This window comes from Peromyscus maniculatus, chromosome 1, assembly GCF_049852395.1.
Source record: "Peromyscus maniculatus bairdii isolate BWxNUB_F1_BW_parent chromosome 1, HU_Pman_BW_mat_3.1, whole genome shotgun sequence".
Lineage (NCBI taxonomy): Eukaryota > Metazoa > Chordata > Mammalia > Rodentia > Cricetidae > Peromyscus > Peromyscus maniculatus.
Window position 1 is genome coordinate 147,860 of NC_134852.1, and position 72,089 is coordinate 219,948.

Consider the following 72,089-nt stretch of genomic DNA (forward strand, 5'->3'; position numbering starts at 1 on the left):
TTATAAGTTGACAACAAGTTTAACATCTGCTTCACAAAAGGTGAATGCACACCATATGAGACTATTGCTTCCTTGAATCTCCTTAAATCTAACATTTGAACAGGAGTCTATTAAGCTCTTACTCACCCTTGAGGATATCTACCATTTGGCAGTTCCTGTAAAGTTACTGGGTAAATTAATGTTGGTTGTTTGAAAATCTTAGGTTGTTCCTCTCAATCTCATAATGCAATGCTGAGATTGGTTCTCCTTTAAATTACTCACTCTGGGTCTGAATATCTCTATGATCCTTTTTAATTAGTTTTTATAAAACTTTTATCTTGGCACTCATATTAACTATTTTTTTAGTGATAAGACAAAAATGATCAAAGAGATAATATTTATAATTGACACCATATAAATCCTATCTAAATTAATTATCCTCTCATTTAATTGCTCCATTTCCAAACTGCCCAGTGTATTGTCATACAGAAACCTAATTCCCTCCATTTTAATAGTTTCCCATTTTAATGTGGAGAAAAACTCTCTTTTAACTAACTTTGCACTTGAGAATTTCCAGTTGTCTCACCAAATCTGCCAAAGTTAAAAATTCAGATGAGGTTGAAGTAAGGCAGATACCTACTGTGACAGTAGCCCAAGAAAGGGGTCCAGGGAAAACCTACAACTCACCAGGAAAGAGAACCTGTTATCTGAAAAATGCACACAGTAGATCATGAGGAAGAAACTTGTATGGTGAGAGCTGCCTAAAGGTAGAGGTGGCTGATCATGAGAGGGGATAACTTCAGCAGTATTCTGAGCCCATGTGCCTATAAAGTTTGCAGCAGACAGGCTATGATAAAAAATAATTCCAGGCTTACTCAGTGGGCTTTGGGAACAGAAAAGAAATCCTTTGCTGTTGGGTTATCAACTCTGTGTAGCCCTAGTCTGTGCTGGTGGCTGCAAAGCCACAGATGAGTGGCTTTTTTGTGAGTTCATGTCTTACAAGTTGGAAGCCAGATGTGGGGTGAATTCTAATTGATCTTAATGATAAAAACCCAGAGCCAGATATTGGGGTAAATGCTGAAAGATTTGAGAGACAAAGGAACAACCAGCCACTCACATCTTACCTTGCCAACTCTTCAGCCTATAAGGGCCAAGCTCCTGTCTCTGTCCAACTTATATTCCTTTCTCCATCCTACCATATCACTTCCTGATTCTTCTTCCCAAGTGCTGGGATTATATGCATGTGCCACCACTGCCTGGCCTCTAGTCACTAGCTCTATACTCTGATCTCTAGGTAAGCTTTAGTTGTTAGAGCACAAACAAAATATCACCATAGTTGCCTGGGGGTAGGGTGGGGACAAAGTACTGCATCTGGATAGAGAGGAGACAGATGTAGTCTGAAGGCAAATGGCAGTTTATAGAGCTAAAAGGGGAAACCCAATGTTAGGATGAGGTGTTTAATTTTTGATTGGAATTGTTAATTAGGGCAGCCAAAAAGAGACTTTTGATTGCCAGACTTCAATACTTTGATAACTGGACCTTAGTAGCCAACCTCAGTAGGGGAAAGTGCCCAAATAAGGGAAATTACCTTGGTGGCTAGCTTTAGGAATGTAATCTAACCATTTTTATTAAGGAAGATAGAAATATCTTTCATATTCTTGGATTGGTAGAATTAATATAGTAAAAATGGCTATCCAAGCAGAAGTAATCTACTGACTTAGTGCAATCCCTGTTAAAATTACCACCCCAGTTGCATGACAGTAGGCAGGACTCCTGCAGGTAGGCCTGACTACCCTCCACTGAGTAAATGAACAGGACCTACAGATGCAAGCAAAACCAAGAGAATGCAAGAGAGGGAGGAGAGAATTTCTGGCATTGAAGATACAACACAGGAAATAGATTCATCAGTCAAAAAAAATTAAAGCCGAAAAAGTCATAACACAATTTCCAGGAAACCTAGGACACCATGAAAAGACCAAACCTAAGAATAATAGTGATATATAATAATAATAACAATAACAATAATAATAGTATCAGGAAAAAGGAACAGAAAATATATTCAACAAAATCATAGAAGAAAACATCTCCAACCTATAGAAAGAAATGTTATGACGATACAAGAAGCTTATAGAACACCAAATAGACAGGACCCCCCCAAAAACACCCTCACTCCATAATAATAAAAAAGTAAACATACAAAATAAAGAAAAATTAAGCTCTGCAAAGAAAAAAAACCAAGTAACATATAAAGGCAGAACTATCAAAATAATACCTGACTTCTCAATGGAGACTCTGAAAGTCAGAAGGTCTTGAACAGACATTAAGAAGCCATTGGTGCCAGCCCACACTATTATACCCAGCAAAACTCTCAGTCACCATAGACAGAGTAAACAAGATATTTCATGACAAAACCAGATTTAAACAATACCTATTCAGAAATCCATCCCTACAAAAGCACTACAAAGGAAACTCCAACCTAAGAAAGATAGATGCATGCATGAAAACACAGGCAATAGATAATCCCACACCAACAAACCTCAAAGAAGGGAAATATACACACACACACACACACACACACACACACACACACACACACACACACTACCACCAAAAAATTAACAGGAATTAACAATCACTGGTCATTAATATTCCTTAATATCAGTAAACTCAATTCTTCTATAAAAAGACCCAGGCTAACAGAATGGATATGAAAATAGGACCCATCCTACTGCTGCATGCAAGAAACACACCTCAACTTCAAAGACAGGCACTACCTGAGAGGAAAGGGCTGGGAAAAGTTCCAGTCAAATGAACTTAAGAAGTAAGCTGGTGTAGCTATCCTAATAGCTAACAAAATAGACTTCAAACTAAAATTAATCAAAAGACATCAAGAAGGTAATTACATACTCATCACAGGAAAAATCCATCAAGATGAAGTCTTAATTCTGAACATTTGTGCCCCAAATACAAGGGCACCCACATTTGTAAAAGAAACATTACCAAAGCTTAAATTGCATATCAAACCCCACACACTAATAATGGGAGACTTCAACATCCCACTCTCACTAATGGACAAGTCTGCCAGACAGAAACTTAAAAGAGAAATAAGAGAACTAACAGAGGTTATGACTCATATGGACTTAGTAGAAATCTACAGAACATTCCACTCAAACAGAAGAGAATATACCTCTAAAATTCACCACTTACTCAGTTACAAAGCAAATCTCAGTAGTTTGTAAAAAGTTAGAATGACCTCCCATATTTTATCTGACCACGATGGCTTAAAGCTAGAATTCAAGAACAACAAAAATTAAAAAAAGCCTACAATCTCATGGAAACTGAATAATGCTCAACTGGATCACCACTGGGTCAAGGAAGTAATAAAGAAAGAAATTAAAGACTTCTTAGAATTCAATGAAAATTAACGTACAATATATCCAAACTTATAGGACACTATGAAAGCAGTACTAAGAGGAAAGTTTAGAGCTCTAAATCCCCACACAAAGAAGTTGGAGAAATCTTACACTAGCAAGTTAACAGCCCACCTGAGAGCTCTAGAAGAAAAAGAATCAACAGTTTGTTTCAATTGACCAACCTGTCTCTTTTTATGACTGTATCATGTGGTTTTTATAACTATAGTTTTTCAATACAACTGGAAATCAGGGATGGTAAGCGTTCCAAGAGCTCACTTATTGTTTTTAGTTATTTCAGCTATTTGTTTATGTTCTTCTTCTTGTTTATCCATATGAATGTGAAAATTTTCCTCTGATGATCTGTTTAAAATTGAGTTGGAATGGTACATTCTTTTTTTATTAATTAAATTTTATTTTACAATGTAATGTAGTTCTATATATCAGCCATGGATTCCCTTGTTCTCCTCCCTCCCAACCCCCGGAATGGTACATTCTGATGGTGAAGTTTGGCTATATTTTTCTCACATGAATTTTTAAATTTTTTATTTCCAGTGATCTTTGACTTTGGTCCTTTTTCTTATTATTGATTTCCTTTCCATTTTTAGGTATTGAAGTGTATTATTCACTTCATTCCCCTGTTTTTTTTTTTTTTTTTTTTTTTTTTTTTTTTTTTTTTTTGTGTGTGTGTGTGTGGTCCTGGATTTCTTATTTAATTCTTATTATTCCCACAAACAATACATCCTAACAGTAGTCTCCCCTCCCCCCATCCCTTCTGGCCACCATGCCATACTTCCTCTCTCCACTAAACCCATTGCTTCTCCTTTTCTTTCATAAAGAGCAGGCCTCTCAGGGAGGTCAAACAAACACAGCATAACAAGATGCCATAAAAACCAACACAAACCCTCTTATCAAGGTTGGATGAGGCAACCCAGTAGGAGGAAATTGTCTCAAGAACAGCCAAAAGAGTCAGAGAGAGACATGCATCTCCCACTGTGAAGAGTCCCACAAACACCCCAAGCTAAACAACCACTGCATGTATGCAGAGGACCTAGCATATACCCATGGAGGCTCTGTGACTGCCCCTTTAGTCTCTTGAAGCCCCTGTGATCCCTGCTTTGTTGATCCTGAACACCATGTTCTCATAGTGTCCTTGACCTGTCTTCATACTACAATCCTTCCTCCTCCTCTTCCCTAGGATTCCTGATGCTCCACATAATGTTTGGCTTTTTTATTAATCTACTATAATTTTCTTATCATTGGCTATGTAATTTACATGTCCAAAATATCAGACTTTTTTTAACCCTGAAAAAAACTCAAGGCTCTCTTCACCCCCCCCCCCCACACCTCACATTTAAGTTTGTAGCTTAAAGGTAAAATAACAAGGGTTTTCTTTCTCTGAATTGATGATGTTTTATTTTGTTCCTGTTCTTCATAATTTTATCATTTAGTCAGTGAATTAAATGATAGTACCAGCTGAGTACTATCAATTGTGTGTATATAAACCTCATGTGCCCTTTAAAAAATTCTAATATGCCTAAGTGAAGATTGTTATCAAAATTATTATTTGTTTAATATTACCACTAACTTCTATCATTTATTACTTTTAAGGAACCCATTTCTTCCAGTTTTGGTAAAATTGCAGTTCATTATTTAGGTAAATATTTCCTTATACCATTCTATACCATACCTGAAGAGGTAGCTTTGTGGTTAATTTGCTGTTTGCATTGGCTGTTCTTTTAGAAGACCAGGGTTCTATTCCCCAGGACCTACAGGGCTGCTTATACCTCTTCCATCTCTATTCTGAGGGTATCTGGCAACATGTTCTGGCTCTTATGGCGGTATGCAAGTGATATATACACACAAACATAAGCACAGACAAACATACATATACACATGATAAATACCTAACACTCCTGAACACAAACAAAGGGGCACATTGTTAGAAAAAGTAACCAGTGAACTTTCAAATTTTTGTTTGATCATTTGTGTGCTTTTTTTAATTAAATTTATTTATTTTACATCATGACTGCAGTTTCCCCTCCCTTCTCTCCTCCCATTCTCACCCCAGAATATCCTTCCTGCACCTCCAATCCACTCCTCCATTTCTGTTCAGAAAGTGGCAGACCTCCCATGGATATCAACAAAACCTAGTATATCAAGGTAAGATAAGGGTAAGCATCTACTCTTGTATTGAGGCTTAGCAAAGCACACCAGTTTGAGGAATAGGTCCACAAAAGCCATCCAAAGAGTTAGAGACAACACAGTCTCCCACTGTTAGGAATCCTGCAAGAAGACCAAGCTATATTCCTGTCACATATATGTAGAGACCTGAGGTCAGTCCCACACAGGCTCGATGGTTCTTGGTCCAGACTCTGTGAGTTCTTTCAAGCCCAGGTTATTTGATTCTGTGGGTTTTCTTGTGATGCTCTTTATCTTTTTGGCGTTTACCATCCTCCTTCTCTCTCCTCATCAGGATTCCCTGAGTTCATCATGTTTGTCTGTGGGTCTCTCCAAGTGTACCTCTAGTTCATGGAAGAAACCTCTCTGAATTCACTTGGGTTAGGCACAAATCTGTGATTATAAGGCCACATTATATTGACATTGTTTTTTCTGTAGTCATGTTTATTTCTATCCTGGATGATCTATGGACCATCCAGCCTCTGGGTCCTGGTGGTCCAGGTAGTGCCAGGAGTGAGCTCACTTTATTGCTTGACCATCCATTGGTTTGTCATTCCCACAATCTCTGTACAACCCTTACCCCAGCACATTACACAGGCAGGAAAGACTGTAGGTCAATGGTTATGTGACTGGGTTGTTATCCCAGTACCTCCACTGGAAATCTTACCTGGCCATAGGAGATGGACAGTTCAGGGTATGTATGTGCTCTAGGTAGGTGTCCTAATTGGGGTCATCTTTACAAATTACTGTGAATTTCCCTTTTACCAGGTTTCTACCTGACCCCAAGTTTCCTCTACTTTCCAATCGTCTTTTTCAATACTATTTCCCTCCACCCACCCCAATCTGATGCTTCCTGTTCCCACCGACACTCACACCCAGTCCATTCACAAAATCTCTTCTATCTCCCTTTCCCAGGGAGAATCATATACCCCCTTGAGCCCTACTTGTTAGGTTGTCTTTCTGGGTCTGTTGATGGTTCCATGGTTATCCATTATGCTACAGATAATATCCATCTTTGGGTAAAGACATATAGAAGGTAATAGAAGGAAAATGCCTACCATGAAGACAGAGGGATTAAACAATCTTAGACTATTAAAGAAAATAAGGGAAGCACACACACAGAGCACCAAGAGCACCAAAAACTAAGTAACAAGAATCAGTAATCATTAGTTATTAAAATCTCTCAATATGAATGGACTCAATTCCCCAATTTAAAAGACAGGGACTGACAGAATGGATGTGAAGATAGGACCCGTCCTTTTGCTGCATTCTCAAAATTCACCTCAACATTAATACAGATATAAACTCATGGTAAAGAATTGGAAAAAGATATTTCAAGAAAATGAACTTAAGAAGCAAGTTTCAGTAGCCATTTTAATATCTGATACAATAGACTTCAAACCACTAAACAAAGCTCTTAGGGGAAGAACAATACATACTCATCAAAGTAAAAAAAAATCAACCAAGATAACATTTCAATTCTTAAAATCTCTTCTCCAACACAAAGTAACTCATGATTGTAAAAGAACCCAGTATTTTAAAATTCATATATTGAGCCCCACACATTGATAGTGGGAGACTTCAGTACCCCACACTCACCAATGGACAGGCCATGCAGTCAAAACCTAAACAGAGAAATAGTGTCGATACCAGATGCTGTAAACAAAATAGACCTAACAGATGTTTTCAGAACATTTCACCCAAACACCAAAGAATATGTCTTCTTCTCTGTACCTCATGGTGCTTTCTCCAAAATTGACCTCATTTTTAGAAACAAAGCAGTTCTCGACAGATACATGAAAACTGAAATAAATTCCTACATCATATCAGGCCATCATGAATTAAAGTTGGATACAAACAACAACAGCGACAACAAAATCTTACAAAGTCATGCAAACTGGAGTATTCCGTAGTGAATGAAAAATAGGCTGAGACAGAAAAAAAATGACATCCTAGAAGTCTATCAAGATGAATATACAACATACCCAAACTTGTGGGATATGAAGAGAAGTGGCTCCAAGAGGCAAGTTCATATCACTAAGTGCCTACATAAAAATGTTGGAGGGATCTTGCTTGAACTAATAACAATACAGCACACCTGGAAGCTCTAGAACAATAACAAAATGAAACAATGTAACCCAAGAGGAGTAGATACAAAAATTTAATCAATCTCAGGGTTGAAGTCAATAAAATAGAAACAAAGTGCTCTATACATAGAAAAAAAAGGAATCAAAGAGCTGGTTCTTTGTGAAAATCAACAAGATAAACAAATCACTATCCACACTAGATAAAAGACACAGAAACAAAATAGAGATGAAATAAATTCAGAAACTAAAAGGAGAAGAGAACAGACTAAAAGGGGAAGAGGAAATCCAGAGAACCATAAGAAAATACTTTTAAAAACTGTACTCCACCAAACTGGAAAATCTAAAATAAACAGATATTTTTCTCAATATGTATCTTCTACAAAAGTCGACTCAAGATCATATACACAATTTAAATAGACCTACAATCCCTAGTAAAATAGAAGCTGTCATTAAATGTTTCCCAACCAAAAAAATGCCCTGGGTCATAAAATATTATTGCAGACTTTCAAAGAAGAGCCATCACCAATACTCAAACATTTACTCCACAAAGCAGAGATAGAAGGAATATGCTCAATTCATTTCATGAGGCAGTTACCTTGATATGCAGATCTCCTAAATATTGAACAAAAAAGACAATTATAGTCCAATTTCCCTTATGAAAGTTGATGCAAAAATACTCAATAAAATACTTGCAAACCAAATCCAATAATGCATCAAAAATATCATCCAACATGAACAAGTCAGCCTCTTCACAGAGATGGAGGGATGGTTCAATACAAGAAACCAACTAACATAATCTATCACATAAACAAACTGAAAAAAAGGAGATAACATGATCATCCCGTGACATGAAGAAAAGCCTTTGAAAGAATACACCACCACTTATTTGTAAAAGTCATGGAGACAATTAGGGATAAATGGGACATACCTCAATGTGATGGATGCAATTTAAAGAAAGTCCATGGCCAACATTAAAATATTAGAAATGCTGACTTCTTCATAACCAGTGTTAGATTTTAACTTTAACTTTTTTCAAATTGTGAAAGACAACATGAGGATAAAAATACACTCAATTGTTTTAGCTATATAAAGGGAAAACCATAGTGAAGATGGGAGTTTCCTATCACTGTGATAATTGGTGACTAAAATCTGACCTCTAATAAATGAATGAGCATGTAGGAGTTTTGGGAATAACAGTGAATATTTCTAGTGTGAATTGAATCCTAGGGCTCCACTGTGGTAAGCACATATAGCTACTTCAGTTAGTAAATGTAGGAATATCTTATGGTCCATCCATACCTTTCATGAAACCTTCTGAAAGCAAATGAGTCAGCATAGCACATATATATTTGTCTAGGCAGGTTTATTTCACTGTTATTCAGAATATGCTAGATATGGAATCAGTCACAATGACTCTAAAAAGATGAAGAAATAAAGAAAATATTTCAGCTAAAATTTTGTGATTTTATTTTCAAATGTACAAAGATCCACTATTGTTATTTGCCATGCATTATTAGAATTTTGAAAGTTTGGTATCATGAATTACCACACTTAAATATATATACAGTGATTTTTAACTGAACCGTATACATGGATTTTAGAGAAATGTAGACAAATTGATTCTATGTAATTCATAATGATTGGAAGCAAAGATGAAGTTAAACTAATAAGATTAACTGAGTCCTGACTTCTCTTAGACATATTATAATTCAGAGGAAATCCTCACCATGTTTATTTACATATAATGAAGGTTTCTGCAGCCTGGAAGAATTAAATGAGGTCATTAGCAAGTATTGGGGGAAAATTAGTAGGTTATCCATGTTATCTAAACAGACTCTGGAAATTCAGACTTTTCACAGATTCTAGATATATTTGTGTGTATCTATGTGTCTATGTGTTTATGTGTATGTGATTGTGAGTTTGTGTGTGCTTGTGCATGTTTTTTTTGTGTGTGCATGTATGCAAACATTTTACACAAAAAAGTAGGAGAGGTATTATGTAGATGTAATTCTAAACAGTATTATTAAATAAGAAACACAGAGCCAAATAAATAGTTAAAAGCCCAAGAGGTCAGAGCACTAGTGAATAGCCTTTAGCTTACCAGTTGCTGCCATTCTTCCTCTGAGAGAGAGACCTTTTCCTGTGTGACCTGCCTTTTTATTGCCTTTCCGTTCTGCCTTCTCATTGGTTTTAACTCAACCACATGACTTCTTCATTACTGCCTGTCTACACAGACCTCCAGATTTCTCTGGTTGGTACTGGCATTAAAGGCGTGTATCACTATGCTGGCTGTGTCCTTGAACACACAGAGACTTTGCCTGCCATGTGATTGGATTAAGGGCTTGTCCTACCACTGCCAGACTTCTGCTAAATGGCTTGCTATTAGCTCTGACCCTCAGGCAACTTTATTTATTAACATACAAATAAAATCACATTTCAGCATAAATAGAATATCACCACATGCATTATTTGAGAATTTAAGGCCTAAGGATCTAAGGATGGGTTCCCATGTGAAACCAATATAAAGAAAATATCACACTGTCTCATTAATTTTACATGCACACATACAAACACAAACATAAGAAAGTTAGAAAGAAACTGCTTAGACAGAGGAATGAAATGAGTAGGAAGTTGAGCAGTAGATGTGGGCAAGAGTAGAGAAAATACCACCAAAGGACACATGATACATGTATGAATTGCCAGAATAAAGTATATTAAATAAAAAAGAAATAATTATACACATAAAACAAAGCTGGATACCATGCCCAAACTGGACTACTGGAATTTTTATTTGCACTCTTCATAAAAGGTGATATTTCTCTGTCTTCCTATGAAAGACTCTTCCTGTCACATTCCTCTATTTCCACAATTTAGACTCCCAGGATAGCTCATCACAAAACTAGAGGTCATGCACTCTTTAAATGTTTACTATTCAATAAAAAATAAGATCCAGATAAGAACAATAGCCATGTGTGCATCATCTCAAATACTAAATAAGACACATCAGTAACCACAGCAAAGAAGTGCCCTACTTTTGTTCTGCTTTCTCTGTCGTCCATATCCACTGAAGGATGATCAGCCCACACTCATCAGAATGCTCTCACACTGGCAGTGCAAGTTCTGGAATGCAAACAATAATAGAAAACTAGGAAAATGTTATAAGAACAATTTACACATTAAACACCGGGCCACTTCCCATTTGTTATTTGCTTCTAAGATACTCAAAAAAGTCTTCTTCACAGCATTTTCTAGATTGTAAAATGAACTAAAACAATGTAGGGAATCAAATATAAAGCAGAAGAAATGAGTCAACACAAGAAATTGATCTATGAAACTGAGGCTTGGGGAAAAAGATGATGTTTTAGAAATCAAATATTCAACTTATCTACACATTAATTATGATTGGTGTAGAGGAGAAATGAGAGATCTTATTTAGTGTTTGAAGGGTAGGACAGAAGATCTCTATGGATCTTTTTGAATATTTAAAAACATTTTTGTAATGCTATAAATGTAACAGTGTCTCTATGTTTAGCTTGATAGTATTAAAATGGCAGGACTAGGGAAATTTTGGAATTTGGTCTGATTGTTTCTCAACACAGTGGAAGCACAGGATTTGGTTAGACATTCACTGTCACAGGTGTAGGTCCTGTTCATGCTTTGTGTAACTCAATTGCTATAAACATCAAGCTGCTTTTGCCTACCAGAGACTGTGTGATACAATTCCCAGTATGTAACCATGAATTCTGACTGTGAATCCCTCCTGAACCATCACTGCAGGTCTCAATGCGGATCATGCAATAAAATCTACTGACATCATTTCTAAAGGCATTAACATACATAGATTATTCAGGCAGTTCTGAGACCAAATTTTCCCAAACTGGCATCCTCCAAAGAGCCTTAATTTCTACAACTATGAGTGATATCATGAAACTAGCTAAACTCTCATCATATATTTATCAACCAAATTTAATCACATGGAAATCAGCTGCAGTGCCCCAGGGAAGAGAGTGTCCAAGATTCTCCAGAGGGATGGGACCATCTGAAAAAAAGGAAAACATGAATTCACAAGCAGTCTCTCCTTTGGTCATAGGTACAAAGCAAGGGAAATACATGGGTGCCCATATCCTGTGTTGATCTGAATAGCACTTCACAATGCACACTGCCCAGGTGTCAAATAAGACAAAGATGTTCACTTTGATTTTTCTGTTCTTCCTCCTGAACATTCCACTTCTTGTTGCCAGTTTCATTCATCCCAGGTGCTTTTGGAGAATGAAGCAGAATAAATTCAAGGATGGAGACCTGTTGGCAGGTTGTATCTTCTTCCTTAGGGTTTTGAAGGAGCATATTGAGAAAGATTATTTCAACTACATTCTGAATACACAGTAAGTTTTTTCGTATCTTCTATGTAAATGTGTGAAGTAGGTGTGTAGGAAGATGAGAGTCAGAGCATTGCTTTGAGTCTTTTGTCCTGTTACCTAATCTGCACACCAAGAAACAACTCCAGATTCTTTTAGAGACTCAATGCTATTTATTCTACTTTTAATTTGTCCAAAGACTGGTTTGTTATCTTCCTGTTAGCCTCCTACTTATTAGGCTGGAAGCTGAGTGAAAAAGGACTCTGTATCTTGTCCATCACATATAGAGCTCCTCTTGACAGTTTCCACAGCACAGTAGCTGGTGATGTCTCACTGAAAGAAACCCCACACTATTCAAGGAGTATCATTCTAAATGAGTGTAATGAAATGACTGTCAAATGAGTGTGTGATGACCCTTTGATCACTATGTCACTCCTAATGCATGTGATAGGACAACTAATATTTGTAATATTTTTGGCCACCCTAGCTGCAGAGAATTTTTACATAGCTATTCAGTTCCTCTCTCAGATGTTCTTCACGCAGTCACATAGTGCTTTCTAAAGCTGCATCAAGAACAAAAGTGGAGACCTGTCCACTGTGAACTTCACATGTGTTCTTGTTTCCCTATGCTTCACTTATAGACATGTGTAACAATTGACCTTTAATTTCACAGTCTAGTTCTTCACTCTCTTTATAGGCTACAGAAAGAGTGTGTGGACGATAAATGACATGTTTGCATTCTTTGAAATGTGAGGCTGCAACTAATAGTGGTGACTGCTTACTTTCTTTTTATTAATTAAGAAATTTTTTATTCACTTTTCATACTAAACACAGATCCCCCTCTTCCCTCATATGACTTCTTACTTTCATTGTCACTTGCCTGAGTGACAGCTGTGGCATGTGATACTTGGCTACACTTGAAAATAGTTACGTACAAGTACATCTCTAACATTATTTAAGAAACATGCGTTTCTTCTCTTTGTGTCTAATGTGTTTATTCTCTGACACTTGTATTTACCTCTTGTGTTTCTCTTTCTGTAATTTTACCAGTTATAGCTGCATATTTTACCAATTTGGATATAATTTACCTTTTGATTTTGTATATTATTGATAGTTGTTTTCAAACATAGCACTTTAGTCCAGTAGGCAACAGTTACAGCTCAAGTCATTAATGTTTCATATTGTTTAGTGTGCAGGAGTTGTTTGAGATTCCTAAGTTATACTCTCAAATTCTGTAATGACTGGTACTGAAAATTTCAATGCCATTTTTCCATGTGGTAATAAAGAATATTCTAAGATGTTTTTTATTTTAAAAATGCATAGATAAACATTTGTATTTATTCATAAATATACCACAGTGGTACAACTCTAAGTGGAACATAGATTGTATTTAACTCTGAGTGAATTATTCAGAATGAAAGAGTATGTTTGAGTTTGGTGATTATTGGTCAGATAATATGAAGTGAGTAAGCAGATATGGGAGTTATTATTCTACCGATACACATAAACAGAAAATGGTATTTTTCTATTCCTACTAACTTTTAGACTATTTTTATTTTCAAAACTCATAAACATTTCCCACACATTGTACACTTTATAATCTTTTATTATACAAACATGTAATATTGGCACAAACAAATCTCAGTGCAATTTCCAGATGTTCCCAGTTCTCAGTAATATGCTAATGTTGTGCATAATAATGTGGAAATGTACACAAAAGGTGCTTTGTGTAGGAAAATTTTATGTTGGTCAGATATACCAAGTGGGAGTACATTGAACACACCTCTGTAAACATAAAATAGATGACCAATATTGTGGTACATGACCTTAATCTCTGCATTCAGGAAATGGAGTAGGAGTATTACTGTGTATTTGAAGCCAGTGCAGTCTAAAGCCAAGTGTCATTCAAAATCATGGAATCCTTTATCCTTTTATGGCATAAAGGAGTAGTTCTCATGTCCATACACAGATGCATATATTGACCAAATATACTCTGTTATTTAATTTTATTTAAAAATAAATCTTTTAAAAAACATTTTGTGCCTGTAATAGACACATCAGAAAGAAAAAAGAACAAGATGAGGATGCATATGAAAGAATATGTTAACTACATTGCCCACTAATTATAATGAATTATAAATATAGGAGCCAAAAGTTGCTCCAGAAAGATTACTATGCACTCACCAGTCATTCTTTGAAAACCTTATCCAATTCAGTTTGTTTCATAAAAATTACCAGAAACTTGGCTCATGCATCACATGTCATATGCTATAATTTCAAATGGAATTCAAGATTAGGTTTCTTGTTTGGTCAAGTACTGTGCCCTAGTATTTACCTTCTGAGCAAACTAACAAAAAAACAGAGGACACAGCCCTCTCTGTGGAAAATGCAATGTCCCATCTTTTTTATAGGAGATGCACTCTCATGAACTTTATGAACTTATTGGGCAGCATCTGTCATCACTGGGACATTCTTGGACCTCTACCAATCCCAGCAGATGTGTTTTTTGAGGGTGATTTTGCAGGAAATCCTGAATCTACTGGTACCATTCCCAGATTCTAATAAGAGTGTGAGGAGGAGACTGGCCTCACACTTATGTCAAACTGTGTAGTTCATGCATACTATTCAGAGCTTTGATGGGACTTCCACATTTCCTTGTGTGAAACAAGATGAGGGAAGAAGTAACAAGGAAGGAGATTTTCTAGAATACTTAGCAGAACAGTGTTTATAAGTCTTGAGGAGTGCATGATACCTCATGATACTGCCTGTGTCCTAGTTCCTTTAGCTTACTTATGGACCCTTCCATCCTATCCTGTGTGATCATGATCAATTTCCATATCTGTATCCGATGGCCCCCTAAGACACATCTCTACCCCTGGCCATAATCTATTTGATGCTTCACTTCAACCTGAACAGAACTGGGCTGTCTATCTTAGACAATGATCAGGCTATACAATTTCTTTCACATTTGAGAAGAGACATGGAAAAAATACAGTCTGCTTCACCTTTGTGAGCATGATCCCGGGCAGCATATCAAAAGCTGGTGTATTATAACCAAATCATGACACCATCCATGAATGTAGTAATTATTTATGGTGACACAAACAGTATTCTAGCTTTGAGCTTTTGTATGTGGGACTCTTTAGGTATACAGAGAATATGAGTCACCACCTCACAGTGGGATGTCACTACAAGTAAGAGAAGATTCACACTTGACTCATCCCTTGGGACTCTAGCTTTTGCACAAAACCATCCTTCGATTTCTGGTTTCAATTTTTTGTCTGGACATTGACCCATCTCAAATACTCAGATGAATACCTGGCAAGGCTGGGGAATAAAATTTAACTGTGAACTGTTGGCATCTAAGTGTAAGACACTGAAAAACTTCTTATCCAATGCCTCGTTGGAATGGCAAATGACTATTGACATGGCCATTGGTGATGGAAATTATGACGTATACAATTCTGTGTATGCTGTGTCCCTTGCTCTGCATGAGATGCTTTGTCAGCAAGAAGATAATCAGCCAATAGGAAAAAACCTGATATTAGCTTCATGAAGGTAGTGTTTCTCCTATTGGATGATATTTGTTGTCATCAATGTCATAGTGCTTAAGAGTCTCTAAGATTTGCAAGTCTAGTGTATTAAGAAATAATCACCAAATGGAAAGATTTTTGAACATTTTTATTTCTGAGGAAGTACATGTAGGTGTTGTTTTTTATCTTTAATGCAAAGCCAATTAAGTGGAAGAAACAATTTATCAATGAAAATCAGTGATTATATTACATAGCACTCAAATATCATCAGTCCATCCTAATACTGAATACATATCAGCCCTTAGTCATTAATGCTCTAGATGTTTAGAAGATAAGCCCTCATTTATTAATTTTCAAATATGTTGTAATCAGTGTAGGAGATGGTTTTCACAAGTGTTCTTAGCTAATTCTGCCCCCACTCTAAGCTCTGGGGAGAAATTATGCATGAAATTGCGCTGTGATTCACTACAGTGCATACGTGTTAGGATCTAACATTTGATAATTTTATTTATTTTTCTCTCATATCTCAATGCCTCAGGTTCTCTATTCCATCTCTTATATTATGTTGGTGATGCTGATGTGTGTAGTTCCTGTTTTCTTACCTAGATTTTCCTTTTCCAGAATTCCCTCAGTTTGTGTTTTCTTTATTGTTTCTAATTCATTCTCAGGTCTCTTTTATTAAGAAATTTAATCATTTTACATACCAACCACAGACTCCCCTCTTTTCCCTCTTCCCGCCCCTCAGCATTCCCTCCTAACCCTTTCTGCATTCCCTCCTCTGACAAGGTAAGGCCTTCTATGGGAAGTCAGCAGAGTTTGGTACATTCAGTTGAGGCAAGTCCAACACCCCCCCCCCCCCCGCCCCGCGCATCAAGGATGTGTAAGGTATCCAACTGTAGGTAGTGGGCTCCATGAAGCTGGTTCATGCATCAGGGAATGGATCCTGATCCTACTGAGAAGGGCCCCTTAAACAGATCAAGGTATACAACTGCCTCAATTATGCAGAGGGCCTAGTTGATTCCCATGGAGGATCTACATGTGTTGGTCTAAAGTTTATCTTGGTTTGTTTGTCTCTGTAGATTTTCCCATCATGATCATGATGCTCCTTGTTCATAGAATCCCTCTTCTCTTTCTTTGATTGGACTCCTGGAGCTTTCCCTGGTGCTTGGCTGTGGTCCTCTGCCTCTACTTCCATTAGTTTCTGGATGAAGGCTCTATGATGACAGTTAGGGTATTCACCAATCTGATTACTAGGGTAGGTCAGTTCAGGTACCATTTCCACTATTATAGTAGTCTAAGCTGGGGTCATCTTTGTGAAATCCTGGGAACTTCCCTAGCACCTAGTTTCTCTCTGTCCCCATGATGTCCCCTTTAACATGGTATCTCTTTCATTGCTCTCCCACTCTGTAAATGCTCTAGCTCAAACCTTCCATTCCCTCATGTTCTCATCCCTGATCCCATGTCTGCTATTTCCCCCTCTCAGTTTACTCATGGAGATCTCATCTATTTCCCCATCCCAGGGCAATTCATGCATCTCAATTAGGGTTGTCATTGTTAGCTAACTTCACTGGAGCTGTGGGTTCTAGTCTGGTTATTCTTTGCTTTATATCTAGTATCCACGTATGAGTGAGAACATGCCATGTTTATTCTTCTGAGTCTGGGTTACCTCACTCAGGATGACATTTTTAAGTTCCATCCTTTCAGGTCTCAAAGTTATAATAGTTTCTTTCAACTGATTTTCCCTGTTCTTTAAAGGATTTACTCATTTCCTACACTGTTTCATTTGTCTTTTCCTCTATTTCTTTCACGGATTTTTTTCATTTCTCCCTTAAGGTCCTCAACCATCTCCAAAAAGTTGGTTTTAAGGTCTTTTTTATTCTACTTCACTGTGTTGAATAGTCAGGGCTGGCTGCAGTAAGATAGCTGTCATTGATAGTGACATATTGCCTCAGCGGTTGTTGATTGTATACTTACACTTGTGTCTAGGCTTCTAAGTTTGTGCTGAATATAAGCCAAGTGCTTATTTTTACGTTCATCTTATTTGGATGTGTTTTGTTCCTTTGTTTCTGTTTTCTCTTTTTTCAATCCAGTTGGCCTGAGGTTCTTCAAGACATCTCCACTTGAGTTGGAAGAAAAAGTTCTGGTGTCTGAATTGGCCTCTGGTCCATTAGGGGAATTCTTTCCAGGTTGGGGCTGGGGCAGTCTGATGCTCACGATTTGTGATTGTAGATAGAGTGGAGCACCATAATGTGAGATTGTATAGAGGTGGGCCTCCAATGTGGATATCTTATAGTCCTGCATGTTCTCCAGTTGATCAGAGACTCACTTAGTATTTTGGGTCTGTTTCCTTGTGGTGTGGAGGGTTATGGATGGGTGATAGCTTTGGGGGGACAAAGACAATGGGAGATGTTCAAGGATGGGTAACCTTCATTGAATTCTGGTGGCCCTTGTTGTCTCTGATAGAGATGGGAAACTCTGCCCCAATGGGGTCTGGGATAATGTAGAAACAGTTATGAAAACAGGGGATAGACCAGGCTGACACTAAGAGAGTGAGAAATCTGGGGATTTCACCATGCAAATGGCCTATAAAGAGTTTTGTTGGCAGGTATGTGAAAGGGTAGAGTCTTGATTGACAAGTGTAGGGTTGGGTTGAATCATTGACTTGCTCTGTCACTGGTGCTTTATCTGTGGTTAACAGTCATTGTTCATCTGCCCAGGAAACCACAATGTTCAAAGCACATGTGAAAACAGTAAAACCTTTCTGAACAGTCAATTAGCAAAATGTAAGTAAATATTAAAAGTAAAAGAACTCAGATGATTCTCGCAGTGCTACACAAGTTGCATCATAGGACTGTGTTACAGCCTCTGCTTTAAACAGACATCAAGTATGTTTTGCACCATGTGTTCCCTTAAATCATGCAAGTTATTAGACCAACTGCAGTTAATTCCTTTCCCCTCCATTACAACAAATCCAATACCACAATCTACTCCTCAGATCAGCAGCAGACTACATGTTGGCAATCAATTCTCTACCTCTGGCTCTGTTGCCAATGGAACACAGGAATCTCCCCGTCCTAACTTTTTTCTTTTCTCTTATTGCTTTAACAGAGCCCCAAATTCAAGGAGACATTCCCTGGATACTAATAGCCCACTCCAGGCAGGGAAGCATAAAACTTAACTGCAAATGTTCACCTCTCCTTCGTTCCTCAAAACAAACAAACAAACAAACAAACAAACAAACAAACAAACAAACAAAAAACCAATGCCATGTCATATATCCAGTTCTGTAGCGGATCACCTGCATCAGCCAGCTGCATCAACTTCTCCAGTGAATCATACAGATCTTCCTCACCAAACTTCCTTGTCCATACTCTATGTTTTTTTCTATTTTTTTCTATGCTATTCACTGAGGTCCCAAGTAAAATATATTTTTAGGTACTGGGAGCTGAGACCGAGAAACTATATGCAACCTGAGAAACTATACCCAGGGAACACTCGGAAAACTATGGCCAGAGAAGCAGATTGGCTGTCCACAGATATTCACCTCTGCTTTCATTCTTCACCTGTCAAATCACACATTACCATTCTTAGTTTTATAACAGACTTTCTGCTCTGGCCATTCTTGAATGTCAAACACATTCCTAGGAGACTAAGACATATTGGTGGAAAAACCTAGTCTCCTTGCTTCAAAGAAACCAACCCTTTCCATCTCCCCACATGGCCTTTCATCCTTAATCGGTCTCAGCTCCCAGTACATAATTTTTTTTTACATGGGAACCTCAGTGAATAGGCCTCTCAGGATAGGAAATTTTTCTACCAGGCAACATACAGCCACCAACAACTACAATGACAAAATTAAAATAACAGAAAAAATTCATCCCTGGTGCATCAGCAGGCTTTTAGGAACCAAATACCTATGATGGTACACCTTGCACAGCCTTGGCCAGGGGGAGGGGCTAGGACTTGCATCTACTGCATATGTCACCCCATGGAGACCTTGCCTTCTTGTGGGTAGGAGTGGAGAGTAGGTTGGGTGGGGGAGGCTGAGGGAGCTGGAGGAGGTTAGAAGGCGATCTTTGATTGGTGTGTAAAATGAATGGAATTTTTTTTGTTACTCCTCTCTGTTTATTTAGAATGTCCTTTAGAATGTGATTTGATCTTTCTATGGCTGCTTGGCCTGTAGGATTATGTGGTATACCTATAATACGCTTTATATTGTAGTAAGCAAAAACCTGTTTCATTTTACCAGAGACATATGCTGGAGCCTTTTCAGTTTTAATTCGTGAAGGCATACCCATGATGGCCATAACTACTAGCAATGCTTGATTACCAAAATCACCCTTTTCTGAACTCAGAGCATTTGCCCTTTGGAATCCTGAATAAGTATTAATAGTGTGGTGTACATATTTAAGTTTTTCAAACTCTGCAAAGTGAAACACATCCATCTGCCAGATTTCATTCCTCTGAGTACACTTTGGGTTATATCCTGCTGGTAGCAGAGTCTGATTTTCAAAAGAATAAATAGGACATTTCCTTACAATTTCCTTGGCTTGTTGCTAGGTTATGGAAAAATCCCTTTTAAAACCTTTCCTATTGACATGATGTTTTTTATGAAATTCTGAGGCCTCCATCACAGTTCCTATCAATAATTTATCAATCTCATCATTACCTTGTGTTAGAGGGCCTGGCAGACCCATATGGGATCAGATGTTAGCTATATATATAAAGGATGACTCCTATTCCTCATTACATCTTATAACTGAATAAATAGTGAAGTTAATTCTGACTCATCAGAGATAAATTCTGTAGTCTCAATATGTAACACAACTCTTTCAGCATATTGAGAGTCAGTAACTCTGTTGAGAGGTTCTGAAAAATCCATTAAATCGACAGAATAGTTCACAATTTCGATTTTAGTACACAATTTTAAGCACTTTGAACCACTTTAGTTAAATTTTGCTGATTTGTAACCTGCCTTTCCTTGTTTCTTTGCATCTGTATAAAATTTATGAATTTTACATTTGGGTGTTTCCTGTACAATGTGAGGCAAAATCCTATCAGCTCTCTTTATAAGTTGAATTCTATCACTGTTGGGATATTTGCTATTAATCACTCCCAAAAAATTATTTCAACCTCTTTACCAAGTTTCACTGTCTGCCCATAATTTGTCAATGTCCTCCTTACTTAAAGGTATGACTATTTTTGCTGGGACTATTCCTGCTAATTGATGAAGTCTCAGTTTTCCTTTTAAAATCAAGTCAGAGATATTTTCCACATAAGTTTTAAATTTTTTTCTGTTTTTTATTTGGTAGAATTATCATTCCGATATATCTTCCCTCTGCATTAAAATTCTTGTAACACAATACTTGGAGGGTAAAATAACCAAAACACAATCAAGCTTTGGATGCACAAGATCCACATGTCCTTCCTGTACTTTCTTTTCCACCAAGGCAAACTCTGTCTCAGCTTCAGCTAATAAATCCTTTGGACTATTTAAATCTTTGTCACTGTCTAAGGTTTTGAAGAAATTACTCAGTTCATCATGTTTTACCCCAACAATGGTTCACAGATAGGAAATATTTTCAAATAAAGTTTGAAAGTCATTAGTGGTCTGCAATTGATCTCTCCTCATTTGTACCCTTTGGAATCTCATTTTTGAAGACCTATTTTTTATCATAAATATTTAAAAGAATATCCTCTTTGTATCTTTTCAGGAGCAATTTGTAACCCCAACAAGGCAATGTTTTCTTTATTTCTTCAAACATTCTTTCTAAATTATCAGCATTGAATCATCCAGTAAAATATTGTCCATGTAATGATAAATTATAGACTTAGGAATCTGTTTATGTATTAATTCCAGTGGCTGTTGTACACAGTATTGGCACAGGGTTGGGCTATTCCACATTCCCTGTGGGAGAACCCTCTATTGATATCTCTTTGCTGGTTGAGAATTATTATATGTAGGCACAGCAAAGCTGAATCATTCTCTGTCTTTTTCTTGTAAGGGTTTTGAAAAGCAACAATCTTTTTTAAAAATATATTTTATAATTTAATTTAATTTTACACATCAGTCATGGATTCCCCTGTCCTTCCTCCTCCAGCCCCCCTCTCCTCCTCCCCCTGCCCCCCTCCATTCTCATCTACTCCAGGCCAAGGACTCCCCTGGGGATTCAATTTAACCTGTTAGATTCAATCAAGGCAGGTCCAGTCCCCTTCTCCCTTCACTCAGGCTGAGCAAAGTGTCCCTGCATAGGTCCCAGGTTCCAAACAGCCAGCTCATGCAATAAGGAGAGGTTCTGGTTCCATTACCTATCGGCCTCACAAACCGTTCAAGTTAATCAACTGTCTAAATTATCCAGAGGGCCTGATCCAGTTGGGGGCTCTTTAGCAATTGTTTCATAGTTCATGTGTCATGCTAGAACTCTCATCCAATGACTGATGCAAGCAGATGCAGAGATCCACAGCCATTCTCCAGGTGGAGATCCAGGAGTCCAGTCAGTGAGAAAGAGGAGGGGTTGATTGAGCAAGAATTGTTGAGACCATGATTGGAAAAAGCACAGGGACAAATAGCCAAATTAGTGAAAAGCAACAGTTTTTAAACTGATAACTATAAGTAGCCATCCTTCAGGTAAAAGAGTAGGCAAAGGAATTCCAGATTGTAGAGAGCCAATTGGTTGAATTACTTTGTTAATTGCTCTTATATCTGTTACCATTCTCCATTTACCAGATTTCTTTTAATAAAAATACAGGAGAATTCCAAGAGCTGGTTGATTCTTCAATATACTGGACATTTAACTGCTCTTGTATCAGCTCTTCTAAAGCCTGCAGTTTCTCTGTTGTTAAAGGTCATTGCTGAACCTCTATAGGCTTGTCTTTTAACCATTTTAAAGGCAGAGCTGTTGGTGTCTTTGGAGGATCATTACTTGTTGTGCCCTGTTCTTGTACAATCTGGATGGCTATTGATAGCTCTTTAGAATAATACCTTCTAATATCTCTGTCAGAAACATGTGTTAGTTTATGATTTGTTTCTGAGGTTGGAGGAATGGTAATGAGTATTCCATTGTTGTAATAGATCAGAGCTCCATAAGTTCATAGCTATATTAGCCACATATGGCTTTCATTTTCCTCTCTGTCCTGCTGGTCCTTCACATTTGAGCCATCTTGCACTCTGTTTCACTTGAGATAATGTTCTATTCCCTAACTACTGAACATTTACCTCCTGCAGAGGCCAATTTAGATGCCAAAATTCTGGTGCAATTATTGTCACATCCATACCCATGTCTACTAATTCTTCCAAGAAACCATAATTTATTCATATTTTTAATTTTCTTCTTTGTTCATTTAGAGAAGTTTGTCCAAAATATGCTTTATGGTTCCTCCTGAATTTTCTATTTTTCTGCTGCAGTTGTTCTATCCTCCCAAGCAGTCTGGTTTATTTCAATAGTCATTTGGTTATTTAATTGCTCTGAGTAGGGGTTTCTTTTATGATGGCATAAAGGTCTGAACTTAATTTGCTGTGGGAGCCTACATGAGGCCCCTCTCGGAGTTTCCTGAAGGCAGAAGCAAAGGATTGTATTGTCTGTCTCTTGTTGATCTACATTTGTTGGTCTCATGTTTACCCTTACCACACCTTCTGCATAATCCAGAATGAAGGGACATTCTTTTGCCATTATTCTTTGAATAAACATTCTTTCTAGGAACACCTGGTTTACACTTGCTTTTCTAATAATTTTGTTTACCACAAGCAAAACTTCTGACCTTTTTTCCTCAAAGGTTTTGATCACTTCTATCCACATTTCATTATGGTCATGAGATTCAATATTAATTTTGTTCCTGATCAAATCCTCCAAGTGTGCTGATCTTGCTCTTAATGGCCTGATTATTCTTTTGTATTTTTCATTTGCTTTCTCAAAAGCCAAACATTCAATTATTTTCTGTTCAGCTTCTGAATTTGGTATTATTCTATATACTGCTGAGGATAGCCTTTGTAACAAATCTGTGAAGTATTCTCTGGGACCCAATATACCTTTTGTGAATGATTCAATTTTTTCCTGTTTCCTCATTTCTATTCCATGCATTCATTGCTGCCATGTGACATGGAATTAAGGTTTGGTTATCATATAAACAGTATCTTTGTATATCAGCATATTTGCCTTATCTAAGCAGTTGATCCTGGTAAATTTTCGCACCTCTTGTTCTATATCAGCCTTTTATTGTCTTAGCGTGCTCCTTTAACCATGTTTTCCACTGTAATTGTGCTCCAGACTCTAGGACAGCTATTAACAATTCTTTCCAGTGCTGAGGAGTAATCCTATACAAGTTTGCCATGAGTTTAACTTTTGCTTTACAATTGGAGAATGCATGCCATATGATACTATAGCTTTCTTAAATCTCCTGAAATCTCCCATTTCCACTGGAGTCCAGTTAGCTTGTACATGCCCTTAAGCAGATAATTCCTGAAAGTTTACCAGAGAGATTAAGTTTGATTGTTTGAAAATAGGCTGTCTCTCTGTAACCATATAAGTCAATCCTGAAATAATTTCACCATTAAATTCTTTTCTCTGGGTCTGAATTTCTGTATAAATCATTTTACAAATTTTTCTAAAGCTTTTAACTTGGCACTTAAATTGCACAACCTTTTTAATACTATAATAAAAATGATTAAAAAATAACACTCATAATTGATATTATATACATCCCATCAACAATAATTATCCTCTCATTTAATTGTTCCATTTTTAGACTACCTAATGTGTTATTTAAAAAAGACCAGTTTTGTTCCATTGTAAAAAATGTTTCACATATTTTTAATATGGTAAAAAATCTCTTTTAACTAATTTCTCTTTTTAAGATATCTTAATGACTTACCAAGTCTGCTTAGAAGAGTAGAAGTCCAAGGGAATTTAAAAGCAGCTACCTAGTCTTCTGGTAGTCCAAAATTGGAATTAAAAGAGAGAGGGGGTGGGCTATTACACACCAGGAGAAAAAAAATAACAAAATTCTAACCTCATGCTCCAGCCTGAGCCACACCAGGCCTGAGCCACGGAGTCAGTAACCCCAAAAGCAGTCCAGTCACTTGCAGCTCTGTCCCCTTGCAGATCTAGCTGTGTCCAGCTAACCTAACCTCACCCCTCACCATGCAACAGCTTCCAAAGTGTGTGCTACTTCCTGTTTTCCTGCACCTTTATTACCTTGCTGTTTTCTCCCCTCATTGGGTCTTAGCCTAGCTGCCTCACTTCCTTGTCACTGTCTGTCTGTTCAGACCTCTAGGTCTCTATGGATGGTAGTGGGATTAAAAGCACGTGTCACCATGCCTGGTTTTTGTTCCCTAATATGGCCGTAAACACAGAAAGACCCTGCCTGCCAAGTGATCAGATTAAGGCATGTGCTACCACCACCTGACTTTTGTGTTTACTTAAAATGGCTTGCTATTCTCATTGATCTACAGCCAAACTTTATTTACTAACATACAAATAAAATATTACTACATTTCAACACAATAAAATATTACCACATCCAGCTTATTATGTCATTTCAACTTCACAGCACAGGACATTTGATTCAGTATTTGGGTGTGGTTGGGAATACCATCCAGTTTTGAATAGTCCTTCTATTGACTACAAAAGATTATTTTTAGGTCTCTGTCCATAATAACCATCATTCCCTCTTACAGATCACCAACTGAAAACATCCAGTTTCCATTGGCCTTAACTTTTTCCTTGGATGAAGTCAATAGGAACCCTGATCTTTTGCCAAATATGTCATTAGTATTTCATTGGTCCAAAGATGTTTGTAAGACTGTTTCAAAATTATTCAGTCTCTTGCCTTTAACTGAAGAAAATCAAGAATATTACCCTAATTATGAGTGTAATGAAGAGCATACTTGTTTAGTGGTGCTGACAGGACCAAATTGGGAAACATCGGCTCTGGTTGGGACATTTCTGGACCCCTACAGATCTCAACAGGTGAGATTTTTGTGGTGTGGTTTGCAAGAAATTGTGACTCTGTTGGAACAATCAAGATGCTAAGAAGAGTGTGTTGAATTATGTGAAACAGTGTGGTTCAAGATTACTATTCAGAGACTTGATGTGGCTTCATTTCTTTTTTTGTAGTTGAGATGAGGGAAAAATAATAGGTAAGAAGTTTTTATACAACTCTTTGCTGAAAGTGTGTTTACAGGGTCTTAGAAGTGCATGCTACCTCATGCTGCTCCCTGTGTCCTAGATCCTTCAGCTTACCTATGGACCTTTCCATCCTATCCTGAGTGATCATGAAAAATTTCCATATCTATATCAGATGGCCCCCAAGGACACAGCACTACCCCTGGCAATGGTCTCTTTGGTGCTTCACTTCAACTGGAACTGGATAGGACTGGCCATCTCTGACAATGACCAGGGTACACAATTTCTCTCACATTTGAGAACTGAGATGGAGAAAAATATAGTCTGCTTTGCCTTTGTAAGCATGATCCCAGCCAACATGCATTTATATATGTCAAGAGCTGAAGTGTATTATAACCAAATCATAACATCATCTGCAAATGTAGTTATCATTTATGGTGACATAGACAGTACTCTAGCTGTGAGCTTTAAAATGTGGGAATCTCTAGGTATACACAGAATATTTTTGACCACATCACAGTGGGATGTCACTACAAGTAAGAGAGACTCTACAATTGGCTCATCCCATGGGATACTAGCTTTTACACACCACCATTCTGAGATTTCTGGTTTCAAAACATTTGTCCAGACATTGAACCCTCTGAAATACACAGATGAATACCTTTCAAAGCTGGGATGGATGAACTTTAACTGTGAGGTCTCAGCTTCTAAGTGTAAGACACTGAAGAATTGTTCATCCAATGCCTCATTACAATTTCTAATGGGACAGACTATTGACATGGCCTTTAGTGATGACAGTTATGACATGTATAATGCTGTGTATACTGCAGTCCATGCTGTCCATGAGATGGTTCTTCAACATGTGTATAATGGGAATGAACACTATGGTAACTGCTTGAAGGTAGTGTTTTTTCTGTTGGATAAAATTGTGTCAAAAACATAGTCTTTAAGATTCTGTCAGATGCCCCAATTTACTGGAAGAGCAAATATTTAATCAAAATAGGAATATTTTGAATTTATTTCCCGGTAAGGAATTAAATCTAGAGTCTGATATAAATATTAATGTCAAAGCAATGGAGTTGAGGACACAATTTATCAAGGAATATCAGTAACATATTTACAGAACACCTGAACATCATTTCACTTCTTCTATTACTGGAAATATAACAGTCCTTCCTCGTTAATCCTCTTCATGATAAGAAGATGAGCCCTTGTTCATCGATTTTCAAACATGTGGTAATCCTTGTATGAGATGGTTTTCACAAGTGTTCTCAACTGATTCTGCCCTAGTGTAGGCTCTCTACAAAGGGACCTTGTTTAGCATACTGTGAGTAATTCCACAGGAATTACTGTGTAACAGTGGTGTCGTTATTTATTTCTGGACATACATATGTCCATGTGTGTGAATGAATTGTTCTCACTGTGTATGGGAGAATGATTCTTTTTTTTCTGTGTATCTGTGTGTATATCTGCATTGCTACGTATATTGTGTATATCTGTCTATCTGCATATCTATCTGTGGAACTGAGCATAAATTTATCTTTTGTCAATGTCTTTGTGTATGTGTGTTTGTTTTATGTATATTTTCTGTGTTTTTCAGTTCAACTGCATGTCACTACTGCATGTTTTGTGTATCTGCTTTCACATATGAATATCTGTTTTTCTGTGTGTGTGTTGTTGTTGTTGTGTGTGTGTGTCTGTCTGTCTGTCAAACTTTTATTGTGAGCATAAATTTGTATATGTCAATATTTCTCGGTGTGGGTGTTTCAATATGTGTATGTCTCCCGTGTGTATTTGTCTATAAATGTGCACATTTGTGTGTGAGCCTCTGTGTTTTTCAGGTTTCTGTTTCTGTGTGTCTGTTTGGGTTAGTATGACTGTCTGTTTCTTATATTTTGTTGTGTGTGTCTGACACATATACATGTGTGTATATTGTATGTATCTATATTATGTACATATGTCTGTATTGATTTGAGTCTCTCTCTCTGTCTCTCTGCATTTTTACCAAATTTTGTGTCTGCATGTATGTCTGGGTTACTCTTTGGTAGTTTCCTCTGAAAGAATTTAAATTCTAAGAATGTTATGAAACTTTTTTATCTACTTGCTTTTATTTCTCTTATTATATTTCTCTCATGGATTCCTTCAATAATGCTGCCTTTAAGATGAAATCAGTATATGCTTTCTGACATCAAGGAAGGGCACACACATTATAGAATGCTGCCTCTCTTTCAGCTGCACTCCTTTCTGAGGAAGACTCATTTCACTAATCCTGTTGGAGAAAAAGTGAATATGAACCAGAGAGAAAACCTACAGGCAGAGTATGACATTTTCCAGATTTGGACTTTCCCAAATGGATTTGGACTCAAGGTGAAGATAGGAGAGTATAGTCCATATTTTCCACATGGTCAACAGCTCCATTTATATGAAGACATGATAGAGTGGGCCACAGGAAGTAGACAGGTGGGTCTGACCTAACTGTAATTATTTCTGTCATACAGCTTTATCACTGTCAAGTGGGTCCATTTGTGCTGCCTTGTAACTGATGCATTGAATAGACTGTCACATTAAGAAGCATTTTCCAGCCTCCCTCTTTATGTCTCTTCTTTTCAGTTCTTGATGTGACATTTTGTTAATTCTTTGAGGTTCTCAGACATGCATACCATGTATACAGTGATTTTTCAATCATTCCAGAACATGTTTCTTGTTTTTATTACAAAAAGAAAATTAATAGCTTTCACTCTACTATATCATTTCCAGTAAGGCATGAATATCCTCTTGATACCATTCTGATTACTATACAGTTCTTGTCCTTTTTTCTGCTGAACCATTGACATAGATGCTGAAAGACTGAAGGTAAATATAAGAAGGAGTAAAGTAAACACATGCAAACCATTAATTATTTTTGAAAAATTTGTTTTAAGCCTTTGTACCAACAGGTCCTAAATTGCCAATATTGCTAACCAAATATTAAGATAATGTTTTCATGGCCCATTTAGATACCCTATGAATTATAACTTTGTTTTTCCTTTCTTACCTTGTTTCTTTGTTTATTTCTTTCTTTCATTCTTCCCTCTGTCTCTCTGTCTCTCTTTTTCTTTTCCCCTTTTTACTGTTAAATGTGTATGGATGTCTTGTCTGCATATATGTCTCTGCAACACTGGTATGCCTGGTGTATATGGATGCCAAAACAATGGCTTGAATCTCTGGGTGGTGGAGACAGTTCAGGGTCACCAAGTGGGTGCTGAAAGTCATACTTGAACCCTGTATATGAGCAGTAATTGTTATAGACAGTTGAGCCAATTCTCCAGCCTAAAAAAGCATGTTCTGTAAAAAAAATACTCAATAGAGGAACTTTTCTTGGTCCCATTAGTTCTTTATAATTCTCTCAAACAAACAAGGGTGTGCCTATTTTCCTCATCTGTGTGGGGATGATGTATTATTGGTAGTAAAAGAAATAGCTTTGGAAATTTGTAAATGATGTATACTTCTATGAACCTAAGGTATATTATAGGAATGCATTCTGATATGGGTGGTTTTAAGGTATCCAATTCAAACTTTCTGACAGCTCTCATTGGTCCTAGAGGTGAGTGACTCTTCATAACCAGTGAGCCCTGCCCCTAGCATCCATTCCAGGCCCCAACCATTTCCCCTGGGAACACTGGCCCAACTAGGCACCAGTTGCTGGCCAGTAGGCAAGGCTCCTGCAGGAAAGCCCTTCCCTCAAAAAGACCTCCCAGTGGACCCTGCAATCTACATGCCCTGTCCCCATACCCATTGTCCAGATACCCCAGCAAATTTCTGAGGCTAGGAAAACAACCCCAGCTATCATCAAGCCTAGAGAGAGCTCTCATTGGACAAAGAGCTGTCAGTGGACCAAGAGTAACCTCAGGAGACAGGAAATCTGTCAGCCCTCATCAGAACAAGAGTAGCTTTTGGAGAAGTAGAATCTGCCACCTCTCAGTGGACCAAGAGAGGCTTCCTGAAACACAGAATCTGTCAACTGTGACTGGACCAAGAGTGGATCAGTGAGCCATAGAATCAACTAGCTTGGGTTGACCCAAGAGAAGCTCCCCAAGACACAGAATCTGCCTGCTCCAATTAGACCAAGAGCTAAGATGGGGCTGAGATGGCTCCCTGAGCCACAGACACAACAAGCACAGAGTGGACCAACAACAACTCGCTAAGACACAGGGCCCTCTTATACACATTAGAGGAAGAGATGGGCCAATGTCAAGGCAGAAGTACATACAACAACATAAAGAGCAATACAACATTACCAGAACGAAGCCCTCATCCAAAAGCAAGACCTGAACATCACAAGGTAGAAGAAGCAGAAGAAAACAACATTAAGAATAATATCATGAAGATGCTAGAGGCTTTTCAAGAAAAATGAAATTGAGGAAGAGATTAACAAAAATGTGGAAGAAATCAATAAAGAATTTGACTAAAAGAAATAAAAAATTGGAAGAAGTCTATAAAGAAATCAAGGAAAAGACAAATAAAAAATTGGAAGAGAACAATAAATCCCTTAAATAAAATCACGAACAACCAATTAAACAGGTGAGGGAAACAGTTCAAGAATTGAAAAGAGAAATAGAAACAATGAAGAAGACACAAACAGAAGCAGTGCTAGAAATAAAAAATCTGAGTAATTGATCAGGAAACACAGATCCAAGCATAACCAAGAGAATACAAGAGGTGGAACAAAGAATTTTTGGTGTAGAGGATACAATAGAGGAAATAGATTCGTCAGTCAAAGAAAATACCAAAGCCAAAAAAGTCATAACAAAAAATGTTCAAGAAAGGTGGAACACCATGAAAAGACCAAACCTACAAATAATGGGGATAGAGGAAGGAGAATACCAACTCAAAGGCACAGAAGATATATTCAACAAGATCATAGGAGAAAGCTTGCCCAACTTAAAGAAGGAAATACCTATGAAGATAAAAGAAGGCTATAGAACACAAAACAGACTAGACTCTCTAAAAAAGTCTCTTTGCCACATAATAATGAAAAACTAAATGTACAGAATAAAGAAAGAATATTAAGAGCAGGAATAAGGAAAAAGACCAAGTGACTTATAAAGGCAAACCCACCAGAATAACACCCGATTTCTCAATGAAGATTTTGAAAGCCAGAAGGACTGGGACAGATGCAATGCAGACACTAAGAGACCATGGATGCCAGCCTAGACTAATATACCCAGCAAAACTTTCAGTCATCATAGATGGAGTGAACAAGACATTCCAAGACAAAACCAGATTTAAACAATACCTATCCACAAATCCAGCACTACAGAAAGCACTTAAAAAATTCCTATCTATGGAAGTCAGATACACCGCAAAAACACAGGCAATAGATAACCTCACAACAGTAACCCCAAAGAAGTGAAGTACACACACTACCACCAAAAAAAAAATAATAGGAATGAACAATCACTGGTCATTAATATCCATTAATATCAATGGATTAATTCACCTATAAAAAGACACAGGCTTACAGAATGGATAGGAAAGCAGGGCCCATCTTTCTGCTGCATACAAAAACACACCTCAATTTCAAAGATAGTTATTATCTCAGAATAAAATCCTGGGAAAAGTCTTTCCAATCAAATGGTCTTAAGAAGCAAGCTGTGTAGACATCTTAATACCCAGCAAAATAGATTTCAAACTAATATCAATCAAAATAGATCAAGAAGAGCATTACATACTCTTCATAGGAAAGATCCACCAAGATGAAGTTTCAATTTTGAACATTTATGCCCCAAACACAAGGGCACCCACATATGTAAAAGAAACATTACTAAAGCTTAAATCACACATAAAACCACATTCATTAATAGTGGGAGACCTCAACACCTGACTACTGGACAGATGTGCTAAATCAAAACTAAACAGAGAAATAAGGGACTTAGCTGTTTTATGACTCAAATGGACTTAATCAATATCTACTGAACATTCCATTCTAACAAAAAAGAATATACCTTCTTCTCAGCACCCTATGGAACCTTCCCTATAATCAACCACATACTCGGCCACAAAGCAAATCTCAACTGATACAATACAATACAATTGGAATACCCTCCTCTGTTCTATTAATCTCATGGAAACTGTCTGCTCTCCACATACCTATTCAATATAATACTTGAAGTTCTAGTCAGAGCAATAATACAACATAACGATATCAAGGGGATACAAACTGGAAAGGAAGAAGTCAAGATTTCACTATTTGCAGAAGACATTATAGTATACATAAGTGACCCCCAAAATTTGACCAAGGCATTCATACAGCTTATAAACACCTTCAATAATATAGCACGATACAAGATTAACTAAAAAAAAAGTAGCCCTCCTATATACAAATGACAAATGGACTGAGAAAGAAATCAGAGAAACATCACCTTTTACAATTTCCAAAAATGAAAAATGATATAAAATACCGTGGTGTAACTCTAAATAAGCAAGCCTAGGACCTGTATGAAAAGAACTTTAAGTCCCTGAAGAAAGAAATTGAAGAAAATGTCAGAAAATGGAAAGGTCTCCCTTACACATGGATAGGTAGGATTAACATAGTTAAATGGCAATCTTACCCAAAGCAATCTACAGATTCAATGCAATCCCCAACAAAATCCCAACACAATTCTTCACAGACCTGGGAAGGATAATACTTAACTTTATATGGAAAAACAAAAAACCCAGAATAGCTTAAAGAACCCTGTACAATAAAACAACCTCTGGAGGCATCATGATCCCTTACTTCAAGCTCTATTATAGAGCTACAGTTATAAAAACAGCTTGATACTGGCATAAAAACGGACATGTGGACTAATGTAACCGAAGTGAAGACTGTGACATTAATCCGCACACCTATGAACATGTGATTTTTTGCAAAGAAGCCAAAACTGTACAATTCAAAAAGAAAGCATCTTCAGCAAATGATGCTGGCATAACTGGATGTCAAAATGACTGCAGATAGATTCATATCTGTCACCATGCACAAAACTTATGTCCAAGTAGATCAAAGACCTCAACATTAATTCAGCTACTCTAAACCTTATAGAAGAGAAAGTAGGAATTAGTCTTGAACTCATTGGCCTAGGAGATCACTTCCTAAATATAACACCAGTAGCAAAGACACTGAGAGCAACCTTTAATAAATGGGACCTCTTGAAACTGAGAAGCTTTGTAGGGCAAAGGACACAGTCCATAAGACAAAACGACAGCCTAAAGAATGGGAAAAGATCTTCACCAACCCCACATTTGACAGAGAGTTGATATCCAGAATATATAAAGAACTTGAAAATTTAGACATCAAAATACCCAAGAGTCCAATTAAAAATGGGCTATAAAGCTAAACAGTGAATTCTCAACAGAAGAATCTCAAATGGCTGAAAGACATTTAAGGAATTGCTCAACATATTTAATCATCAGGGAAATGCAAATCAAAATGACTCTGAGATACCATCTTACACCTTTCAGAATGACTAAGATCAGAAATACTGAAGACAGCTTCTGTTGGAGAGGATGTGGAGTAATGGGAATACTCCTATACTGTTGGTGGGAATGAAAGCTTGTACAGCCACTTAAGAAATCAATATGGTGATTTCTTAGAAAATTGGGAATCAACCTCCCTCAATATCAACCTGCCAGCTATACCACTCTTGGCCATATACCCAAGGAATATTCAATCATACCACAAGGACACATGCTCAACTATGTTAATAGCAGCATTATTTGTAATAACCAGAACCTGGAAACAACCTAGATGCCCATCAACTGAAGAATGGATAAATAAAATGTGGTACAGATACACAATGGAGTTCTACTCAGCAGAGAAAAACAATGACATCATGAGGTTTGCAGGCACATGGATGGAACTAGAAAATATCATCCTGAGTGAAGTAACCCAGACTCAGAAAGACAAACATGGTATATACTCACTCATAAGTGGATACTAGATGTAAAGCAAAGGATAACCAGACTGCAACTCACAACTCCAGGGAGGCTGCCTAGTAAAGAGGACCCTAAGAAAGGTACAGGGTTTACCCAGTGACAGAGAAATGGAAGAGATCTACAGGAGCAAACTGGATGTGAGGGGAATAATGGAGGGCAATGGGGGGAGAAAGTGAGCTTGGGGGAATGGGAGGTCCCAGCTGGATCAGGAACAGAGTGGGAGAACAAGGAAAGATATGATGATAAATGACGACCCTATGGGAATAGGAAGAAGCAGAGTGCTAGAGAGGTCCCCAGAAATCCACAAAGATACCTCCACTATAGACTACTGGCAATGATCAAGAGAGTACCTGAGATGACCTACTCTGATGATGGGATGGCTGAGCACCCTAACTGTCATGATAAAACTCTCATCCAGTGACTGGTGGAAGCAGATGTAGAGATCCACAGCTAACCCCTAGGTAGAGCTCCAGGAGTCCAACCTGCAAGGGAGAGAGTAGGGATGATATGAGTAATAGATATCGATACCATGATTGGAAAAAGCACAGGGACAAATAGCCAAACTAGTGGAAACATACGAAGTGTGAACCAATAGCTAGGACCCCCATGGAACTGGACAAGGCTCTCTGAATAAGTGAGACAGTTGATGAGCCTGAACAGTTTAGGACCCCTTCCCCCCCACCACAGTGGGACTGGGTCCTCTCCTTGATGCATGAGCTGGCTTTTTGACACCTAGGGCCTTTTTGAGACACTTTGCTCAGCCTTGGTGTAGGGAGGAGGCGACTGAATCTGCCTCAACAGAATCTTCCAGGCTGGGCTGAATCCCCAGGGCAGACCTTGCCTTGGAGGAGGTGGGAATGGGGAGTGGGTTGGGAGGTTAGGTTGGTAGATGGGAGAAGGGAGGACAGGGGAATCCCTGGCTGATAGGTAAAATTAAATTAATTATAAAATATTTATTTATTTTATAAATAAATATTATTTTATAAAATAAAATTATTTATTTTATAACTATAAATAAAAATATTTATAAAAAGCACTTGGGGGCAGAGCCAGGTGGATCTTTGTGACTTCAAGGCCATCCTGGGCTATAGATTGAATTCCAAAGAAGGCTCAAGCTACACAGAGAAACCCTGTCTCGAAAAACCAAAATAAATAAAATAAAATAAAATAAAATAAAATAAATAAAAAATTAAAAAACCTCCATATACTCGGTATTTGCTATCCAGAGTCTAGGCATGGGGTCGCAGGGCTCTAGTGGCAGCACATCTTGTCTGTTCTGGGCCCTGGAGCTGTGGTAGCATCTGATGCCCTTGCAAGCTGCTGTGCCCCCTGCACTGACTCCCTGCATTTCTAGCATCCCAGGCAAGGGCTAGGCAATGATGGATCCATGGCGATGTTCACTCTGGACAGGCTGCTGCATTTCCAGAAAACCAAATAGGCAAAGTGAGCAGTGGACTTGGGGGCGTGGTAGACTGTGGTCAAGACGCAGTTCCAGTCATAGCCTTAAATATAAGTATGCTCAATGACATACTGAAAAAGGAATTCAAAGAATGATTATAACAATGTTCCAGAATGCCGAACAGGACACAAATCACCTTCAGGACAATGTAATGAGATTAAAAAACTTACATGCACAAAGGAACTGAGAGAACATATGACATATGCATTCCTAAATGTACAAAATTATGAAAACGTCAAACTAAAATATGCAAAGGAAATAAAATAAATCCAACATATCTCAGCAAAACTTTTCTCCAGAGGAATATTTAAAGTTAAAGTCAACTTGGCAGCCTTGAAGACCAGGCAGAAGAATTAGAAAACTGAAATTGTGACAAAGATAAAAACTAGGAAAAATGAAATATGTATAGTACCAGGGAGGGGGATACCATTAAACAATCAAATTTACAAACAATGGGCAGAAGAGAAGAAGAAGGACTCACAATGACATCAACAGTATATCCAGTAAAATACAATGGGAATTTTCCAAAATATAGTGAGACAGGTGGCCATCTTGAGGCAGGGCATTTAATATTGGAAAAGAACCTTCCTGTCACATATCTTACTTAAAATTTGATTTATACATATAAAAGAAGGAAATTAATGGTTGCAGAGAGGGAAACCCATTTCATAGAAAGGCCCCTTCTAGAAACAGCAGATTCCTTCATGAACTTTCTTAAAAGGGGAAAATAACAGTGATGTAATCCAAGCAGCTAAAGATGTACCCAACAAAGTTATTTATAGTCAAAGGAGGCTGTGAGTCTCTTCATGGGTATAAACTTGAGTGCGTCTGGAATTTATCAAAACCAAAAATGGAGGGCACACTTCAGAGATATTTTCACTTAACTTGAAGTAGAAAGATCAATTTGTTACCCAGATCTTTGATATAGGGAGATAGGCCTTATATTAGGTGATGGTGGTACATGCCTTTAATCTGAGCACTGGAGAGGCAGAGGCAGAGGGATCTTTGTGTTCTACGCCAGCCTCTTTTACAGAGAGAGCTCCAGGACAGCCAGAGCTACAATGAGGAACCATGTTTCTAAAACAAAACCCAAAAAAAGAAGAAAAAGGAAGTCATGCCTGTAATTGGCATTATTTATTTATTTATTTATTTATTTATTTATTTATTTATTTATTTATTTATTTATTTATTTATTTCCATCACAGGCAATTTATTTTGTTCTATTCATTCACAGTTAATACAGAAAATACTTGGAAACATTTCCATATAATGTTTGACACAGAAATCATCAAATAGAAGTATACAATGCTGACAGGAGGCAGTACATTTATAATTTATAACCCCAAATGTATTTATAAATTAGAAATGGAAAGATCTACAAATGAAATTATGAAGGTTCACCAAAGTCATTTAATCTGTCAGTTTCTCATTCATTTTTATGTCTTAATAATATTCTATTGTATGAATAAGCCACATTTTATTTCTCTCCAGTATTTGATAGCTATTTGAGTTGTTTTAGCTTTTTTACTATTAGCAACACACTGCTGTAAACCTTCATATACATGTTTCATAGGTGCACATTTTCAGTAGTTTGAGGTTATATTCCTAAGGGTAGAATTGTTGTGTAACAGAGTAACAATGTTTTGCATTTTGACCAACCACCAAACTGTTTTGCCAAAGTGGCACACCATTGTAATTGGCATCTTTTAACCTGGGAAAAGACACATCTTTTATCTGAATATTAAGTTGGAAAGACACAACTTTGAATTACATCATTTGATTTTGAAAATCTTCTGTTCTGGAAGCCTATATAAAGACATTTAAAAAGGAAACTTGTGTTCTTTGCTCTCTCTCATCTTTCTAGCAAGTCCATTTCTTCACTGGCATTAGAACCATCTATGGTATTTAAGTGTTTTCTGAAGATCAGCTCACACATTCCACATCATAGAATGAGAATTTTCTACATTTTGGATTGAAATTTATGCCTAGTGATGGCTAGATTAGCTAGATTGCATCCTAGAAGACTTTCTAATAAATTGTGTGAATCCATATATACTTATATGTGAGAGAGAAAGTCAGAGAAACAGAGTGAGGGAGACAGAGAGACAGAAAGATTCATTCTGTAAGTTCTTTAAGGACCTTTACAAATACTAAGACAGATCAATGTTCCATGATACACATGAATTTTAAGAATTCATAACCACTCTAACATTTTTATGGAAGACACTTGAAGAACTACTACACACTGAAAAGTAAGATAAATATGAGTGATCAAAGAAGAGAAAGACAGCAAGCATTACAACATCAGATAGAAAAAGAAATGTTATCAAACTGTATCAAATATTGCAATAACAAAAATGGACAATAATTAGCAAATTATTATACATACAAAATTAATGTCAATCTTCACATTCTCTAATCATAATACATGAACAAAAAGATTGTTTTGTCAAACCACCATTTCTTCTTTCTTCTAAAACAAACCTTACTTACAAATGTAGAATGATTACTTCTGTAAATATGGAGGGAAAGAATTTTAAATAAGTACAACAAAATAAAGTAAATGAGAGACTAAACACTTGGATAGACATGGTAGAAAAATTCTCAAATAAACACTGACTAATATAAGTCAACAACACAACAGAAAGTTCTGTCCCTGTGACAAATATATCTTCATTCCAGGGATACAGGGATGGTTCAGCATATGCAGGTGAGCTAAGTAAATGGGGCACATAAATAGATTCAAGCATAGGACTACATGATTATCCAAATATGTGCAGAATGTGCTCTTAACAAAGTCCCGCATCCAATCAGATTTAAAAGTTAAAAAAACAAAAACCTAACATAATAGAAGGAACACATCTTGACTTATTGAAGTTTTCTTTTTTATTAAATAATTTTCCCAGCCCAATCACATAAGAAGTTTTTCCTATGGCAATCTTATTGACAACATTATACTACAGGAAGAGAAACTCAAAGAATTTCAATAAGAGTCCTAGTGAGGCCAGGTGTATGTGGGGGTGCATGTCTATAATCAAACTCATGGATGGAGAGGCAGGCAAACCTTCTCAGTTTATGGCCAGTGCGGTGTACATAATGAGTCCAAGTGAGCTAGGGTTGCATACACAGACCCTCCCTCAAAAGAAATGAGCAAAAGTTAGACAGTGATAATTTATTCTAGTTACTTCCACTTGCTTTAAAATTTCATGATGTCATTGTTTTTTGCTGTTGAGTAATTATGTAAATGTATCACATTTCCTTTATCCATTCTTTGGATGAGGGCCATCATCCTGAGCGAGTTAGCCAAGACCCAGATTCAGAAACATGGTATGTGCTCACTCATTAACTGAGCATAAGATGGAAAGCACATGATAACACTCCACAGCCCCAGAGAAGCAAGTTAAAAAGGACACTAAGAGGGACACATGGATCACCCTAGGAGGGGAAATTGCTGGAATCTCCTGGATAAACTGAGCATTGGGGACATGAGGTTTTGTGGTGTCCCAGTTGAGGGAGGGATGGAGAGGGAGATTAAGGAATGATATATATTGAGAGAAGGGGTAATTATGGCATTATGAGGATAGGGAGAAACCTGGTACCAGAGAAACACCTAGGATTCTACAAGAATGGCCCAGCTAAGATTCTGAGAGAGGGTACCTGAATGGACCTTCTCCTATAATCATAATGGTGAGTTCCCTAATTGTATCATGGAGTCTTCATCTAGTAACTATGGAAGCAGATGATTAGATGCACAGCCAAGCACTGAGCCAAGCTCTGGGAGTCCAGTTGAATAAAGGAGAGATTATATGAACAAGTAGGGTCCAGATCATGACAGGACAACCCACAGAGACAGCTTACCAGAGTAGTGGAAGCTGAAGGAATGTAGACCAACAGCTAGGGAGCCTTCATGGGACTTACCTAATCCCTGTGCATGTGGGTAATAAATGTATAGCTTGGTCTGTTTGTATTCCCTTGCAGTGGGACCAAGTTCTGTCATTGGCACATAATCTGTCTTTTTAAAACCTATTCCCTATGGTGGGATTAATCATACAGTTTGATGAAGGTGGGTGGAGGTTGGTCCTTCCTCAACTTGGTATTCCATTTTATGTTGACTCCCATGGAAGGCCTTACCCTTTCTGAAGAGTGGGTTTTGTAGTAGAGAGGAATGGTGGAGAGGGAACTGGATAAGAGGAGGGAGGGGAAACTGTGGTTGGCAAATAAATTAAATAATTTAATGAAGAATAAAAAAGAAATTGGATGAGAAGATACATTTTCTCCACTCATCTTCAAAATAATCCTTAATATCGTAGCAAGTACAAAAAGAAATGGTAAACATGAAATACAGACACAAGGAAAGAAATGTGGCCACATGTAGCTTACACCTTAAATTCTAGCATTCGGGAGGCAGGAGAGGAAGATCTCTATGTGATCTTAGTTAATCTACTATATATAGTTAGTAGAGATATACCAACAATACATTGTGAAAACCTGTTTAAACAAAACCACAACAAAAAGGAATATTTGTAGTTAATCACATTGTGGAGAACATGAAAGAGCTCATGCATAGGAGACACTGTGGTTCTGACACAGAACTCAATACTCAACAAAGGATGGCATGTGGGCACCTGACCATCAGCAGCTGTGTTAAACAGTATATAGATACCTATTATCAGGTTTTTGATTGTATAACGCTTTTATATTTTAAACTTTAAGAAATCCTATAATTAACCTAAACTATCTAACCTTTATTCCAGTTCTCCAAATATTTGCAGTCATTATAAGGCCCTTTCACCTCAGGAAACATTCTACCTTTCAGTTCAATGCATATTAGTTTAACACTTTGTCACCCGAAATACACCAGTCTCTGCCTATTTAGCTGATATTCTCTTTACATTCTGCTTGTCATGGAGTCATGTTTGCTGTCAGAGATTTGAAGAGATATTTCCCATGTTTCTGATATCCATTTATCCTACTTTGTTGCACTGCTGCTATGATTAAACACTGACCATAAGCAAACTGAGGAGTAAGGGTTGATTAGGCTCATGGGTTACAGTAAAGGGAAGACAAAGCAAGGATCTGGATCCTTCAACTAAAGTATAGACCCTGAAGGAACATTGTCTACTGCTTTGCTCTGGTTGATTTCTCCTACAGCCCTGCCTAGGGACAGCACTACCCACAGTGGACTGGGAACTTATACATCAATTATGCAGAAATAAAATGCCTAAATAATATGATAGTTGGCTAGTTCAATGGAGAGAAATGTTTTAGTTACACTTACCTCTAACTTTTGTAATGTACTTTCTGTCAAGGTGAAATTAACTAGACAAATCACTTTGCAACCTCTATGGTGTTTGCCCACAGCAAAGAACCACTTCTTATTCCTAAATTTCTAAGATTGGGAAGCTACTCAACTTACATCAGATTGTTTCCATACATTTGCTTGTAGCATGAATCTTAAAAGTTTTTATTAATAAAATCAAACTTAAGGCCAGTTATTGGAGTGAACACTGGAAGATCAGAGAGACAAAAAAAGCCACAGCTAACCTCACCTGGCCAACTTCTCAGCTGATCTTGTTTCCTCAGACTGAAAGCCTGTGTGTCCTGATATCTGAACGGCTCTCATCTGAACTGTGCTGCTCAAAACCTAAAAGCTTAACCAGCCAAATGCTTAACCAGTCAAATGCTTCTTTTTCCTGATCCTCATGCCTTATATATCTATCTGCTTTCTACCACCATGCCCTGAGATTAAAGGCTTGCTTTCTGGGATTAACGGCTTGAGTAAACATGCTTGGCTGTATCCTTGAAGACATGGATTTCTGCCTAGCTCTGCCTCCCAAGTGCTGGGATTAAAGGCGAGTGCTACCACTGCCTATCCTCTATTTTTAGTATTGTGGATGTTCTGTCTCTGACACCAGATAAGTTTATTAGGGTGCACAATATTTTGGGGAACACAATACCACCACATTTGCTTGTTTGGCATTATAAAATATACTAAGTTTAATGTGGTCACTCATTTGGTATATATAAATAAGCTTATTGATATTTCATCATACTAATATAATTTTGTTATGGAAGAAGTAAGTAAAACTCCTGATATCATCATATGTCTAATTTTCCTCAGATGCCACCCTCTGTGTGCAGTGCTGATTGTGGTCCTGGATTCAGAAAATTCTTGCAGGAGGGAGTTGCAGCCTGCTGTTTTGATTGCATCCCCTGCCCAGAAAATGAAGTTTCTAATGAGACAAGTGAGTGTTTGCTGTTGAGATCAATCCTTCACATTGATCATCTTCTCCCAAACACACTGGGATGATCAAAGGTTCTAAAAGATGTCTGTAAAAATAAACCATATCACTTTCCCAAGTTAGTTGAGATAGGACTATGATAATTAACAATGTCACTTTAAGTAACATGTTATGCCATGACATACATCTTTGACTCATGGAAAATCCATGGTAGGTGGCCTATTCTCATAGAAATTTTGATAATCAAACCACAATGTGAGGGAATTCCATAGAAGGTCTTTCCTAGTGACTAATCTCCTTTGAAATTACAAGTAGATTAGATTCTAATGCTGAAACTTTATAAATATTTATTTTTTATATTTACATGTTTGTGTCACTACATAAGTTTATAAGTTGATAGGCACCATGAATGTGCAGGGAATCAATGGAGAACAGAATAGGGCTTCTGATCCCTTGAACAATGCTATGTGGGTTCAAGAAACCAAATATAAGCCCTCTGTCTCTGCAAGATTAATGAAGACTGGAAACAAATTCTTCGGAAATTATAAGAAACTGTTGAGTATGATACAAAGGATTTCAAGCTATATCCAGAGATTCCCCCTTTCAAAGTATCATTGTGATTTGAAATCTAGAGGAGTGTGGAGAATTGTTCCCACATAAAGTAGAAAATATGGAGTACTATAATCAGTATTTTTATATATAGCAGAGTTAATAAAGTAAAAAGTAGAAGACACAATGGTTTTGAATGATAGCAACTAGCTACAGTTATCCAAATGGTGTTGACACCTACATAGCCCATGTTAGTCAAATGATTATTTAGAGTTGATTATATAACAATGGCAGATACTTACGTTTTCTATCCTATTGCGTATCATCGTATATAATGAAAGTTATTAAAGAACATTTATGGCCAGTAAAACAGATCAGAAGTTAAATCCATTTCCACTAAAGCTGATGATGAGTTCATCCCTTGGACCCATGTAATAGAAAGATGGTGCCAAGTCTTAAATTTTGTGTTCTGATCCCTATGCATTTGCGCATACAATTTACCACAATTTACTTAAATCAACTCTAAAGAAATTGTTTTACATATGAAACATATAAGAATAAATGGTATTTACAATCATAAATACATCAAAAATTAAAGAAAATATTTTTATTATTTAATTATGTATATATATACATATATACTTATATATATGTGAAATGGGTGGTTATGTGTAAACAATTGCATGTGCATGTGAGAGGTATCCAAGGACCCTGTACTTAGAGTTACAGTCAGATGTGAGACACCTGACATGGGTCTTTAGACCTGAATTCAGTTCTTCTGCAAGAGCAGTATATTCTCTTAACTACTGAGAAAAATTTCTATTCCTTAAAAATATAACTAGGTACATGTGTCTATAAATGCATTGTTCTAGATAAAAAGACTTGAAACCTAGAAGTACATCATGACGCTATGCAATTGTCCAATGATTCAGAGCAATTTTACTTAAGTTTCTTAAACTTTCCATGGTGGAGACTGCAACTTATGGACAGGATATTATTCCTCCAAGCAAACCTCTGTCCTATCACTCTTGCTTGAGTGTTCTTTTATTATGACCATGGTATTTTATCAATATCTACTTAGCACTTTAGTAAACTCACAAAATCTGAGACTCTCATAGATGGAAATTAGTGAAAGAGGAAGAAAGGTGGTGGTCTGTTCCCAAAGGTGATAAAATCAGGAAGAAAGGCTTGTTAATGCTAAGTATATACAGAGGTTTCTGCCTTCAGTGGGGGTTAGTGTTTCTTATGAACAAGACTCTGGGACAAACTGTCACTACTTCCAGATAAGGACACAACTGGGGACAGATTTTTTTGATTTATTATTTTTGCATTTATAAACATAAAAATTATATTTATGTAACATACTTCTTTTACTCTCACCCTCCTGCTTCCCATATAAACTCAATCACTCTCATATTAGAGCTCTGTTGTTACTTTTGCATGTACAAACATACACATACACACACAACTTACTAATTATGAAGGAACTTTATTTACAATAAGCATGAAAATATGGCTCTAGCAAGCCCTACCTTTCTTCCCCATTCCCTTTCTTTGCCTTGCTAAAAAATCATGAGAATAAAGTGATAGTTTGAATGAAATTGGCCATATTTGAGGGTGTGGTCTTGTTGGAGAATGTGTGGTCTTATTGGGGGATTTGTGCCACTGTGGATGAAGACTTTGAGGCCTCTTATATGCTTAAGCCATACCAAGTGAGAGGTTTTTCTTCCTGTTGCCTATGGATTAAAGATGTAAAATATTCAGCTTCTTCTCCAGAACTTTGTTTGCATGCATAGCACCATGTCCCCTCATGATGATAATGGACTGTGCCTTTGAACTATAAGCCACTAAATCAAATGTTTTCCTTTGTAAGAGCTACTGAGGTCACGGTTCTCTTCACAGCAATAGAAATGCTAACTAAGGCTATTATATTCCTAAATCTAGTCACCAACGTCTATTCCCTTATTTGGGCACTTCCTCCTCCTGAGGCTGACAAATAATGTTCAGCATTCAAAGAATTGAAGTCCAGCTTCCAAAAACTCTGTTGTGTCTGTCCTAATTAAACTGTCCAATCAAAATTAAACACTTCAGCCTAACCAGAGATTTCCCTTTTATCTTTATAAGCTGTCATTTTCCAAGAGGCCATGTCTATGTCTTCTTTATCCAGAGCAGTTTTTTGTCCTCCATGGCCAAAAACTTCTTCCCCCTCTTTCTTATTGTTCTCCTCTTCTCCTTCATTCTGTATCTCCTGTTATTGTCTCCTATTCCCTTCTCATTATTCTTTGGGTCAAATAAATCTACCTTGTGTTGGCATGCCGTGTGTGAATTCTAAGTGTCCCTACAGATTATGTTTAGTATTTCTTCTATGTCAATGGGTTTGGTCTAGTAAATTCAAACTAGAAAAAATATCACAGAAAGTGTCCCAATAGAAGACAAAGGCCCCATCTACTATAGGAAGAACATAAATAAAAAGGCAGAAAGACATCAGGAGGCACTACAACCATGGGATCTGAGACTTTAAAATACACTCTGTGCAAAATAATGGTTACTGATTTTACCCTCTGTCAATTCACCAGTTTAAGTCATGTACTGAAAATATCTGTGCTTTCTGATAACATAACAAATGACATCATCAACACACCTTAAATTAGACAATACATGGTATGATGGTTTCATTCCCCATAAAGATAATGAATGAGCATTATGAAATGGAAGCATTGTTATTCAGCAATGTCCTTCCACTCCATCCTCAGAAACAAATGCAGATAGTGCAATGCTTCTTCAGCACATTCAATTGAAATATCCAGTCAATAAATGGCTAAAGCTGCATTAATCATACTTTCCTTTCTCCATCAGATGTGGAAAAATGTGTGAGGTGTCCAGAGGACCAGTATGGCAACAGAGAGCAGAACCAGTGCATTCCCAAATCTGTGGTCTTTCTGACCTATGAAGATCTCTTGGGAAAAACTCTTGCCTCAATAGCCTTGTGCTTGTCTGCATTCACAGTGCTTGTTCTTGTGGTCTTTGTCAAGCACCATGACACTCCCCTTGTGAAGGCAAACAACCAGAATCTTAGTTACATCTTGCTCATCTCACTCATGTTTTGTTTCTTGTGCCCCTTGCTCTTTATCGGCCATCCCAGCTCATCTACCTGTATTCTACAGCAAATCACATTTGGAGTTGTATTCACTGTGGCTATTTCCACTGTGCTGGCCAAAACAGTGACTGTGCTTTTGGCTTTCATAGTCATAGCCCCTAGAAGAAGGATGAGGTTCTTCATGATTTCAAGGGCACCCAACTACATCATTGCCATATGTACCCTTATCCAAATTATTGTCTGTGCAATATGGCTGCTAGTTTCTCCTCCCTCTATTGACATTGATGCACACTCTGAGTATGGTCAAATCATCATTGTGTGCAAGAAGGGCTCAGTTACCGCATTCTCCTGTGTCTTGGGATACCATGGCTCCCTTGCCTTAGGGAGCTTCATTGTGGCTTTCTTGGCCAGGAATCTCCCTGACAAATTTAATGAAGCCAAATTGCTGACCTTCAGCATGCTGTTGTTCTGCAGTGTGTGGATCACCTTTCTCCCTGTCTACCACAGCACCAAGGGCAAGGTCATGATGGTGGTAGAGGTCTTCTCCATTTTGTCCTCAAGTGCAGGTCTGCTGGGATGCATCTTTATCCCCAAGTGCTACGTAATTTTGTTCCAACCAGAGAGAAATTCTCTTCAAAAGTTAAGAGAGAAAACATCTTCCTAAACACTCATTTCATAAATTGTTACTGAAAAATATACTGATGGTACAGAAACACCTGTTGTGATACAATGCAAGATGTATGCATCAGCTATCAATTCTCATTGTTTCTTCTATAATGCCCAAAAATGTCATGTGTACTACTTTTCTGTACATTGTATCCTATAATCTTCCACTCCAACACTTATTTTCAAGACGTGGTTCCTGGAGATTAGTGCATAATGGATGTGTTCTTTTATTTCTCTAATACAAAATAATATTTGAAATAAACTCCAAGTAATTCTTTTGTTATCTGATTTAATGTGTGACTTTTAATGTAAGAGAAAAACTGAGAAAGTTTGTAGTAGAGGGAATGAATATTTGCAGACTAATTACCCCTTCTTGAGGTGACAAGAGACTGCTGTTGCATACTAGGAGTTAGAGGAGTAAAATTTAGGAGAAAGAAAGATGTTTTGTTATATAGATATAAATAATATTGTGAAAGATGGGGAGATGTATTAGCATTTAAAATCATGTACAGCTTTTTCAAAGAAGACCATTTCACTATCAAATCCATGCATATTAACATTCATAGGTACCTTTAACATGAGTCCCAATGGATCAGATGCCTTTTCTGTCTCTCAAGAACACCTACACACAGGTGTGCACATAAGAGCACACTCAAAAAGCACACATACACATAAGGGAAATTAAATGAAAAATTTAAAGTGAAGTTTACATAGCACTATAATGGAACACTGGCTTTTTTTCTTTCCCATTCATTGAAATAGATTTTCTTTCACATAATATCCCCTGATTATGGTTTCCTCTCCCAGATCCTTAAAGCTCTCCCAAGATCCTCCCCACATCCCTTCCTATCTGAATCCACCCCACTTCTATCTCTCACTGGAAAACAGTAAGGTTTCTAGGTGATAATAATAATAAAAAACATACTATGATAAAGAAAATCTAACACATTGGAATTGGTCAAAATCGGCAAACATAAGGAAAAGAGCCCAAGAGAAGGCATGAGAATTAAACACATGTGTTTGTACATTCAGGAATCCCCCAAATATCTTTTCTTGAACCATAACATATATGCAAGCAATGTGTAGTTTAAAAGTGAGCAGAAATTACATATATAAAGGTGTGAACATACACACACACAGACACACACACACACACACATATACACACACTCATAGCATGAAACACCTACAAAAGTGGAACAAAGTGGGAACTCTCACAATACTATGAGACAAGGACCTCCAAAAATGAGGTTGACTCAATTTTTTGTTCCCATCTAGTTCTGGGCATGCAGTCCACCCTAAAAAGTAGTTCACTTCCCTATTGAGACTCCTTTAATGGAAAGTAAATTCTCATTAGCTGGTGGTTTTCAGTTGGAGATCATTTCTGGTTTAGGGATGAGGCTTGTGATCACTTCTACTCCCAGGTCTGGGACCCCAAGTGGGAAAAGCCATGTTTGCACTGTTCCTGTTTCCTAGGTTTTATGATTAATTTATTTATCAATCCTGTTCATTTATAAGGATTTTTTCTTTGGTGTCCTCTGTCATGGTATCTGCTCCACCCATGAACTTGGGCTATACAGGCCAAAGGAGGCTGTGCTTCGTGCCATCATATGTGCCCTCTTAAAAGGAAAGGGAGAGGGGTCACATTCTTCTTCTTACTGGCTTGATCTGTTGGCTAGGTGCATTTGCTCACTTACAGAATAGAAAATGACTTGAGAAGTTTACTTGTGTCTGAATTAGTGAGTGTATTTCTAAATGTAAATCTTAATAAATCCATAGTACCCATTAAATGGACTCACATGCTTTGACATTAATAGTTCTCCATTCTGTCTGCCTCTTATCCTCTTGCTACATATGGGTCTATGTTATTTTCTGTGGCTTTTAGGGAGATATGTGAAGGAGGCAACCCTTTTAAACTTAGTTTTCTTCTTCTCACTATAATGTCTGGCTGTTGATTTCTGTTTGCTCTTTGTTCCTCTTTGCTGCAGAATGAAGATATTCTGAAGATGACTGAGCAAGATGTTGATCCATGAATGTAACACAATGCAATGCAATTACAAGATTTATTATTGTCTTTTTTAGAACACTAACATTTGGTTTTACTGTAAGTAAGGGTGGATCTAAACCCCAAAAGTAGAAACTTAAGCTTAATTAACACATCCACCAGGCCTTCTCAAACAGGTAATCTGGATGCTTAAGTCTGTTCTTAGTGAATCTGTGAAGTATCTCAAATAAGATACTTCCTCCATCCAGAGATTGTCCTGGATGGATGCTGCTAATGATGATAATTACAGAAAGGCCTTAAATTAGGGATACTGGCTGTGTTACTGCCCAGAAGTGTATCTACATATTCCATTACTAGAGGGGATATTGTGCCTAATAAATGATGGACATGCTACAACAACACATGAGAAATTCATAGCAGGAAATGGCTAATAATCAAAGGACAATATCACCAAGGCTCCTTGAGCCTTGGCTTGACCTTGGCTTCTTCCAGGTAGTAGCTTGTCATAATCAGCTGAAATCTTACTTCGTATTATTGCAGCTTGCAATAGTTCTGTTTTTTTCATTTAGCAAAGAAAAGTAGAATGTTTAATTCTCTCTAGGAAAGCAAAAAATGTGGATAAATTTAAATTTGGAGATGATTGGAAAAATGGTAATGGTTAATTAATATTGATATTTAATCAATATTTGTATCAATAATATATAATTATAATTAATTAAATATATTTATAATGAATTATCTCTATAGATAAAAAGCTGAGGATTAGTTTAACCATCTAATAGGTGTAGTCAAAAGTTTTCCTGTGTTCCAGCTGGCCAGCGGTTGGGACAAGTCTCTCCCACTTGCATCCCCCAAGTAAGCACATGGAAGCATATATATATATATATATATATATATATATATATATATATATATATATATATATTTAAAAGATTTATTTATTTATTGTGTATATAATGTTCTGCCTGCATGTATGCCTGCAGGTCAGAAGCGAAAACCAAATCTCACTATAAATGGTTGTGAAGCACCATGTGGTTGCTGGGAATTGAACTCAGGACATTTGGAAGAACAGCCAGTGCTCTTAACCACTGAGCCATCTCTCCTGCCCGGAAGCTTATATTAATTATAGCTTCTTGGTCATTAGCTCAGGCTTATCACTGACTTAACTCTTACAGTTTATTTAACCCATAATTCTTATCTATGTTTAGCCATATGGCTTGGTACCTTTTCTCAGTTCTGCTTTGTCATCTTGCTTTCCCTGTGTCTGACTGGTGACTCCTCACTCAGCCTACCTTTTCCCTGATTTCTCCTTGTTTGTTCATCCCACCCATATTACTTGCCCGGCTACTGTGCAATCAGCATTTTATTTATCAACCAATTAGAGCAACACACATCCACATCATACAGAATTACATTTCACAGCAAATAGGTGTAGTTGTATGTAATTAGAGTATCTCTGTCCCAAAAAGGGAGCAGAGAAGTAACATAAAAATCTATCATTAGTCAGTTTGACATAATATGGTACAGTGTGTCTAAATAATAAGATTCTGATTTATCAAACAGAAGTGGTTAATTTTAAATATTAAGTATATTTTTAGTTTCTGATTAGTGGTATTAATTTGGTTAATCTGTATTTTAATGAAGTATTGCTAGATTAAGAGTTACATGAGTTAGTCATGAGCAACTGTGGACTGCAGTTAAAGCTGACCTAATACTTCAAATTTATAATCAACACAATGGTAACCCATTTAACTTTGGGAGGGCTGTAATCACCTGTGTCATGGTATATACAGAAAGACATACAGAATAATTGTCACAAGCACATGAAGATTGTGTCTGATAGTACATACAATTCAGGATCATGGGCAGAGTTCATACAATTAATAATAAAACCTTAAAAAAGGCAATCTAGTCTCTTTGTGGGAAGGTTATGTAAGCAAAAAGGAAATGAAGGGGAGTGACATTTTGGGGCATGGAATTTGCTTATAGTTGCTTCATGCTGAAATAGGGCAAAGTTTGGAGTTGAGAAGGCTGGAACACAGTGGAAGCTCAGGGAAGAGTTGATGTTTTCACTTGTTGTCCATGCAGGCAGCAATTTGAATCAGTCTGTGCTTAGAGACAAACATGAGTGCAGAAGGACTCCTTGGTATGTGGGCTGGAGTGTGGGGTGCAGGGCTGCAGCTAGACAGCACACCAGTTGGCAAGATGTTGACAACCTTTAACTCTTTAAGTGACTAGATTCCTGCTGGAAACAAATATATATCAGTGGTAGAACATGCAGTCATGGAATTTTTAAGGAGGAACCTTTTTTTTCTATCAGTTTATTCCTAAAGCCAAGGTCTAAATATTAAGAATCTAGAAGTAAATTACAGCTTGTAGCCAGACTGGCACCTAGGAGTGCCTTTGTCCTGAAGTGGCCTGGCCATGTGGTGTGATCAAGTGATCCAGGATCCATAAAAGTGAGTCAGTGTCCTGTTAAAACATGCAACCATATTCTATTCCTGTCATTATTAAAACATCAGGACCTTCCAATTACCAGTGAGGAGGTCCAAGAGGCTCAAGTGTAACTTATGTGGAGAAGTGTCTGAGGAAAGAACTCGTATTGTCCTCAGATATATATTCATATGATTAAGATGGAACATGATTTAAGTTATGATGGGCAGATGAATATTAAAATCTTTACTTTGCAATTTGGATACTTGGGTGTTTAAAGTATGATGAGCTCTTTCTACCTTAGCTTGACCTTGGGGGTTATAAAGAATGCCTTAGTGGGAGATAGGAAAGGTAAGCACCAGTTCTCAAAAGTTCTTGAAGTGTAAGAAGGCTATTGTCCATTTTTAGAGCTCTAGGCATTCCTGTAAGGGCCTGAATGAAATAACAGCATATTTCTCCGTAGAAGGGAAAAGTTAGAATCTTTGCCACTTATCATAGTCTGCCAGTGAAACCATCCCACCAGGTCTGAGGCCCTCAGGGGTCATTTAAATATTTCCTTGCATTTTTTCTGGGAGCCTTTTGGGATTAAGATAGTCTGTTGCTTCTTTATCTAAGCTTGTAAACTGACTGGAGCTGACTGAAATGCCTCTTATCTCAAGACTGTGTCCTGTAAGCTCTATCAGAAGCTCCTTCTCTTTAGACATGTTCTGATTGATGGTTTGAAAAATATTCGTAGGGGAGTGGAGCAAGCTATTATTCAAACTACTCAACACTCCAGGAGGTACCATGTCCTTGGGGTCTGCAGCACCATTTGGTTAGGTCCACTTGGTAGCTGATGACCTCAGAAGTCATCTTTATGATCCTCCGGGAAACTGACTCTACTCTGAACAGCCTCTTCTAAGTGATTCCTCTCTCCCAGGATGTACTTGGGTAATTACTCTTCTAATTAGTATGGTTATCATGCCAAGCACCAGGTAATGACAGCTATTGGGGTCCAGCCCCTGAATTGCATTTACCCAGAGTTTCAGAAAAGATGCTACTGGTGGTGGATTAATGTGAGAGATTCTCTAATAAATCTATGTACACAGAGCTCTTTAGTCAACACACTTTATTCTTCTGAGTCAGATCTCTCTCTCTCTCCATGCCTTCCATTTGCTCTCTTACTTAGCTCCTTTATTGCCTAATAATCTCTACTTCGTTCTGCTGTTCCCTCTAAGAATATTAGTTCTGCCCCATCTTGGTCTTTCTCATCTCGTTCTTATCCATCTACTTCTTCCCCATCTGACTTCCTCATCTTCTATCTCTTGGGACATGAAGAAAAGTGGCTTCAAGAGGCAGGTTCATATCACTAAGTGCCTACATAAAAATGTTGGAGAGATCTCACCCTAACAACAACACAGCATACCTGGAAGCTCTAGAACAATAACAAAATGAAACAATGTAACCCAAGAGGAGTAGATAAAAAATTTAATCAATCTTACGGTTAAAGTCAATAAAATAGAAACAAAGTAATCTATACATAGAAAAAAAAAGGAATCAAAGAGTTAGTTCTTGGTGAAAATCAACAAGATAAACAAATCACTATCCACAATAAGTAAAAAACACAGAAATAAAATAGAGATTAAATAAATTCAGAAACTAAAAGTGGAAGAGAATAGACAATGAGGAAATCCAGAGAACCATAAGAAAATACTTTTAAAAACTGTGTTCCACCAAATTGGAAAATCTATAATAATCAGGCATTTTTCTCAAAATGTATCTCCTACAAAAGTTGACTCAAGATCATATACACAGTTTAAATAGACCTATAATCCCTAGTAAAATAGAAGCTGTCATTAAATGTTTCCAAACCAAAAAAAAAAAAAGCCCTGGGTCATAAAATATTATTGCAGACTTTCAAAGAAGAGCTATCACCAATACTCAAACATTTACTCCACAAAGCAAAAATAGAAGGAATATGCTCAATTCATTTCACAAGGCAGTTACCTTGATATGCAGATCTCCTAAATATCGAACAAAAAACCCCGAGAATTATAGTCCAATTTGCCTTATCAAAGTAGATGCAAAAATACTCAATAAAGTTCTTGCAAACCAAATCTAATAATGCATCAAAAATATCATCCAACATGAACAAGTCAGCCTCTTCCCAGAGATGGGGGGATGGTTCAATACAAGAAATCAACTAAAATAATCTATCACATAAACAAACTGAGAAAAAGGAAATAACATGATCATCCCATGAGATGAAGAAAAGCCCTTGAAAGAATACACCACCACATAGTTGTAAAAGTCATGGAGACAATTAGGGATAAATGGGACATACCTCTACGTGATTAATGCAATTTAAAGAAAGTCCATGGCCAACATTAAAATATTAGGAATGCTGACTTCTTCATAACCAGTGTTAGATTTTAACTTTAATTTTTTCAAATTTTGAAAGACAATGTGAGTATAAAAATACACTCAATCATTTTAGCTATATAAAGGGAAAACCATAGTGAAGATGGTATTTCACTATCATTGTGATAAATGGCGACTAAAATCTGACCTACAATAAATGAATGAGCATGTAGGAGTTGTGGGAATAACAGTGAATGTTTCTGGTGTGAGTTGAAGACTCTGGCTCCATTGTGGTAAGCACATATAGCTACTTCAGTCAGTAAATGTAGGAATATCTTATGGTCCATCCACACCTTTCATGAAACCTTCTGAAAATAAGTGAGTCATCATAGCACATATATATTTGTCTGCCCAGGTTTATTTCACTATTATTCAGAATATGCTAGATATGGAATCTGTCACAATGATTCTAAAAAGATGAGGAAATTAAAAAAAAAGATTTCAGCTAAAATTTTGTGATTTTATTTTCATATGTAAAAAGATTCACTATTATTTGCCATGCATGATTAGAATTTTGAAAGTGTTGTATCATGAATTACCACACTTAAATATACACACAATGATTTTTAACTAAACCATATAAATGGATTTTAGAGAAATTAAGACAAATTGATTTTATGTAATTCATAAATGATTGGAACCAAAGATAAAGTTAAAGTAAAAAGTATACTGAGTCCTGACTTCTCTTAGACCTATTATAATTCAGAGGAAATCCTCACCAGGTTTATTTACACATAATGAAGTTATCTGCAGCCTGGAAGAATTAAATGATGTCATTAGCAAGTATTAGGGACAAATTAGTAGGTATTCCATTTTATCTAAACAGACTCTGGAAATTCAGACTTTTCACAGATTCTAGATATAATTGTGTGTATCTCTGTGTCTATGTGTTTATGTGTATGTGATTGTGATTTTGTGTGTGCATGCACATGTTTTTGTGTGTGTGCATGTATGCAAACAATTTATACAGGGGCTGGAGAGATGGCTCAGAGGTTAAGAACACTGCCTGCTCTTCCAGAGGTCCTGAGTTCAATTCCCAGCAACCACATGGTGGCTCTCAACCATCTATAATAAGCTCTGGTGCCCTCTTCTGGCCTACAGGCATACATGCAGGCAGAACACTGTATACATAATAATAAATAAATGTTTAAAAAAATATTAAAAAAATAATTTATACAAAAAAGTAGGAGAGGTATTATGTAGATGTAATTCTAAAGAGTTTTATTATCCAAATAAATATTTAAAAGCCCAAGAGTTCAGAACACTAGCAAATAGCCTTTAGCTTACCAGTTGCTGCCATTCTTCCTCTGGGAGAGAGACGTTCTCCTGTGTGACCTGTCTTTTTATTGCCTTTATGTTCTACCTTCTCATTGGTTTTAACTCAACCACATGACTTTCTCATTACTGCCTGTCTATACAGACCTCCATTTTTCTGTGGTTGGTACTGGCATTAAAGGCGTGCATCATTAACCTGGCTGTGTCCTTGAACACACAGAGACTTTGCCTACCATGTGATTGGATTAAGGGCGTGTGCTACCAATGCCAAACTTCTGCTAAATGGCTTGCTATTAGCTCTGACTCCCAGACAACTTTATTTATTAACATACAAATAAAATCACATTTCAGCATAAATAAAATATCATCACATGTATTATTTGAGTATTTAAGGCCTAAGAAACTAAGGATGGGTTCCCATGGGAAACCAATATAAAGAAAATATCACACCGTCTCATTAATTTAATATGCACACATACAAACACACAAACATAAGAAAGTTAGAAGGAAACTGCTTAGACTGAGGAATAAAAGAGTATTAAGTTGAGCGTTAGATGTAGGCAAGAGTAGAGATAATACCACTGAAGGACACACGATACATGTGTGAATTGCCAGAATGAGGTATATTAAATAAAAAAAAATTATACACACAAAACAAAGCTGGATACCATGCTCAAACTGGACCACTGGAATTTTTATTTGCACTCTTCATGAAAGGTGATATTTCTCTGTCTTCCTATGAAATACTCTTCCTGTCACATTCCTCTATTTCCACATTTTAGACTCCCAGGATAGCTCATCACAAAACCAGAGGTCATACACTCTTTAAGTGTTTATTATTGAATAAAAAATAAGATCCAGATAAGAATAGCCATGTGTGCATCATCTCAAATACTAAATAAGACACATCACTAACCACAGCAAAGAAGTGCCCTACTTTTGTTCTGCTTACTCTGTAGTCCATATCCACTGAAGGATGATCGGCCCAGACTCATCAGAATGCCCTCACACTGGCAATGCAAGTTCTGGAATACAAACAATAATAGAAAACTAGGAAAATGTTATAAGAACACTTTACACATTAAACACAGGGCCACTTCTCATTTGTTATGTGCTTCTGAGTTACTCAAAAAAGTCTTCTTCACAGCATTTTCTAGATTGTAAAATGACCTAAAACAATGTAGGGAATCAAATATAAAGCAGAAGAAATGTGTCAACAGAAGAAATTATTCTATGAGAACTGAGGCTTGGGGACAAAGATGATGTTTCAGAAATCAAATATTTAAATTATCTACACTTTAATAATGAGTGGTGTGGAGGAGGAATGAGAGGTCTTATTTAGTGTTTGAAATGTAGGACAGAAGATCTCTATGGATCTTTTTGAATATTTAAAAACATTTTTGTAATGCTATAAATGTAACAGTGGCTCCATGATTAGCTGGATAGTATGAAAATTTCAGATTAAGGAAATTTTGGAATTTGGTCTGATTATTGGTTCTCAACACAGTGGAAGCACAGGATTTGGTTAGACATTAACTGTCACAGGTGTAGGTCCTGTGCATGCTGTGTGTAACTCAATAAACATCAAGCTGCTTTTGCCTACCAGGGATTTTGTGATAAAATTCCCAGTATGTAACCATGAATTCTGACTGTGAGTCCCTCCTGAACCATCCCTGCAGGTCTCAATGGGGATCATCCAATAAAATCTACTGACATCATTTCTAAAGTCACTAACATACACAGATTGTTCACGCAGTCCTGGGATCAAATTTTCCCAAACTGGCATCCTCCAAAGAGCCTTAATTTCCACAACTGTGAGTGATATCATGAAACTAGCTCAACTCTCCTCATATGTATTTAACAACCAAATTTAATCACATGGACATCAGATTCAGTGCCCCAGGGAAGAGAGTGTCCAAGATTCTCCAGAGGGGAGGGACCATCTGGAAAAAAAAGGAAACATGAATTCATAAGTAGCCTCTCCTTTGGCTTTTTTAACAAAGCAAAAGTAATATATGGGTGCCCATATAATGTGTTGATCTGAATAGCACTTCACAATGCAAACTGCCCAGGTGTCAAGTAAGACAAATATATTCACTTTGATTTTTCTGTTCTTCCTCTTGAACATTCCACTTCTTGTTACCAGGTTCATTCATCCCAGGTGCATTTGGGGAATGAAGCAGAATAAAGACAAAAATGGAGACCTGTTGGCAGGTTGTATCTTTTTCCTTAGGGCTGTGAAGGAGCATGTTGAGAAAGATTATTTCAACTATATTCTGAATACACAGTAAGTTTCTTTGTATCTTCTATGTAAATGTGTGAAGTGGGTGGGTAGGAAGATGAGAGTGAGAGCATTGCTTTGAATCTTTTGTACTCTTACCCAATCTGCACACCAAGAAACAACTCCAGATTCTTTTAGAGACTCAATGCTATTTTTCTTCTTTTACTTTTTCCAATGAGTATTTTGTTATTCTCCCAGTTAGCATCGTACTTATTAGGCTGAAAGCTGAACGAAAAAGGACTCTGTGTCTTGTCCATCACATATAGCCCTCCTTTTGACAGTTTCTACAGCACAGTAGCTGGTGATGTCTTACTGAAAGAAACCCCACACTATTCAAGGAGTATCATTCTAAGTGAGTGTAACGAAATGACTGTAAAATGAATTTGTGTTGACCCTGTGATCACTATTTAAATCCTAATGCATGTGCTAGGACTACTAATATTTGTAATATTTGTGGCCACCCTAGCTGCAGAGAATTTTTACATTGCTCTTCAGTTCCTCTCTCAGATGTTCTTCACGCAGTCACATTGTACCTTCTAAAGCTTCATCAAGAATAAAAGTGGAGACTTGTCCACCATGAACTTCACATGTGTTCCTGTTTACCCATACTTCACTTATAGACATGTGTAACACCTGACCTTTAATTTCATAGTGAAGTTCTTCCTTCTCATTATAGGCTACACAAGAAATGTGTGGACTATAAATGATATGTTTGCATTCTTTGAAATGTGAGGCTGTAGCTAAGAGTGGTGACTGCTTACTTTCTTTTTTTATTAATTAAGATATTTTTTATTCACTTTACATTCCAATCACAGATGCAACTTTTCCCTCATATGACTGCTTACTTTCATTGTCACTTGCCTGAGTGACTGCTGTGGCATGTGATACTTGGCTACACTTGAAAATAGTTACATACAAGCACATCTCTAACATTATTTAAGAAGCATGCATCTCTTCTATTTGTGTCTAAGGTGTTTATTCTCTGACACTTATATTTACCTCTTATGTTTCTCTTTTTCTAATTTTACTAGTTATAGCTGCATATTTTAACAATTTGGGCATAATATACATTTTGATTTAGTATATTATTGATTGTTGTTTTCAAACAAAGCACTTTAGTCCAGTAGGCAACAGTCACAGCTCAATTCATTGATGTTTCTTATTGTTTATTGTGCAGGAGTTGGTGTTTGAAATTCCTAAGTTATACTCTCAAATTCTGGGTTGACTGCTACTGAAAATTTCAATGACATTTTTCCATGTGGTAAGAAAGAATATTCTAAGATATTTTTTATTTTAAAAATGCATAGATAAACATTTGTATTCATTCATAAAGATACCACAGTGGTACAATTTCTAAGTGGAAAATAGATTGTATTTAACTGTGCGTAAATTGTTCAGAATGAAAGAATATGTTTGAGTTTGATGTTTATTGTTCAGATGATATGAAACAAGTAAGAAGATATGGGAGTTATTATTCTTCCCAGAATTACCAGAAACTTGGCTGATGCATCACATGCCATATGCTATAATTTCAAAAGGAATTCAAGATCAGGTTTATTGTTTAGTCAAGGACTGTGCCCTTGAATTTATCTTCTGAGCAAGCTAACAATGACAGAGGGGAGAGCCCTCTCTGTGGAAAATGCAATGTCCCATCTTTTTTATGGGAGATGCACTCTCATTAACTTTATGAAATCATTGGGCAGCATCTGTCATCATTGGGATATTCACAGACTTCTACAAATCCCAGCAGATGAGTTTTTTGAGGGTGATTTTGCAGGAAATTCTGTCTCCACTGGTACCATTCCCAGATTCTAAGAAGAGTGTGAGGAGGAGACTGGCCTCACACGTATGTCAAACTGTGTAGTGCAAGGGTACAATTCAGAGACTTGATGGGACTTCCACATTTCCTTGTGTGAAACAAGATGAGGGAAGAAGTACCAAGGAAGGAAATTTTCTAGAATATTAGGCAGAACAGTGTTTACTGGTGTTTATAAATTTTTAGGAATGCATGATTCCTCATGATACTCCCTGTGTCCTAGTTAATTTAGCTTACTTATGGACTCTTCCATCCTATCCTGTGTGATCATGATCAATTTCCATATCTGTATCCAATGGCCCCACAAAACACATATCTAGCCCTGGCTATAATCTATTTGATGCTTCCCTTCAACTGGAACTGGATTGGGCTGTCTATCTTAGACAATGATCATGCTGTACAATTTCTTTCACATTTGAGAAGAGACATGGAAAAAATACAGTCTGCTTCAACTTTGTGAGCATGATCACTGGCAGCATGTCAAAAGCTGAAATGTATTATACCAAATCATAACACCAGCCATGAATGTAGTAATTATTTATGGTGACACAAACAGTATTCTAGCTTTGAGCTTTTGGATGTGAGACTCTCTAGGTATACAGAGAATATGAGTCACCACCTCACAGTGGGATGTCACTACAAGTAAGAGAAGATTCACACTTGACTCATCCCTTGGGTCTCTAATTATTACATAAAACCATCCTTCGATTTCTTGTTTCAATTTTTTTTTGTCTGAACATTGACCTATCTCAAATACTCAGATGAATACCTGGCAAGGCTAGGGAATAAAATTTAACTGTGAACTGTTGGCATCTCTTGTATAATATTAGAGGGACCAGCCTCAATATTATACATCCTAGGGGCTCAGGAGAGAGAACTACTAACGGCGAGGACTATTATCAGGAAATATAATCTCAGCACACCGAGTTCCATAGTCCACTTGCTTTAATTCCTCTGGCATAACATCCTTTATACACAGCTTCAGTTCTGTTCTTATGTCTAGCTCCTTTCTTGTCTGATTTCTCTCTATATTTATCTACTGTCCCCTCTAGGTTCTACCTTAATTCCTTTGTCTAGTTCTGCCCCTTCTAGGTTCTCATCCATCTTGTTCCTTCCCATATCATCTCCTCTCCCGTCTCCTTCTCCCTCATCTGGCTCTTCCTCATCTTCCATCTCGTTCCTGTCGTACTCTCCTGTAGCCCTTCAATCTACTTCTTCCCCATCTCAGTTCGTTCCTCTCCAGTTCTTACCCATCTCGTTCTTCCATTTTCTTCTCTCTTCCTCCCCTCCTGTCCTCTGCTTTACAGTTATATATCTCCCCAAAATCACAATCCTCCCCTCCACCCAGGACACTCAGCCTGAACTTCCTCAGGCAGTGATTGTCCGCTATCAGGATCAAATGGAGGGTTGATAAGAATTACAAAGAGGGGCACTAGTTGTTAATTACCATTTGTGACCCAAAGGGGAAGTGACTAATGAATAAGGCTAAATATGGGTAACATCTAAGAAGAGGGATCTTACGTGCACAACTATAACCTTAAATGTGTTTGGTAAAGGATGTTAAAAATCTATAAGTTGCTAGGTCAATGGGAGAAAATAAAACTGTCTTCTTTTTTCCTGTGGCTCCTATCTGTTCAAGCTGTCTGCCATTTACTGCAGGGTGGGGAAAAGTGTGCTCAATCTCTAGGCAGCCTGTGTACAGCTAGATGCCTCTGGTGATAGCTAAAGGGAGATCTGGAACTGGAGGTAAGGTTTGGGAAAAGAGGAAGTAAGGCTTAATTTGCACATCCGCCAGGCCTTCTCAAACAGGTAGCCTGGATGCTTAAGTCTGTTCTTAGAGAGTACAGAGGTATCTCTGATAAGGTACTTTCCTCCATCCGGTGATGGACCTGGCCAGATGCTACCAATAATGATAATTACAGGGAGGCTTGAACTGGGAGTTCTGGCTGAGCATAGCTGTTAGCACAGAAGTTTATCTAAATATTCCTAGAAGTGGTTAGGTAAGTAGTTAGAGGTCTATAAAGTTAGTAAGGCTGTAAGAAAGGAGGGCCTAAGCTAAATTGTGTAAAACTATTACTTAGTGTCCACCTGGCCTAGGCGGCATCCTCTTGTGAATTTACTGTAAGTCAGGAGACTTGTACGTGGGCTGCTATCACTTGTTAGTCCTTGGAAGTTGGGCGCCCCCCTGGGTGGTGTCTCCTTGTGGAATTTAAGTCAGGAGACTTTCAGGTGGGCTGTTATCATTGTTAGTCTTTGGCAGTTGGGCGTCCACCTGGGTGGTGTTTCCTGTAGTCCTTGAAAGTGGCTAAGGGATATAACTGGTTCCAGAGAAAGCCTTTCCTGAGGCTGTTCTCCAAACACCTGGAATGTGTATGTCCAGAGAGTGATCAGTCTACACTGTTAGTCCTTCTTAGGGGAAAGTCAATTGGGAAAACTATGAAGGCACACATGATTTTCATAACAGAATGCAGCTGATATATAACAAGCCAAGTAACACCAAAAACTCCTTGGGATTTGGCTTCCTCTGGAGGAATTCCCTGATCCCTCCAGGTAGTGACTTTGCCATAACCAGCTGAGTTCTTATGATATATTTCTGCGGCCCGCAAGAGGTATCTAAGTGTAAGACACTGAAAAACTTTTCATCCAATGCCTCATTGGCTTGGCCAATGTTCCAGATTATTTGCATGGCCATTAGTGATGGAAGTTATGATGTATATAATTCTGTGTATGCTGTGTTCCTTTCCCTGCATGAGATGCTTTATCAGCAAAAGATAATCAGCCAATGCACAATAGGGAAAAATCTGATATTAGCTTCATGAAGGTAGTGTTTCTTCTATTGGATGATATTTGGTGTCATCAATGTTATAGTGCTTAAGAGTCTCTGAGATGTGCAAATCTAGTGTATTAAGAAATAATCACCAAATGGAAAGATTTTTGAACATATTTTCTTTCTGAGGAAGTACATGTAGGTGTTGGTTTTAGTCTCCTAGGCAAAGCCAACTAAGTGGAATAAACAATTTATCAATGAAAATCAGTGATTATATTACAAAGCACCCAAATATCATCAGTCCATCCTAATACTGAAAGCATATCAGCCCTTAGTCATTAATGATCTCCATGTTGAGAAGATGAGCCCTTATTTATTAATTCTCAATTATGTTGTAATCAGTGTAGGAGATGATTTTCAAAAGTGTTCTTAACTAATTCTGCCCCCACTCTAGGCACTGGGGAGTAATTAAGAATGAAACTGTGCTGTGATTCAGTACGGTGCATACATGCATATTCATGTATGTGAATGGATGCATCTCACTGTATATGGAGGTATGTTTGTGTGTTTCTGTGTGTCTGTGTATGTATCTGTGTTGCTTTACATATATGTGGGGTTGTGTCTACCTGTGTATCTGTCTTTGTGTATTTGTCAGTGTATGTGTCTGCATATGCCTATGTGGATATTTTGCATGTTTCTGTATAGTGTTTGACATCCATATGTCTGTGTTGGTTTATATGGGTGTGTCTGTTGGTATGTCTTTGCATGTGGCCATGAGTTTGTCTTTTCAATGTCTCTCAGTGTGGTTGTTTGTATCTGTGTTTCTCTCCCTATGTGTATTTTTCTGAGAACATGTATGTTTGTGTGGGCCTGGGTATATTTTGATTGTTTCTCTTTTTGTGGGTCTATTTTGGTGTATACATCTCTCTGTCTATATGTGACAGCATGTTTCTCTGTGTGTCTTAGTATGTATGGAAATGTGTGTAAGTGGTATGTTGCTGTATTATGTATGTATATTTGTATGAATGTGAGTATCTCTGGGTGTAGCAATGTGCGTGCATGTTTGTATGTGTGTAGTTGTAACCTCATGATCTAATTCAACAGTGTTACTGCTCTTAATCTAAAATATTATATTGAGTAGATATAGAGAGAACAGACATTCTTGTCTTCTTCCTGTTTTTAGTGGTGTTGCTTTGAGTTTCTTTCTGCTGACTTGGATTTTGGTTATAGGATGGTTGTAGATTGCCTGTATTATGTTGAGATATGTTCCCTGTGTTCCTTCTTTCCCCAAGGCTTTTACCATCAAATTTGTCGGATTTTGTCAAACGTTATTTCAGCATCTAATGAGATTATCATGTGTTGTTTTTCTTTCAGTTTGTTTATACAGTGGATTACACTGACTGATTTTCATATGTTGAACCATCCCCCAAAATCTGGGATAGAGTATATTTGGTCATGATGGATGATCTTACTGATGTGTTTTTGGATTCAGTTTGTAATTATTTGATTGTGTATTTTACATCTATGTTCATAAGGGGAATTTGTAATTTTCTTTTATTGTGGAATTATTTGTGGTTTGTGTATCAGATGACTGTGGCTTCATAAAGTGAATAGGCAACCTTTCTTCTGTTTATAATTTGTGGAATAATTTGAAGAAAACTGATATTAGGTCTTACTGTAATATCTGGTAGAATATCTGGTCTACCCTAAAGCCATCTGGCACTGGGACTGATTTGATTTGGAGACTGTGAAAGACTGATTCTATTTCCTTAGGGGTTGCAGGTGCAATTCAAATATTTGATCTTAATTTAAATTGGTAAGATGTATCTATTGAGAAAATCATGCAATTCTTTTAGCCCTTCCAGTTTTTTAATTACAAGTTTTCAAATGTGATCTAGTGATTATTCAGATTTTTTTGATATCTATTATTATATCTCCCTTTTAATTTCTGATTTTGTTATTTGGATATTCTGTCTATCATTACATTATGTTGGATAAGAGTTTGTTCCTCTTCTCAAAGAACCAATTCTTGTTAGATTGAATCTTTTTTTTTGTTGTTTTCTTTTTTTCTATCTTATTCATTTTACATCTTAGTTTGATGATAATAGTGTCTATTCCTCTTGGATGGGACTTACTTCTTTTTGTTCTAGAGCATTCAAGTGAATTGTAAATTGCTAGTATTAGTTCTCTCCAGTTTTTTTTTTTGTTAAAAAAGCTAGATAAACAAACTTTTCTTTTACCAACACTGACACTTTGTCCCATAATTTTTGGTGTATGCTATATTCATATTTATTTGGTTCTCAGAAGTCATTCATTTCCATGTTCGTGCCTTGGATCCCTTAGTCATTCATGAAAGACTTCAGTTACCATGAGTTTGAAAGCTTTCTGTTTTTTTTTCTCTTATTGTCGATGTTTGGGTTTAATTTGTAGTGGTCTGACAGGATGCAGGCGGGTATTTCAATTTTCGTGCATCAGTTGAGACTTTTTTTTTTGACCAACCATGTGGTCAGTTTTGGAGAAAGTTCCATGAGGTCCTGAAAAGAAGAAGTACTTTTTGTGTTTGAGTGCAATGTTCCATAGATATCTGTTATGTCTTTTGATTTATAACGTCTAATACCTTGAGTATTTCTCTGCTCAACTTTTGTCTAGATGACATGTTCGTTGGACAGAGTGGGATATTGAAATTACCAACTATCAATGTCTGATAATCAATGTGTGATTTAAGCTTCAATTATGTTTCCTTTACAAATGTGAATGCCCTTGCATTTTGAGCATAGATGTTAAGAAGTGAAATGTTATCTATGTGGATTCCTCATATAATATATATGTAGTACCCTTTCTCATATCCTTTTGTTAATTTTGGTTAGGAGTGCATTTTGTTAGATGTTAGAATGGCTTCACTATCTTGTTTTCCAGATCATTTTGCTTAAAATATTTTTCTGGCAATTAACTCTGAGGCATGACTATTTCGATTTTGAGGTATACTTATGATTTCCAGAAGAAGGATGAATACTCTTTCCACATCCGTACTGTTGTTAGTCTGTCTCATTTTATTTTGAAGTTGATAACACTGATATATCAATGACCAAAGATTGTAAATTTCTTTTTTTTATTGTTGAGGTTGAGGGTGGGACTTGTTTGTGTTTTGCTTCTTTGCTTTGCTGGTAAGAAATTATTTATACTGCATTTCCATGGATGAAGTCAAATTTCCTAGTGTCAGTTTTTCTTCTATTACCTTCTGTAGAACAGTATATGTGGGTAGGTATTGTTTAAATTTGATTTATTATGGAGTATCTTATTTTCTCCTTTCATGAGGATTGATTGAATGTTTTGCTGGGTATAGTAGTATGGGTTGTCATCTGTGATCTCCTAGCATTTGCAGTACACCTGACCACATCATTCTGGCTTTTATAGTTTCCATTGAAAAGTCAGATGAAATTCAGATAGGTTGGCCTTTAAATGTTACTACAACTTTTCCATTGCAGATAATTACTTTCCCCTCCATTCCAACAAATCCAATCTCTCAATCCGTTCCCCATCTCAGCAGCCGTCTACATGTTGGGCAATCAATTCTCTACCTCTGACCCTGTTGGCAATGGAACCCAGGAATCTCCCCATCCTAACTTTCCTCCTCTCACTCATTGCTTTTACAGAGCCCCAAATTCAAAGGGGCATTCCCTGGATACTTATAGTCGACTCCAGGCAGGGAAGCATAAAGCTTAATAGCAAATGGTCACCTCTCCTTCAGTTCCTCAAAAAAAAAAAATGCCATGTCATATATCCAGTTCTGTAGCCAATCACCTGCTTCAGCCAGTTGCATCAACTTCTCCATTGAATCACACAGATCTTTCTCACCAAACTTCCTTTTGGACAGGTCTTCCCTGGAGTGGCTGGTGACCATGGATGGGGTCCCGGCTGAGCCAGGACACTCTGGTCCAGAAGGGAAGTCTGGGGGAAGATTGCCATTGTTCTTTGAATAAACATTCTTTCTAGGAACACCTTGTTTATATACCCTTTTGTAATAAATTTTTTTACCATAACCAAAACTCCTACTTTTTTCCTTCAAAGGTTTTGAAATCACTTCTATCCACATAGCATCATGTTCATGAGACTCAATATTAATTTTGTCCCTGATCCAATCCTCCAAGGGTGCTGATCTTGCTTTTAATGGCCTCATTATACTTTTGCATGCTGCATTTGCATTCTCAAAAGCCAAACATTCAATTATTATCTTTGAGCTTCTGAATTTGGTATTAATCTATATACTGATGAGGACAGCCTTTGTAAGAAATCTGTGATGGATTCTCTGGGACCCTATAGACCTTTTTTGAATGATTCAATATTTTTCCTGCTTCCTCAATTCTGTTCCATGCATTCATTGCTGCCATGTGACATAGAATTAAGGTTTGGTTTTCATATAAACATTATCTTTGTATATCAGCATATTCATCCTATCCAAGCAGTTGATCTTGGTAAATTTCCACACCTCTTGTTCTACATTGGCTTTTTATTGATGTAGCCTCCTCCTTTAACCATGTTCTCTACTGTAATTATGCTCCAGACTCTAGGAGAGCTATTAACAATTATTTCCAGTGCTGAGGAGTAATCCTATTACAAGTTTGCCATGAGTATAACTTTTGCTTTACAAGTGTAGAATGCATGCCATATGATACTATAGCTTCCTAAAACCTCCTTAAATCTCCCATTTCCACTGGAGTCCAGTTAGCTTGTACATGCCCTTGAGCAGGTAATTCCTGTAAGGTTAGCACACAGATTAAGTTTCATTGTTTGAATACAGGCTGTCTCTCTGTAACCATATAAGTCAGTCCTGAAATAATTTCACCTTTACATTCTGTTCTCTGGGTATGAATTTCTCTATAAATCATTTTAACAGATTTTACTAAAGCTTTTATCTTGGTACTTAAATTGAACAACATTTTTAATACTATAATAAGAATGATTAAACAAATAATATTCATAATTGATGTTATATACATACCACCAACAATAATTATCCTCTCATTTAATTGTTCCATTTTCATACTGCCTAATGTGTTATTAAAAAAATACCAATTTTGTTCTATTGTAAAAATGTTTCTCATTTTTTATATGGAAAAAATTGTCTTATATCTAGTTTCTCCCTTTAAGATGTCTTAACGCCTTACCAAGTCTGCCTAGAAGAGTAGAAGTCCAAGGAAATTTAAATGCAGCTACCTACTCTGCTGGTAGTCCAAAATTGGAATTAAAAGAGAGAGGGGGTGAGCTATTACACACCAGGAGAAAAAAAATAAGGAAATTCTAGCCTCGTTCTCTGTCCTGAGCCAAACTGGGCCTGAGCCACAGACTCTGTAACCCCCAAACAGTCCAGCCACTTTCAGCTCTGTCCCCTTGCAGCTCTGGCTGTGTCCAGCTAACCTTACCTCACCATGCAACAGCTTCCAAAGTGTGTGCTACTTCCTGTTTTCCTGCACCTTTATTGCCTTGCTCTTCTCTCCCATCATTGGCTTGTTGCCTAGCTGCCTCACTTTCTTGTCACTGTCTCTCTGTTCAGATCTCCAGGTCTCTATGGCTGGTAGCGGTATTAAAGGCATGTGTCACCATGCCTGGTTCTGCTCCCTATTATGGACTTGAACACAGAGAGACCCTGTCTGCCAAGTGATCGGATTAAAGCATGTGCTACCACTGCCTGACTTTTGTGTTTACTTAAAATGGTTTGCTATTTCCTCTGATCTGCAGCCAAACTTTATTTATTAACATATAAATAAAATATTACTACATTTCAACACAATAAAATATTGCCACATCCAGCTTATTATGTCATTCAAGCTTCACAGCAAAGGACATTTGATTCAGTATTTGCGTCTGATTGGAAATACCATCCAATTTTGAATAGTCCTTCTATTGACTACAAAGGATTATTTTTAGGTCTCTGTCCATAATAAGCATCCTACCCTCTTACAGAACACCAACTGAAAACATTCAGTTTCGAGTCGCCTTAACTTTTTCCATGGATGAAGTCAGTAGGAACCCTGATCTTTTGCCGAATATGTCATTAGTATTTCAATTGGCTGAAGGTGGTTGTAAGACTGTGTCAAAATTATACAGTCTCATACTTTTAACTGAAGAAAATCAAGATTATTACACTAATTATGAGTGTAATGAAGAGCCTCCTTGTATAGTGGTGCTGACAGGTCCACATTGGGAAACATCTGCTCTGGTTGGGACATTGCTGGACCCCTACAGATCTCAACAGGTGAGTTTTATTTATTTATTTATTTATTTATTTATTTATTTATTTATTTTTATTTTTATTTTTATTTTTTTGTATTTCAAGACAGGGTTTCTCTATGTAACTTTGTGCCTTTCCTGGAACTCACTTGGTAGTCCAGGCTGGCCTCAAACTCACAGAGATCCACCTGGCCCTGCCTCCCGAGTGCTGGGATTAAAGGTGTGTGCCACCACTGCCCGCCCAACACGACTGCCCGGCAACAGGTGAGCTTTTGTTGTGGATTTGCAAGAAACTGTGACTCTGTTGCAATACCAAGATGGTAAGAAGAGTGTGTGGAATTATGTGAAACAGTGTGGTTCAAGAGTACTATTCAGAGACTTCATGTGGCTTCATTTCCCTTTTGAAGTTGAGATGAGGGAAAGATCATAGGTAAGAAGTTTTTATAGAACTCTTTGCTGAAAGTGTGTTTACAAGTTCTTAGAAGTGCATGCTACCTCATAATGCTCCCTGTGTCCTAGATCCTTCTGCTTACCTATGGACCTTTCCATGCTATCCTGAGTGATCATGAAAAATTTCCCTATCCATATCAGATGGCCCCCAAGGACACAGCTCTACCCCTGGCAATGGTCTCTTTGATGCTTCACTTCAACTGGAACAGGATAGGACTGGCCATCTCTGACAATGACCAGAGTACCCAATTTCTCTCACATTTGAGAACTGAGATGGAGAATAATACAGTCTGCTTTGCCTTTGTAAGCATGTTCCCAGCCAACATTCAATTATATATGTCAAGAGCTGAAGTGTATTATAGCCAAATCACAACATCATCTGCAAATGTAGTTATCATTTATGGTGACATAGACAGTACTCTAGCTGTGAGATTTAAAATGTGGGAATCTCTAGGTATACACAGAATATTTTTGACCACATCACAGTGGGATGTCACTACAAGGAAGAGAGACTCCACAGTTGGCTCATCCCATGGGACACTAGCTTTTACACACCACCATCCTGAGATTTCTGGTTTTAGACATTTGTCTAGACATTGAACCCTCTGAAATACACAGATAAATACCTTGCAAGGCTGGGATGGATGAACTTTAACTGTGAAGTCTCAGCTTCTAAGTATAAGACACTGAAGAATTTTTCATCCAATGCCTCATTACAATTTCTAATGGGACAGACTATGGACATGGCCTTTAGTGATGACCATTATGATATATATAATGCTGTGTATACTGCAGTCCATGATGCCCATTAGATGCTTCTTCAACATGTGGATGATGGGAATGAACACCATGGTAACTGCTTGAAGGTAGTGTTTTTTTCTATTGGATGAAATTATGTGACATCAATATAGCCTTTAAGAATCTGTCAGATGCTCCAATTTATTGGATTAGCAAATATTTAATCAAAATAGGAATATTTTGAAATTATTTCCTGGTAATGAATTAAATCTAGAGTCTGATATAAATATTAGTGTCAAAGCAATGGAGTGGAGGAAAGAATTTATGAAGGAATATCAGTAACATAGTTACAGAACACCTGAATATCATTTCACTTCTTCTATTACTGGAAATATTAAAGTCCTTCCTAATTAATCCTCTCCATGATAAGAAGATGAGCCCTTTTTCATTGATTTTCAAACATGTGGTAATCAGTGCATGAGATGTTTTTCACAAGTGTTCTCAACTGATTCTGCCCTAGTGTAGGCTCTCTACAAAGGGACTTTGTTTAACACACTGTGAGTAATTACACAGGAATTACTGTGTAACAGTGGTGCTCTTATTTATTTCTGGACATACATGTGTCCATGTGTGTGAATTAATGGTTCTCACTGTGTATGGGAGAATGATTCTTTTTTCTGTGTATCTGTGTGTATATCTGTGTTGCTGCGTATATTGTGTATATCTGTCTATCTGAATAGTTATCTGTGGAACTGAGCATAAATTTATCTTATGTCAATGTCTTTGTTTATGTGTGTTTGTTTTATGTATATTTTTCTTGTATTTTTCAGTTCAGGTGCATGTCACTACTGTGTGTTTTGTGTATCTGCTTGCACATATGAATATCTGTTTTTCTCTGTGTGTTTGTGTCAATCTTTTATTGTGAGCATAAATTTGTATATGTCAATGTTTCTCAGTGTTTGTGTTTCAATGATTGTATGTCTTCTCATGTATATTTATTTATAAATATGTGCATATGTTGTGAGCCTCTGTGTTTTTAATGATTCTGTTTCTGTGTTTCTGTTTGGGTTATTATGACTGTCTGTTTCTGACTGTATTTTGATGTGTGTGTCTGATATATATATATATATATATATATATATATATATATATACATGTATGTATATTCTATGTATCCATATTATGCATGTATGTCTGTATGGATGTGAGTCTGTCTCTGTCTCTCTGTCTCTGTCTCTCTCTGTCTCTCTCTGTCTCTGTCTCTCTCTCTCTGTGCATTTTTCTTACCAAAGTTTTGTGTCTGCATGCATGTCTGTGTTTCTGTTTGGTAGTTTCCTATGAAAGAAATTAAATTCTAGGAATGTTATGAAACTTTTAGTTATCCACTTGCTTTTATTTCTCTTATTATATTTCTCTCATGGACACCTTCAATAATGTTGCCTTTAAGATGAAATCAGTATATGCTTTCTGACATCAAGGAAGGCACACACAATATAGAATGCTGCCTCTCTTTAAGCTACACTCCTTTCTGAGGAAGATTCACTTCACTAATCCTGTTGGAGAAAAAGTGAATATGAACCAGAGAGAAAACCTACAGGCAGAGTATGACATTTTCCAGATTTGGAATTTCCCAAACGGATTTGGATTCAAGGTGAAGATAGGAGAGTTTAGTCCATATTTTCCACATGGTCAACAGCTCCATTTATATGAAGATGTGATAGAGTGGGCCACAGGAAGTAGACAGGTGGGTGTGACCTAAGTGTAATTATTTCTGTCATACAGCAGTAACACTGTCAAGTGCGTCCATTTGTGCTGCCTTGTAACTGATGCACTGAAATAGACTGTCACATCAAGAAGCATTTTCCAGCCTCCCTATTCATGTCATGTTTCTTCATTTCAGTTCTTGATGTGACATTTTGTTAATTCTTTAATGTTCTCAGACATGCATAACATGCATAGAGTGATGTTTCAATCATTCCAGAACATGTTTCTTGTTTTTATTACAAAAAGAAAATTGATAGTTACCACTGTACTATATCATTTCCAGGAAAGTGTGCAATATCCTCTTGATACCATTCTGATTACTACACAGTGCTAGTCCTTTTTTTCTGCTCAAGCTTTGACATAGATGCTGAAAGACTGAAGGTAAATGTAAGGAGGAGTAAAGTAAACACATGCAAACCATTAATTATTTTTAAATAATTTGTTTCAAGCCTGTTGTACCAACAGGTCCTAAATTGCCAACATTGCAAACTAAATATTAAGATAACTTTTCATTGGCCCATTAGGATACCCTAAAAGGGAAAGGTTAGAAACTTTGCCACATATCATAGTCTGCAAGTGAAACCATCCCACCAGGTCTGAGGCCCTTATGGGTGCTTTAAATCTTTCTTTTTTATTTTTCAGGGAGCCTTTTGGGATTAAGATAGTCTGTTGCTTCTTTATCTAAGCTTGTAAACTGACTGTAGCTGGCTGAAATACCTCTTATCTGAAGACTGTGTCCTGTAAGTTCTATCAGAAGCTCCTTCTCTTTAGACATGTTCTGATAGATGGTTTGAAAAATATTCTTAGGGCCTGGGCAAGGTATTTTTCAAACTACTCAACACTCCATGGGGTAACATGTTCTTGCGGGCTGCAGCACCCTTTGGTTAGGTCCACTTGGTAGCTGAAGACTTTGGAGGTCATCTTTATGACCCTCCAAGAGACTGATTCTACTCTGGACAGTCTCCTCTAATTGATTCCTCTCTCCCTGGATGTACTTGGGTAATTACTCTTCTGATTAGTATGGTTATCATGCCAAGCACAAGGTAACGAAAGCTATTGGGGTCCAGCCCCTGAATTGCATTCACCCAGAGTTTTAGAAGAGATGCTACGGGTGGTGGATTAATCTGAGAGATTCTCTAATAAATCTATGTACACAGAGCTCTTTAGTCTATATGCTTTGTTATTCTGAGTCTGCTCTCTCTCTACATGCCTTCCATTTGTTCTCTTACTTAGCTCCTTTCTTGACTAATACTCTCTACCTCTTTCTGCTGTTCCCTCTAAGACTATTATTTCTCCACCATCTTGGTCTTTCTCATCTCATTCTTCCCCATCTAGTCCTTCCCCATTTGACTTTTTCATCTTCTAATTCATCCTCATAGTTGTCTCTTCTAGTCCTCCAATCTAGTTCTTCTCCAATTTAGTTCTCTTTTAATCTACTTCTCCCCCACCTCAGTTTATTCCCCTCCAGTTCTTACCTATCTAGTTCTTTCATTCTCTATTTTCTTCTCTATCTTTGCTCTGAAAATAAAACTTCCTTTTATCCCTTTGGCCCTTATCTCTCCAAGCTATCTCAGCTTCTGCCACTTCTGGCAGGGTAGGGAAGTTTGCTTGGTAACTAGGCAACTTGACTAGGCAACTTCAACCACAGCTAGATGTACCTGTAAGTAGGAAGTCTTAGTTCTGAGTTAACTGTTAAGGGTGGACCTAAAGCTAAAAATAAGACTTTGGAAATGAGAATGTTAAGCTTAATAAGCTCATCTACCTTCTTAAACAGATAGTTGGGATGCTTAAGTCTGTTTTTAGAGAATCTTTGAAGTATCTCCAGTAAGACACTTTTGTCTATTCAGAGATGATCCTGGCCAGATGTGGCTAATGATAATTACAGAAAGTGTAGAAATTAGGGATCCTGGCTGTGTTACTCTGCAGAAGGTTATTGTTGTGGGAAAATGATTTTGTACAGTGTTTTAATAAACCACTGATTGGCCAGTAGCCTGGTAGGCAGTATAGGTGGGATAAACAGACAAGAAGAAGAGGAAGGCTGAGTTGAGAGATGCTGGCCTGCTGTCTAAGGAGGAGCAGTTATTGACACACAGATAAAGCCACAAAAGATATGGGAACACATAGATTTACAGAATGAGCTGGGTTTAAGTGTAAGAGCTAGTCAGTGGTAGGCCTGAGCTAGTGGATGAGCAGCTTTAATTATTATAAGCCTCCGTGTGTTTACCTGGGTCTGAGCAGATACAGACTGGGCAGGACACAGGACAACTTTCAGTGACAAATTTTGACAAAACATAGGGCAA

At 37.3% G+C, this 72,089-nt stretch overlaps 1 protein-coding gene across 3 annotated transcripts; it reads left to right on the forward strand.

Moving 5' to 3' along the window:
* Positions 1-11,842: 11,842 nt before the first annotated feature.
* On the forward strand, positions 11,843-45,630 carry LOC102928006 (vomeronasal type-2 receptor 116-like). 3 transcript variants are annotated; one of them, XM_076564305.1, is made up of 6 exons: positions 11,843-12,039; positions 25,219-25,510; positions 25,770-26,567; positions 27,899-28,126; positions 41,200-41,323; positions 44,726-45,630. In XM_076564305.1, the coding sequence occupies exons 1-6, from the start codon at positions 11,843-11,845 to the stop codon at positions 45,628-45,630; spliced, it is 2,544 nt and encodes an 847-aa protein (XP_076420420.1). The 3 variants fall into 3 exon arrangements, with proteins under 3 accessions (XP_076420420.1, XP_076420430.1, XP_076420423.1); XM_076564315.1 differs by having other exon boundaries at positions 44,876-45,630; XM_076564308.1 differs by having other exon boundaries at positions 25,219-25,474.
* Positions 45,631-72,089: the final 26,459 nt, after the last annotated feature.

Coding starts and splice junctions, on each gene's coding strand:
- LOC102928006 (XM_076564305.1), top strand. CDS start 11,843: ATGTTCACTTTGATTTTTCTGTTCTTCCTCCTGAACATTCCACTTCTT. Junction 25,511..25,769: donor ACCCCTACAGATCTCAACAG/GTGAGATTTTTG, acceptor CCTGTGTCCTAG/ATCCTTCAGCTTACCTATGG. Junction 28,127..41,199: donor GGGCCACAGGAAGTAGACAG/GTGGGTCTGACC, acceptor AATTTTCCTCAG/ATGCCACCCTCTGTGTGCAG.